Here is a 71213-nt window from a genome sequence, read left to right on the forward strand (position 1 = left end):
ACAAGCATTTAGAGAGGCAAGGACTGATTCGGGGCAGTCAGCATGGCTTTGTGCGTGGAAAATCATGTCTCACAAATTTGATTGAGTTTTTTGAGGGAGTGACCAAGAAGGTAGATGAGGGTAGTGCAGTAGACGTTGTCTACATGGACTTTAGCAAAGCCTTTGACAAGGTACCGCATGGTAGGTTGTTGCAGAAGGTTAAAGCTCACGGGATCCAGGGTGAGGTTGCCAATTGGATTCAAAATTGGCTGGACGACAGAAGGCAGAGGGTGGTTGTAGAGGGTTGTTTTTCAAACTGGAGGCCTGTGACCAGTGGTGTGCCTCAGGGATCGGTGCTGGGTCCACTGTTATTTGTGATTTATATTAATGATTTGGATGAGAATTTAGGAGGCATGGTTAGTAAGTTTGCAGATGACACCAAGATTGGTGGCATAGTGGATAGTGAAGAAGGTTATCTAGGATTGCAACGGGATCTTGATCAATTAGGCCAGTGGGCCGACAAATGGCAGATGGAGTTTAATTTAGATAAATGTGAGGTGATGCATTTTGGCAGATCGAATCAGGCCAGGACCTACTCAGTTAATGATATGGCGTTGGGGAGAGTTATAGAACAAAGAGATCTAGGAGTACAGGTTCATAGCTCCTTGAAGGTGGAGTCGCAGGTGGACAGGGTGGTGAAGAAGGCATTCGGCATGCTTGGTTTCATTGGTCAGAACATTGAATATAGGAGTTGGGACGTCTTGTTGAAGTTGTACAGGACATTGGTACGGCCACACTTGGAATACTGTGTGCAGTTCTGGTCACCCTATTATAGAAAGGATATTATTAAACTAGAAAGAGTGCAGAAAAGATTTACTAGGATGTTGCCGGGACTTGATGGTTTGAGTTATAAGGAGAGGCTGGATAGACTGGGACTTTTTTCCCTGGAGCGTAGGAGGCTTAGGGGTGATCTTATAGAGGTCTATAAAATAATGAGGGGCATAGATAAGGTAGATAGTCAACATCTTTTCCCAAAGGTAGGGGAGTCTAAAACTAGAGGGCATAGGTTTAAGGTGAGAGGGGAGAGATTCAGAAGGGCCCAGAGGGGCAATTTCTTCACTCAGAGGGTAGTGAGTGTCTGGAATGGGCTGCCAGAGGTAGTAGTAGAAGCGGGTACAATTGTGTCTTTCAAAAAGCATTTAGATGGTTACATGGGTAAGATGGGTATAGAGGGTTATGGGCCAAGTGCGGGCAACTGGGACTAGCTTAATGGTAAAAAACTGGGCGGCATGGACTGGTTGGGCCGAAGGGCCTGTTTCCATGCTGTAAACTTCTATGATTCTATGATTCTATATCTTCCCTTCCCCATCTCATCTCAAGGTAGCACCCTGTCCATAAATTTGGTCCTGTTAACCGAGGGAATGAAGACAGCTCCTTACGAAGTTTTGTACCTGCAGATACATAAACAAACTCCCCCCCACCATTGAAATGTTTCCATCATCTCAAGTCCCTGAACCTCTCGACCCCCTCCCTCCTCCAAATCTCAGATTGCATCCATCCAGGATGGCACAAACCTTTGGTTCTCACAGATTGGTGACATTCCTCCCAGTGTAAAATGCTGCCTAAATTGGCAGGCTTGTAGAGAACCTGGCTGGAGACGATGGAAGACAGGCTGGAACCATTTTTGCAGTATCGGATTAAGCTGTTACACTCTGGAACTCATCACAGTCTGTTTTCACCCTGTACACACAGGTCCAAAAAGTCAATCGTTTGGGCAAATTTTTTTATTTGTCCATCGAGTTCTCAAGGAAGTGCATTCAGATGTCCATTGTATGAAATAGTTCATGAAGCAAAAACTGTAGAAAGAGGGCAGCACGGTGGTGCAGTGAGTAGCACTGCAGTCTCACGGCACCGAGGTCTCAGGTTCGATCCCGGCTCTGGGTTACTGTCCATGAGGAGTTTGCACATTCTCCCCGTGTCTGTGTGGGTCTCACCCCCACAACCCAAAGATGTGCAGAGTCGGTGGATTGGCCACGCTAAATTGCCCCTCAGTTGGAAAAAATGAATTGGGTACTCTAAATTTATTTTTTAAAAATATTAAAAAATCTACATCATCGCAATAATCTGAAACCAGATGGTGATAGAATCACAGAATCCCTACAGTTCAGGAGGCCATTCAGTCCATCGGGTCTGCACCGACCCTCCGAAAGAGCACCTCACCTGGGCCCAAACCACTGCCCGATCCCCATCTCACCGTGGGACACTAAGGGGCAATTTAGCACGGCCAATCCACCTAACCTGCACATCTTTAGATTGTGGGAGGAAACCGGAGCACCCGGAGGAAACCCACGCACACACGGGGAGGCCACCTGAGGCCAGAATTGAACCCAGTCCTGGTAAGGCAGCAGTGCTAACCACTGTGCAACCTGAGATACTGAGGGACAGCTGCAGAAAGGAGCCATCCTCCAGGTGAAATGTTAGACCAGCGCCCTCTCTGCTCTCGGAGGTGGACAAAATGATTCAAACTCACTCTTACAAGAGTATGCAAGTTCTTCCCAGTGTGCTGCCCAATATCTATCCCTCAGCCAACATCACTAAAACAGATTAACTGGCCATTTCTGTTTGCACAACCTTGCGGTGAGCAAAGTGGTGGTCACGTTCCTCGATGTTCGACCGCAGTGACGTTGAGGAAGGAGCTACCTGAAGGCCCGCTCCATCCTCAAGCTGATCTCAAGCGGGGACCCTTGCTTGAATAGAATCTGCTGCACTAGTACAATGCTGGGATTGGTGCTGCACGGTTTTCTTTATTCATTCATGGGTTGTGGGTGTCGCTGCTGGATGGGCCAGCATTTATTGCCCATCCTTTTTTAAAAATAAATTTAATTTTTCCAATTAAGGGGCAATTTAGCGTGGCCAATCCACCTAGCCTGCACATCTTTTGTGTTGTGGGGGCGAAACCCACACAAACACGGGGAGAATGTGTAAAATCCACACGGACAGTGACCCAGAGCTGGGATCGAACCTGGGACCTCGGCGCAGTGAGGCAGCAGGGCTAACCCACCGTGCCGCCCCTACCCGCCCATCCTTAATTGCCCTTGAACCCAGTGGCATTTTCCAGTCAACCACATTGCTGTGGGTCTGTGGTGGAACACAAAAGTGAATGCATTTCTCACTCCGTGTCCTGAACAGGTACACAAACACAGAGACACGATGAGCAATGCAGGGAGAGGTCACATCACAACAAAAAAAAAAAGACCAGAGAGTTTTAAATTCATTTATTTTCATTCATCATAATCACAGCATCCTGTGCGTCTCCATCTCGAACACGAGCAGATCTCCCATTCAAGCTTCGGTTCAATTTTTTAAAAACACAAAATAAAAACTTTCAAACATTGTTTCAATTGAAAATGAGAGTGAACTTGAGGGGCTGTTTCTAAGCTGCGGACTGTGTGGGAATTTGTGCATCCCTGCCTAACCCAATGAGCCAAGTGCAGGGTTTTGATCAGCAGAAACTGTTTTGGATGGTCAGCCGACGACACAGATTCCAGGAAGTTTGTGAAAGAACCAGAGGTGAGATGGGAGGAATATTTGATAAAACAGTCAACTGTTACAATCTGCAATGCACAACAGGGAGAGGGAAAGGGTTCAGGGGGAATTTTCAAAAGGGAATGCGATCAATTTGAAAAGGATAAAAAAGCAAGGGTGGAGGGAGTGACTAGCTCTTTGGAGGAGTCAGCAGACAGAATGGAGCTGACAGCCCTCCTACACCGTGCAATGTGAATACACTACATATTTCTGTTTAGTGATTGTGAATGATATTGGGGGGAAAGGATTTGTCAAGGAGTTTGATGTGAGAGAGCAAATTTATCACAATTTGATTCAATAATACCAAGCTCTCTTGCAACATAAATGGGACGCTCACCCCATCACAACACACAAACTCCTACCAGAGGTGCTCACTCGCTTAGAGGGAAGAATGACCACATAAGACTCAAGCACTTTCACTTTTCCTGTCAAACAGATTCAGATCCAAAGAGTCACTACAGTGCAGAAAGAGGTCATTCGGCCCATCAAGCCTACACCTATCCTCTGAAAAAAACACCCCATTGAGGCCCACTTGCCCACCCTATTGCCGTAACCCCATCTAACCTGCACATCTTTACACTGAGAGGGGAAACCGGAGCACCCGGAGGAATCCCACGCAGACACGGGGAGAACATGCAAACTCTGCACAGTCACTCAAGGAGGGAGTGTGTAGGAAGGAGATAGGTAATAGACAATATTTTGCATCGCTTATTTGGAAAGTAAAGGGTGCACATGCAGGAATGTGGACATCGGAACTTACTTCAAGAAAAACACGAAGGGTTCGGTTGAAACTTCCATTTTAATTTTTAAAGCCATTCTGGCTGTCACTTCTCCGAGAAAGAAAAGGTGGAGGGCGATTCGGCAGAATGAGATGTTTCCACTTGTCTAAAGTTTGGGACCAATATTAGATAGTCACTAATAATTTAACACAGAATTGATCCAGAGAGTGGTGAGATTGTGGAACATACTCCCACATGGAGTAATTCAGTCTAATAGTTTAGATACATTTAAGTGGAGGCGAGATAGGTACAGGGGAGAAAAAGGAATAGGAGGATGTACTGTTAGGGCTGAGATGCAGACGGGTGTGAGGAGCTTTTTTTTTTTTTCTTTTTATAAATTTAGAGTGCCCAATTCATTTTTCCCAATTAAGGGGCAGTTTAGCGTGGCCAATCCACCTACCCTGCACATCTTTGGGTTGTGGGGTCGAAACCCACACAAACACGGGGAGAATGTGCAAACTCCACTCGGACAGTGACCCGGGTCCTCGGTGCGGTGAGACAGCAGTGCTAACCACCGTGCAGCCTGTGTGAGGAGCTTTTGGAGAGCATGTATAAATTGGGTTGAAAGGCATATTGTGAATGAAACGTAAATGATCGGAGTAGGACATCTGGAAGCGATGTCTGTAAATACCACACAAGAACATTTTATAACCCCTGGATGGTGCAGTGGTTAGCCCTGCTGCCTCACGGCACCAAGGACCCGGGTTCGATCCCGGCCCCGGGTCACTGTCCGTGTGGAGTTTGCACATTCTCCCTGTGTCTACGTGGGTCTCACCCCCACAACACAAAGATGTGAAGGGAAGGTGGATTGGGCACGTGAAATTGCCCCTTAATTGGGAAAAAAAGAATTGGGTACTCTAAATGAATTTAAAAAAAACAATGTTATAACTCAGTGAAGTCAAGACTGATGACCAGAGAAGCGAACAATTTAAGGAATGGAAAATAAGCTCCAGATTCTTGACGAGACACAAAGCGGAGTAGGCAGGAATGAACATTTCGTTACTCAGTGTTTGGACCCACTCTCTATTTGCGCGTTGAAATGGAGTTAAGCGACCCAGGGAGCTGGCTGGAGTTTCAAGGTGATGTTCTCGAAAGAAAGTGGAATCATTTCTGACATTTGAAATCCGTGCATGTTAGGAGAATGATAAACTGCAATTTAATCACGAACCACATATCTTAAAGAATGCATTTTTTGTTTTTAAAAAGACTACATAAATAATCCACAGAACAATACCTCAAAACAAGAAAATGTAGAAAAATAGGACAAATTGCTACCAAAGCAAGAGTGAAGTGATAACAGGGGAGCTCGTACCCCACCCTCCCCGAACAGGCGCCGGAATGTGGCGACTAGGGGCTTTTCACAGTAACTTCACTTGAAGCCTACTTGTGACAATAAGCGATTTTCATTTCATTTCAAAAGAAGAGCTTGTACCCCGAAGGGTAGGGGGGAGTACATGGGGGAGGGAGGGGAGAAGTTCGGACTGGTTGGGTTCGGAGCGGAGAAATTACATTCATGAGAAACGTGGGCATTGTCTGATTGTTTGAGGGGTGTAAGGTGGTGAGGAAAGCAGAGGTCAGATGTCGAGGGCCGTTTGGAGAGGTCCTGGCCTAAAACAATAACTTGGTTTTCTTTCTCACCCCCTTCCACCAAGACTCCACTTTCCCACATGCCAAAACACAACTGGCCCAAGTGTCATTGGTCACCCCGTGAGACCAGATGAGCAATTTGACTGTTTGAGGCATCACCCCAGACCCCCAACTGTTCTCTCCTAGCAATGGGCTGTGGATTGTGGTCTTTATCAGTAAACTCTTGATTGATCCCTGGCTGCTCCCCCTCCGTCAGGCACCCCCCCCCCCCCCCCCCCGCTTTTAGGGTCAACCTGCTTTTACCCTCAATTCCCCCACCCTCCCTCCTCCAAAGTCAACAATTCCAAGTCCAAAGTGGCATAAATACCCGGAGATTGGGCATCGCACTGATAACAGCAGCAACTCCCAGCTCCATGTCATCAAGGCAGTCTTGGTCAGGAACGTTGTGTAGTGTAGAACCCGGATGAGGATGGGGCAAGGGAAGCAAACACATAAAAGAAAGACCCCCGCCCAAAACAACTTCTCCACAACACGGACCTGCCGTCATGAGACACAGCTGAAATGGAACCTTTAAAAGCCCTGGGGTTTCACCAATGATTAAAGGAAAGGTTTCACAGAGAATACTTATTAAAATAAACTAAACACAAGGTACTGTACACAAACTGTGCAATAGTCACTGTCAATTGCACATTGGCTTTCAGCAACACAATATACCACCTTCCTCTTGGGACGAAGGTCATTACATAATTATACAACATCATAGGTGCTAATCAGAGCAGCACTGAGGCCCCTTCTGCACTGTTGCCTTATCTTTGATAGTTTCTCCCACCGTTAACGTGTGGGCTGCTCAACGTGGTGTGCAAGGACGTGTGGTGCTCCAGGTCACTGCTCACCGGACAACTCTGCAGACAACTGCCACTTTGACTGGGATAGGGTGCAGTTTCTCAGGGCTGCTAGTGACTCTGCTTCCCCATCCCGCCCAGCAGGCTTTTCAGCTCTGTAGCCGAGCCTGATCCTGCCATCTCTGATACCAGTTTAGGCATCATGTAGTGGTTGGAACCAGGCGCCAAGGCCAAATTCAGCAACAACAACCCCCTCCAAGCCAGCTCTGGACCAGGGTGGGCCTGTGCCTGCCGAAGAACACGGCAGGCACAGATCCCATGGATTTATTTTGGCAGCTGACGGCAAGATGGGCACGTCGAGGTGCTGAAAGAAGGGTGTTGTGCTTCATGGCCGGAATGCAAATTCATCAGCCCCCCGCCCCCGCCACATGGTCGGAACGTCACAGTGAGAACAAGCGATTAATAGAACAATCCCAACATTACACTCTCCACCGCAATGTTTTATTGGTTATTCAAGAACACACCGAGGAGTGACTCAAACTCTTGATGCCATGTCTCTACTTCTCTCCCCCTGCCCTCTGCAAGGTGCAGACTTTTACTGGAGCCTCACCATCGCATCCAAGCTGATATCCATCTCAGGCTGTCTCGCCATGGCATCACAGAAGAGCCTGATTTCGTCCTCCAGCTGGGGTGAAGGAGGGGTATTAGTAAAGAAAAGCGAGTCTGGCTCATTTCATTTTTCCCTCTCTCTCCAATCGTGCTGCAGGCCCTCCTTCCCGTCCCCACACAACCAGTTTGCTTCCAAGGCCCAGAGACACCTCGACCAACCCCAGCTAACACCTGCCACCTCCTACTCTCTGGGGCTCGCTATCATTAGTCAGGAAGCATCTTCAAACTCTGATGTTAAGGGGGAGAAAGAACAAAATAATCTGCAACAGTACAGATTTGGTCATTCCAGCATAACCCATCACCATTCCAGGGGCCCCCCCCTCGCTCTTCCCTTTCAGAAGTTTTTTCGTGTTTTGCTTTGTCTTCAAAAGTTCCTTCGAGAAATCAGTCCATACAAATTTACAAAATGAACAGGGTTTAGTTGCGTTGATATGGAGGTGGAGATCCAGTTGAAACTTCTTCCGTTGATGCAATGATATGTGGGGATTTGTTTTTCTGCTTTCTCAAATGCTTCATTCTTCACAGAGCAGGCACTCACTGCTCGCTATCCCACATCCTGAAATGTCCCCGTCAGAATGACCGCTTCCTTCTCTGAATGTGTGGCTCAGGGTCGTCGTTTTTTTTACAAGTGCCTAAAAGCTGCATTTTGGACATCCTGAAGAGAACAAGACAAAGAGAGGGAGAGAAGAGAGGAAAAACATCAACTCTTTACAGCAGGACAATGTGTTGGTCCTATCAAACGGCAAGTCTCAAAGTGGTTGCACGCCCTGTTAAATCTGCCTCCTCTTGCCGTCTCGCACTGTGGCTCTTCATTTCGTACCTAGCTGAGTGAAGGTTCCCAAAATGTGGGTTTAAAAAAAATATATATATTTATTAAAGTTTTTTAACAAAACAATTTTTTCCCCTTACAAACAATAAACCCACCGTAACAAAATAACACAAAATCGCCCTGAGCAAGATATATACATGGTAAAATTATATATTTACATAGCTTTATACACTGGCTCTCGCCCGTTCGTGCCAGTTTCCCCCACCCTCCAATGTTATCCCCCGCTCATCCGTCCCCTCAAACAATCTCTCGTTCCCCCCCGGGGTTGCTGCTGCTGCTGACTGACCTTCCTCTAACTCTCCGCGAGGTAGTCTAGGAACGGTTGCCTCCGCCTGTAGAACCCCTGCGCAGACCCCCTTAAGGCAAACTTAATCCTCTCCTACTTTATGAACCCAGCCATGTCGTTTGTCCAGGCCTCCACGCTAGGGGGCTTCGCCTCCTTCCACATTAGCAAGATCCTTCGCCGGGCTACCAGGGACGCAAAGGCCAGAATGCCGGCCTCTTTCGCCTCCTGCACTCGTCCACTACTCCAAATAGTGCTAGCCCCCAGCTTGGCTTGACCCGGACTTTCACCACCTGAGATATTGCTCCCGCCACTCCTCTCCAGAACCCCTCCAGTGCCGGGCATGACCAAAACATATGGACATGGTTCGCCGGGCTCCCTGAGCACCTTCCACATCTGTCCGCCACCCAACCACTACTCAACCTCGCCCCTGTCAAGTGCGCTCTGTGGACCACCTTAAATTGTATCAGGCTGAGCCTGGCACACGAGGAGGAATTAACCCTACCCAGGGCCTCAGCCCACAAACCTTCCTTGATCTCCTCCCCCAGCTCCTCCTCCCATTTACCCTTCAACTCTTCTACCAGCGCTTCCCCCTCTTCTTTCATCTCTTGGTGTATTGCCGAAACCTTGCCCTCCCCGACCCTTACACCCGAGATCACCCTATCTTGAATTTCTTGTGTCGGGAGCAGCGGGAATTCCCTAACCTGTCGCCTCACAAAAGCCCTCACCTGCATATATCTGAATGCGTTTCCCGGGGGTAGCTCAAACTTCGCCTCCAGTGCTCCTAGGCTCGCAAACGTCCCGTCGATGAGCAGGTCCCCCATTCTTCTTATCCCCGCCCGATGCCAGCCCTGGAACTCCCCGTCCATCTTACCCGGGACAAACCGGTGGTTACCCCTGATCGGGGACCACACCGAGGCTCCCACTGCACCCCTATGCCGTCTCCACTGGCCCCAGATCCTTAACATTGCCGCCACCACCGGGCTCGTGGTGTACTTTGATGGCGAGAGCGGCAGCGGTGCCGTCACCAGCGCCCCCAAGCTCGTTCCTTTGCAGGACGCCATCTCCATCCTCTTCCATGCCGCCCCCTCTCCCTCCATAACCCACTTACGGATCATCGCCACGTTTGCTGCCCAGTAGTAGCTCCCTAGGTTTGGCAGCGCCAGCCCTCCTCGGTCCCTACTGCGTTCCAGGAACCCTCTCCTTACCCTCGGGGTCTTATTTGCCCACACATACCCCATAATACTCCTACCTACTCTCTTGAAAAAGCCCTTGGTGATCACGATGCGGAGGCACTGGAACACAAACAAAAACCTCGGAAGGACCACCATTTTGACCGACTGCACCCTACCCGCCAACGAGAGCGGGAGCATATCCCATCTTTTAAAATCCTCCTCCATTTGCTCCACCACCCTCGTCAAATTCAGTTTATGTAGGGCCCCCCAACCTCTGGCTATCTGGATCCCCAGATACCGAAAACTCCCCTCCGCCCTAGTCAGCGGTAGGTCCCCTATCCCTCTTTCTTGGTCCCCTGCCTGTAATACAAAAAGCTCGCTCTTCCCTACATTGAGCTTATAGCCCGAGAACTCCCCAAACTCCCTCAAAGTCTGCATGAACTCCACCATCCCCTCCATTGGGTCCGCCACATACAGCAGCAGGTCGTCCGCGTATAGCGACACCCGATGCTCTTCTCCCCCACGGACCACCCCCCTCCATTTATTAGACTCCCTCAGTGATATGGCCAAGGGTTCGATCGCCAATGCAAACAGGGGGGACAGAGGGCCCAAAATGTGGGTTTGATAAGAAAGGGCCTTCAAATTTATTACAGAGAATCATAACGCCGGGGGTTGTGCAGGGAGAGATTTGCAGAGATTCAGCAAGTCACCGAAAGATCGGTATTCTTTTTCTAACTGCTTGTTAGAAGGTTTGCAACAATTGTGGATCTCTGCAACTCCCAACCTTGCCGCCCAGAATTTAAGCTTGGATTGGTTGGAATGTTGGAAAGCTGTTGGTTACTCTGGTTTGATGATGAGTTACTGGGGGATGGGAACCATTTCTCACCATGTACCAGACATCTGCACCTGCCGTCTGAGCAGAGGGACATTGCTGTGCGCAGGGCACTGGTTCGCCTTTCTCAGAAGAAGAAAAGTCACGGCTGGAATCAAAACCCGCATCACTGGGCTCGTTTGGGCAAGAAATCAGAGCCCCCCCCCCCCCCCCTTTTCACAAAGAATGGGGGAGATGGCAGTGGGGCAACAGTGTTGGCACATGCGTTCTGTACCCAACTTACCACGGCCGGTCTGACGCGAGAAGCCCACACCTATCTGGAGACGTAGGTGTACGTGCGGGGTGCTGACTGCGAGCCGTCCCCTTGCTCGGAGGGCACATTCAGGAAATCCCAGATCAGGATGGTGTCATCGTGAGAACTACTAACTATCTGGAACTCGTCAAACTGAAGCCTGAATACTCTCCCGGAATGCTCCTGCACAGGAAGAGAGAGAGAGAGAAAAACAGGAGGAAGGTGATGTAAACATTATTAGAAAAAAGCTCATGAACTGGCTTCACATTCCTGATACGGATGCTAATGTTGGGAAGTGCAGTGTTCCCCCGAAAAACAGCCGGTATTCCAGTCAGTTTCCTAACTACCTCCTTCAGCTGAACACAGGGGCCAGTTATACAGCCTCTCAAACCTGCTTCCACATCCAATATTCCTCATGAACTCCACTTTGAAACCCAATTCCCTATTCCCTAGTATCCAAAAGTCCTTCAAGCACAGTCTGAGCATGCTGAATCACTGACCATTCACAATGCTCCAAGAAACCCAGAGGTGCTCAACCCCCGAGTGAAGAAATTTCTCAACCTCGCTCTGAAGTGACTTGCATCTTATCCTATGTCTATACGGCCGAGTTCTCCATTCTCCCGCCAGATGAAACAGCCTCTCAGTATCCACCCTGTTTTAGCCTCCTAAGAATGGTGTCTGCTTCAATGAGGTGAACTCATCTTCCACACTCCCTTGGCCCATTCTGTGCAATCTCTACTGTGATTACCCACCTGACTGGGAGAAGCTTGTGCAATGTCCCCTTCAGACCAGAGTGGGCCGGGGATATCCTGAAAGGTTAACTTATTTCTTGATTATGACATGAGCTTCCGAGAAATGCCCAAGGTTGCTATGGGGTGATCAGCAAAGAAGCAAAGGGACGGAAAGCAAATTGTAGCGTTGTTCCTTTTTCAGCCTGTGCACAGAAGTCAGAACTGAGAATTCAGAGAACACAGAACGCGGAGAATTCTGAACGCAGAGAATTCTGAACACCGAGAATTCTGAACACCGAGAATTCTGAACACCGAGAATTCTGAACACCGAGAATTCTGAACACCGAGAATTCTGAACACCGAGAATTCTGAACACCGAGAATTCTGAACACCGAGAATTCTGAACACCGAGAATTCTGAACACCGAGAATTCTGAACACCGAGAATTCTGAACACCGAGAATTCTGAACTGAGAATTCTGAACTGAGAATTCTGAACTGAGAATTCTGAACTGAGAATTCTGAACTGAGAATTCTGAACTGAGAGCGCAGGACGCAGAGCGCTCCGGACGCAGAGCGCTCCGGACGCAGAGCGCTCCGGACGCAGAGAACTCAGGACGCAGAGAACTCAGGACGCAGAGAACTCAGGACGCAGAGAACTCAGGACGCAGAGAACTCAGGACGCAGAGAACTCAGGACGCAGAGAACTCAGGACGCAGAGAACTCAGGACGCAGAGAACTCAGGACGCAGAGAACTCAGGACGCAGAGAACTCAGGACGCAGAGAACTCAGGACGCAGAGAACTCAGGACGCAGAGAACTCAGGACGCAGAGAACTCAGGACGCAGAGAACTCAGGACGCAGAGAACTCAGGACGCAGAGAACTCAGGACGCAGAGAACTCAGGACGCAGAGAACTCAGGACGCAGAGAACTCAGGACGCAGAGAACTCAGGACGCAGAGAACTCAGGACGCAGAGAACTCAGGACGCAGAGAACTCAGGACGCAGAGAACTCAGGACGCAGAGAACTCAGGACGCAGAGAACTCAGGACGCAGAGAACTCAGGACGCAGAGAACTCAGGACGCAGAGAACTCAGGACGCAGAGAACTCAGGACGCTGAACTCAGAACGCTGAACTCAGAACTGAGAATTCAGAACGCGGAGAATTCAGAACGCGGAGAATTCAGAGCGCGGAGAATTCAGAACGCGGAGAATTCAGACCGCGGAGAATTCACAACGCGGAGAATTCACAACGCGGAGAATTCACAACGCGGAGAATTCACAACGCGGAGAATTCACAACGCGGAGAATTCACAACGCGGAGAATTCACAGCGCGGAGAATTCACAACGCGGAGAATTTACAACGCGGGGAATTCACAACGCGGGGAATTCACAACACTGAGAATTCACAACACTGAGAATACACAACACTGAGAATACACAACACTGAGAATTCACAACACTGAGAATTCACAACACTGAGAATTCACAACACTGAGAATTCACAACACTGAGAATTCACAACACTGAGAATTCACAACACTGAGAATTCACAACACTGAGAATTCACAACACTGAGAATTCACAACACTGAATTCAGAAGTGAGAATTCACTGAGAATTCCGAACACGGAGAATTCAGAACACTGAGAACTCAGAACTGAGAATTTAGAACGTGGAGAATTCAGAACGTGGAGAATTCAGAACTGAGAATTCAGAATGCGGTGAATTCAGAACGCGGAGAATTCAGAACGCGGAGAATTCAGAACGCGGAGAATTCAGAACGCGGAGAATTCAGAACACTGAGAATTCAGAACACTGAGAATTCAGAAGGCGGAGAATTCAGAAAGCGGAGAATTCAGAAGGCGGAGAATTAAGAAGGCGGAGAATTAAGAAGGCGGAGAATTCGGAACGCGGAGAATTCGGAACGCCGAGAATTCGGAACGCCGAGAATTCGGAACGCCGAGAATTCGGAACGCCGAGAATTCGGAACGCCGAGAATTCGGAACGCAGAGAATTCGGAACACCGAGAATTGAGAACACGGAGAATTGAGAACACGGAGAATTGAGAACACGGAGAATTGAGAACACGGAGAATTGAGAACACGGAGAATTGAGAACACGGAGAATTGAGAACACGGAGAATTGAGAACACGGAGAATTGAGAACACGGAGAATTGAGAACACGGAGAATTGAGAACACGGAGAATTGAGAACACGGAGAATTGAGAACACGGAGAATTGAGAACACGGAGAATTGAGAACACGGAGAATTGAGAACACGGAGAATTGAGAACACGGAGAATTGAGAACACGGAGAATTGAGAACACGGAGAATTGAGAACACGGAGAATTGAGAACACGGAGAATTGAGAACACGGAGAATTGAGAACACGGAGAATTCAGAACACGGAGAATTCAGAACACGGAGAATTCAGAACACGGAGAATTCAGAACACGGAACACGGAGAATTCAGAACACGGAGAATTCAGGCCACTGACAGTAAGCAAGGTTTGATCTGCAAGGATAACAGTTTTCTGTTCCAGAGTTTTTGAACAGATCACAGAATCATACAGTAGAGGCTCTCAGGCCCATTGAGTCTGCACCAACAACACTTCACCAATCCCACTTCACAGCACGCGGCCCATAGCTTTCAATGTTGTGGCATTTGAAGTGTTCATCCAAGTACTTTTTTAAAGGTTGTGTGGTTTCCTGCCTCGACTACCCTCCCAAGCAGTGGGTGCATCCCAGATTCCCACCACCCTCTGGGTGAAAATTCTTCTCCTCAAAACCTTGTTCTTGACCCTTGAAGTAAGGGGAAGAGCTGCTTTCTATCTACCCTTCCCGTGTCCCTCATCATCTTATCCACCTCAATCAGGTCCCCTCTTGGCCTTCTCTGCTCTAGCCTCTCTTCACAGCTGAAACGCTCCATCCTGGGCAACATCCTGGTGCAATCACCTCCTTCCTATAGTGCAGTGACCAGAACTGAACACAGTACTCCAGCTGTTGCTTAACAAAGTCCGGTACAGCCCCAACATGACCTTCACATCTTTCCTTGGGTCAGGAAACCAAAAACGGAGATCGCACTGGAGATGCAGTGTCACAGAAGGTCAAAAATACCTGCAGCAAGACTCCCTTACTGATGCCCACAAAGCCCTTGCAGTAAAGGTGAGGTTAACATTTGCCTTCCGAAAGGCTTGCTGAACCTTCGTGTTAACATTAGGTGCTCTCAGATTGAAGCCACAGCTTTCTGATTGCAGGGTAAGGGTGATCACAGAGCAAAGCATGCTCGTGATAAATAAAGGATGTCAGTTGAAGGGACATCTGGAATTCAGTCAGAAGCTGGATTCTTACCACCAATGTTCGCAGACAGAGAGTCCCAGCCGGAGATCGGGGGTCCAATGCAGCCACCAGGTCCCACACTTTAATTTTGCTTTAAAACAAAACAGAAAGAGAAGCCAAATGAATAAACGGAAAATTCAGAACACGGTCAGCTTTGGATGATCTCATTCCTCTGCCAGCAATGTGAACAGTCACAGCTCTTCCCCAAGTGCCAGATTGCAGGAGACTCCTTTGTGGAAGGTGCTACATCAATACATGTTGATGTTGTGCAATTAGAGACCCTGCTTGAGCAGCGACATTACACTTTCAATCCTGCTCACTCGGCTGAGGGTCAGTACTGAGGGAGTGCGGCACTGTCAGACGGTCAGTACTGAGGGTGTGCCGCACTGTCAGAGGGTCAGTACTGAGGGTGTGCCGCACTGTCAGAGGGTCAGTACTGAGGGAGTGCTGCACTGTCAGAGGGTCAGTACTGAGGGAGTGCTGCACTGTCAGAGGGTCAGTACTGAGGGAGTGCTGCACTGTCAGAGGGTCAGTACTGAGGGAGCGCCGCACTGTCAGAGGGTCAGTACTGAGGGAGTGCCGCACTGTCAGAGGGTCAGTACTGAGGGAGTGCCGCACTGTCAGGGGGTCAGTACTGAGGGAGTGCCGCACTGTCAGAGGGTCAGTACTGAGGGAGTGCCGCACTGTCAGAGGGTCAGTACTGAGGGAGTGCTGCACTGTCAGAGGGTCAGTACTGAGGGAGTGCTGCACTGTCAGAGGGTCAGTACTGAGAGAGTGCCGCACTGTCAGAGAGTCAGTACTGAGGGAGTGCCGCACTGTCAGAGGGTCAGTACTGAGGGAGTGCCGCACTGTCAGGGGGTCAGTACTGAGGGAGTGTCGCACTGTCAGAGGGTCAGTACTGAGGGAGTGCTGCACTGTCAGAGGGTCAGTACTAAGGGAGTGCCGCACTGTCAGGGGGTCAGTTCTGAGGGAGTGCCGCACTGTCAAAGGGTCAGGACTGAGGGAGCGCCGCACTGTCAGAGGGTCAGTACTGAGGGAGTGCTGCACTGTCAGAGGGTCAGTACTGACGGAGCGCCGCACTGTCAGAGGGTCAGTACTGAGGGAGTGCTGCACTGTCAGAGGGTCAGTACTGAGGGAATGCCGCACTGTCAGAGGGTCAGTACTGAGGGAGTGCCGCACTGTCAGAGGGTCGTACTGAGGGAGTGCCGCACTGTCAGAGGGTCACACTGAGGGAGTGCTGCACTGTCAGAGGGTCAGTACTGAGGGAGTGCCGCACTGTCAGAGGGTCAGTACTGAGGGAGTGCCGCACTGTCAGGGGGTCAGTACTGAGGGAGTGCCGCACTGTCAGAGGGTCAGTACTGAGGGAGTGCCGCACTGTCAGAGGGTCAGTACTGAGGGAGTGCTGCACTGTCAGAGGGTCAGTACTGAGGGAGTGCTGCACTGTCAGAGGGTCAGTACTGAGAGAGTGCCGCACTGTCAGAGAGTCAGTACTGAGGGAGTGCCGCACTGTCAGAGGGTCAGTACTGAGGGAGTGCCGCACTGTCAGGGGGTCAGTACTGAGGGAGTGTCGCACTGTCAGAGGGTCAGTACTGAGGGAGTGCTGCACTGTCAGAGGGTCAGTACTAAGGGAGTGCCGCACTGTCAGGGGGTCAGTTCTGAGGGAGTGCCGCACTGTCAAAGGGTCAGGACTGAGGGAGCGCCGCACTGTCAGAGGGTCAGTACTGAGGGAGTGCTGCACTGTCAGAGGGTCAGTACTGACGGAGTGCCGCACTGTCAGAGGGTCAGTACTGAGGGAGTGCTGCACTGTCAGAGGGTTAGTACTGAGGGAATGCCGCACTGTCAGAGGGTCAGTACTGAGGGAGTGCCGCACTGTCAGAGGGTCAGTACTGAGGGAGCACCGCACTGTCAGAGGGTCAGCACTGAGTGAGTGCTGCACTGTCAGAGGGTCGTACTGAGGGTGTGCCGCACTGTCAGAGGGTCGTACTGAGGGAGTGCCGCACTGTCAGAGGGTCACACTGAGGGAGTGTTGCACTGTCAGAGGGTCAGTACTGAGGGAGTGCCGCACTGTCAGAGGGTTAGTACTGAGGGAGCGCCCCACTGTCAGAGGGTCAGTACTGAAGGAGTGCTGCACTGTCAGAGGGTCAGTACTGAGGGAGTGCCGCACTGTCAGAGGGTCAGTACTGAGGGAGTGCCGCACTGTCAGAGGGTCAGTACTGAGGGAGTGCCGCACTGTCAGAGGGTCAGTACTGTGGGAGTGCCGCACTGTCAGAGGGTCAGTACTGAGGGAGTGCCGCACTGTCAGAGGGTCAGTACTGAGGGAGTGCTGCACTGTCAGAGGGTCAGTACTGAGGGAGCGCCGCACTGTCAGAGGGTCAGTACTGAGGGAGCGCCGCACTGTCAGAGGGTCAGTACTGAGGGAGCGCCGCACTGTCAGAGGGTCAGTACTGAGGGAGTGCCACACTGTCAGAGGGTCAGTACTGCGGGAGTGCCGCACTGTCAGAGGGTCAGTACTGAGGCAGTGCCGCACTGTCAGAGGGTCAGTACTGAGGGAGCGCCGCACTGTCAGAGGGTCAGTACTGAGGGAGTGCTGCACTGTCAGAGGGTCAGTACTGAGGGAGTGCTGCACTGTCAGAGGGTCAGTACTGAGGGAATGCCGCACTGTCAAAGTGGCCACCTCCCAGATGAAACGTTATATGATGAGTGACGATATTTCAAAAATGATTTTATTGCCTTCAAAGCTCTTTCTGAAAGTGGGGGATGAGAAAATCGATATCTCAATGACATTTCTCTCTTTCTTACCCGTCATAAGCACCGCTAACTATTCGCTTGTTGTCAAAACGAATGCATCGAACTAGTTCTTCATGGCCCTCCAGGACTCGCAGACATGCTCCACATTCGATATCCCACAGCCTGCAGCAGGGGCAGATCAATCAAAGGTGCAAAATGTCAGCAGTGGGAATCTGAAGCAAAAATAACTCAGCTGAAAGCACGGAAAGGAAAACTCTCTTTCAATCTTTAAGATGCTCCTTAAAACCCAAGTCAATGTTTCTGGCCGATCTGCCCGAATATCTCCTCAGGTTGTTGGGTCAGATTTTGTCTGATGACATTGCTGTGAAGCTTCTGGAGGTGTTTTACAATGCTCAAGGCGCTATATAAATGCAAGTTCTCATTGTTGAGATGAGCAGTTGGACAATGAGTTACGCGGGAGGGCGACGAGATGTTTGTGAGCGTTTACAGAGGGTTTGTGGCAAGTGCCATTTTCCACACAGGAGAGGTCTTGTTGTTGAATGGTGGGCGATGTCTGTCCGGTCCTGTGCCCAGGTTAACAAGCAAATGCTCAGCCCATTCAAAGTTCAGCAGGCAACGCTTGCACCTCAGTGCCCAGCGGGTTTAAACCCCGGTGCAGAGACTCGCACGCATGATTCGGGCCACAGTGTCAGTGCAGTCCGGAGGGAACTCTGCAATGACGGTGGCCACGCATTTCGCACGATGTTAAATTGAGCTTCCGACTGCAAGAAGAGTAGAGGAGGGAGGCCTCCCTGGTGACCTGGTCAAGACTTATTCCTCAACCAACATCATTATCTGGAAACCAACACAATGCTGTCTGTGGGATCTTACTGCCCCAACATTGGTCACCGCCCTTTCAGCAACCAGTGCGCGAAAAAGAAAAAAGGCACCCAATTGCCGGTGAATGCTGTGGGACAAAGCAACATGAAAAACAGCACCGCGAGGCAGAGGTTCCCGCTGTGGCTGCTGCACTGGCCATAGAGCCACTGGCGATGGCTCTCAGGGGATCGGCAGAGTGGCAGGGGATAATGAGGGGACAGATGGAGTATCAGGTGTAGCTCTATGCCGATGACCTCTTGGCTGTATGTTTCGGATCCGTGGGAGAGTATGGAAGGATTATGGGCCTGTTGGGGAGGTTTGGGGGGTTCTCGGGATACAAGCTGAATGTGAGCTGGCACAACGGGCTCATTTAGGGGGGATGCCATTTACGGTAGCGAGGGACGGGTTTAGGTACTTGGGGATTCAGGTAGCGAGGGAATGGACGGGGCTCCAAAAGTGGAACTTAACAAAGCTGGTGGAGGAGGCCAGGGAGGATCTTAAGAGGTGGGATACACCACTTTTTTTTTTAAATTTGGAGTACCCAATTCATTTTTCCCAATTAAGGGGCAATTTTTTTAGTGTTGCCAATCCACCTACCCTGCACATCTTTGGGCTGTGGGGGCGAAACCCACGTAAGCACGGGGAGAATGTGCAAACTCCACAGAGACAGTGACCCAGAACCGGGATCGAACCTGGGACCTCGGCGCCGTGAGGCAGCAGGGCTAACCCACCATGCTGCCCGGGATACCCTGCACTTAACGTTGGCGGGGAGGGTCCAAGTGGTGAAAGTGAATATTATGCCGAGGTTCTTGTTTATCTTTCAGGCTCTCCCGATCTTTATACCAAAGGCCTTTCTTCGGAAAGTGCACACAATCATCTCTGACTTTGTAAGGACGGGGAAGGTGCTGAGGGTGGGGAGGACCCTGCTACAGAGGCGGAGGCAGCAAGGGGAGGGTTGGAGTTGCCAATCTTGCTTCATTATTGGGCGGCGAATGTGGACAAGGTGCGGCGGTGGTGGGAAGGAGAAGTGGTAGAGTGGGTTAGGATGGAGGAGGAATCTTGTCAGGGGTCTAGTTTGAGGGCTATGGTGACGGCAGCATTGCCAATGGCTCCGAGTAGGTTTTCGGGGTGCCCGTTGGTGCAGTCCACGGTGAAGATATGGAATCAGCAGAGGAGGCATTTTAGGGTGGAAGGGATGTCGGTGCTAACGCTGCTGTGCGAGAATCATGGGTTTGAGCCGGGGGGCGGGGGGGGGGGATGGATAGTGTATACAGGAGGTGGAGGGAAGTGGGGCTGGTCAAGGTGTGGGATTTGTATTTGGAGGAAGAGTTTGCTAGTCTGGAGGAGCTAAGGGAGAGGGTAGAGCTGCCGAGGGGGAGTGAGTTCAGATATCTACAGGTTAGGGACTTTGCACGAAAGGTCTGGAAGGGGTTCCCTAGATTGCCGGGATACACCCTGCTGGAGCGACTGCTGCTTCCGATGTGGAAGGGGAGGGAAGAATTGGGGATATATATAAGTGGCTGGGGGAGCAGGGAGGCGAGCGGGTGGTGAAGATCAAGGAGAAATGGGAAGCGGAGTTGGGAATGGAGATCAATTGGGGAGTATGGAGTGATGCACTGCGCAGGGTAAACGGGACCTCCTCTTGTGCAAGGATGAGCCTGATGCAGTTTAAGGTGGTGCACAGGGTGCATATGACTCGGGAGAGAATGAATGGGTTCTTTCAGGGGGTAGCAGATGAGTGTAAGAGGTGTGGGTGGGGGCCAGCGAATCATGCGCACATGTTTTGGGGTTGTGAAAAATTGGGAAGATTCTGGGCGGGAGTGTTCGCGGTCTTAGCCAGGATAGTGGAGGAGGACCCGGACCTTTTGGTGGCGATATTTGGGGTTTCAGAGAAGCCGGAGATCAGGAGAGGAGGAAGGCCGATGTCCTGGCCGTCGCCTCTCTGATTGCACGGCGGTGAATTTTGCTGGAGTGGCGGCCGGCATCGCCACCGGGGGTAGCAGCTTGGTTGGGTGACCTGTACAACTTCCTGCGGTTAGAGCAGATAAAGTATGAGTTCAGGGGCTCAGTGGGGGAGTTTGAGAAAAGGTGGGGGATGTTTGTGACCGTGTTTGAGGAGCTGTTCGTCGGGGGGGTGGGGGGGGGGAAATGGAGGAAAATCTGTGCAAACTGTGTAGTTGATTGTTGGGAAGAATGTTTCCCGGGGTGTTTATTTGCTGTAACCTACTTTGATAAAGTTTAAAATGTGTTTAAAATGAAAAACGCCACGGAAATTCAGGTTGTGAGATGGGAGAGACATACCGGATTGTGTTCCCGGATTGCAGCGGGGAGTGTAGTTTGGGAGAGGTGTGAGATGGGAGAGACGTACCGGAATGTGTTCCCGGATTGCAGCGGGGAGTGTAGTTTGGGAGAGGTGTGAGATGGGAGAGACGTACTGGATTGTGTTCCCGGACTGCAGCGGGGAGTATAGTTTGGGAGAGGTGTGAGATGGGAGAGACGTACCGGATTGTGTTACCGGACTGCAGCGGGGAGTGTAGTTTGGGAGAGGTGTGAGATGGGAGAGACGTACCGGATTGTGTTACCGGACTGCAGCGGGGAGTGTAGTTTGGGAGAGGTGTGAGATGGGAGAGACGTACCGGATTGTGTTACCGGACTGCAGCGGGGAGTATAGTTTGGGAGAGGTGTGAGATGGGAGAGACGTACTGGATTGTGTTCCCGGACTGCAGCGGGGAGTGTAGTTTGGGAGAGGTGTGAGATGGGAGAGACGTACCGGATTGTGTTCCCGGATTGCAGCGGGGAGTATAGTTTGGGAGAGGTGTGAGATGGGAGAGACGTACTGGATTGTGTTACCGGACTGCAGCGGGGAGTGTAGTTTGGGAGAGGTGTGAGATGGGAGAGACGTACCGGATTGTGTTACCGGACTGCAGCGGGGAGTGTAGTTTGGGAGAGGTGTGAGATGGGAGAGACATACCGGATTGTGTTCCCGGACTGCAGCGGGGAGTATAGTTTGGGAGAGGTGTGAGATGGGAGAGACGTACTGGATTGTGTTACCGGACTGCAGCGGGGAGTGTAGTTTGAGAGAGGTGTGAGATGGGAGAGACGTACCGGATTGTGTTACCGGACTGCAGCGGGGAGTGTAGTTTGAGAGAGGTGTGAGATGGGAGAGACATACCGGATTGTGTTCCCGGATTGCAGCGGGGAGTGTAGTTTGGGAGAGGTGTGAGATGGGAGAGACATACCGGATTGTGTTCCCGGACTGCAGCGGGGAGTATAGTTTGGGAGAGGTGTGAGATGGGAGAGACGTACCGGATTGTGTTACCGGACTGCAGCGGGGAGTATAGTTTGGGAGAGGTGTGAGATGGGAGAGACGTACCGGATTGTGTTACCGGACTGCAGCGGGGAGTATAGTTTGGGAGAGGTGTGAGATGGGAGAGACGTACTGGATTGTGTTCCCGGACTGCAGCGGGGAGTGTAGTTTGGGAGAGGTGTGAGATGGGAGAGACGTACCGGATTGTGTTCCCGGATTGCAGCGGGGAGTGTAGTTTGGGAGAGGTGTGAGATGGGAGAGACGTACTGGATTGTGTTACCGGACTGCAGCGGGGAGTGTAGTTTGGGAGAGGTGTGAGATGGGAGAGACGTACCGGATTGTGTTACTGGACTGCAGCGGGGAGTGTAGTTTGGGAGAGGTGTGAGATGGGAGAGACGTACCGGATTGTGTTCCCGGATTGCAGCGGGGAGTGTAGTTTGGGAGAGGTGTGAGATGGGAGAGACGTACTGGATTGTGTTACCGGACTGCAGCGGGGAGTGTAGTTTGGGAGAGGTGTGAGATGGGAGAGACGTACCGGATTGTGTTACTGGACTGCAGCGGGGAGTGTAGTTTGGGAGAGGTGTGAGATGGGAGAGACGTACCGGATTGTGTTACCGGACTGCAGCGGGGAGTGTAGTTTGGGAGAGGTGTGAGATGGGAGAGACGTACCGGATTGTGTTATCGGAGGAACCACTGACCACGAGTCGGTCCCTGTACTGCAGACAGGCGATGCCTCGCTTGTGACCATTCAACGTGCGCACAAACTCGCAGGAGCCAGTGTTCCACACCTAGAGAGGGAGAGAGGGAGGCAGACGGAAGCACGATTAGCAACACATCTAGACAAATATTCACTAACACATCATCAAGGAACTCTGAAGAACAGAGGGACAAGGGCGAGTAACTGGGATCAGCTTCTGAACTCAGGAGGGATATTAAGACTCACCCGAGCTTGGGATAATCCTGATAGAACAATAAGGGAATGAGTTCTATAGAAGGGTCATTTAGACCCAAAACCTGAACTCTGATTCTCTCTTCACAGATGCTGCCAGGCCTGCTGAGTTTATCAGTGGGATTTTTAAATTATTAATGGAATGTTAAATTGGTGAATGCCAAGTTTGGGCTTTTATATGGTCAGGCGTTTCGAGGAGCTGGAGAGTGGTGTGGAGAGAGGGTGATGGTTCCCTTCACTTGAGATGTCAATGGGCTGTGAGTGCTAATCCCATTCCACAGACTGGAACACACAATGCAGCCTGACAATGCCGATGCAGTAACTGAGGGAGGGCTGAGCTGTCAGAGGGGCAGGACTGAGGGTGCCCGACACGGACCAGAGTGTTTCACTCTGCCAGTGGAGGAGACAGTAAACCCAAACTCAGTTGAAGTGAAATCTAAAATGTCGAGCAGGAATTACAGTTCTCAAACCGCCGTGGGCCGATAATTATCCCTGAATCAACATGCGTGAAAGAAACTTTTTGCGCTTGGATCTCAGTCCTGTTTATGGGGAATTTCTGTTTACCATTTGGCAGGTGCATTATCCAGTAAAACAACAGTGACTGTGTTACATAGAGCATTAGCTGACTGCAACTGATTTGGGGAGTCCCAACTATGGGAGTGTTCATCGTATATTATTGTATTCAGGAGCGCTAACTGGGCAGTCTCTTCTAAATAGATACAGACTAAATCTTTGATCCGGAGCTGAGGGGACACAAGCTTGTAGAATCATAGAATCTGTAGTGAAGAAGGAGTCTATTCGGCTCATCGAGTCTGCACCAACCCTCCGTAAGAGCGCCACACCCACGTCCACAGCCTATCCCCGCAAACCCACTATAAGAGGAAATTTTGCATGGCCAGTCCACCTAAACAGCACATCTCTGGACTTATGGCAGTGGTCAGGATGTAGCACTTTACAAATGTGAATTCCACAAGATGCTCAGATGTCTCGGGAACATTTCTGAAACTCGACCCGATGGGAAAATGTTTGGAAGAGTGGATCAATGATCAGCTGATCCAAGCCAGTGAGCCGGAGACATGGGAATTCCAATTCAATTTCACCCAGCATCCATTCCGTTGCTGGGAAGAGTTGATACAATACATTTATCTGACAAGGACCAAACTCTGTGTTGGTCACAACACCCCCACTGGATCAGGCAGCCTGTCGACTCCAGTCTGCTGAGCTGGCAAGGTTTTTATTGGCGAAGGGAATCAAAGGGCATGGAGCAAAGATGGGGATACGGAGTTTGTGTACAGATCAGTTCGGGACTGACACATCAGGCTCGAGAGGCAGAATGGTCTCTTACTTCAACATCAGGGCGAGGGAGAAAACGAACAGACAAACATTGAAGAAAAGAAAAGGAAGGAGTGATGAAAGAGGTCTTACTTTAATGGTCCTATCCCCAGAAGCTGAAACGATGTACTTATCATCAAAATCCACAACGTTGACAGCTGCCCTGTGTCCGACGAGCACTCTGCGCAAGGTGATGTCCGTGGATGTGCTCATGTCCCACACAGCTATCGAACGATCTTTGGAGCAGGTGACCATCATTCCATTGGTGAAGCGAAGATGCAGGACAGCTTCACAGTGATGGATCAGTGTGTTTAACATCTCCCCTGTACCAACGTCCCACACTCTGCAACGGTCAAATCAAACATACAGCACCCAAGTTAAATAGAAGCACTGAGTAGTGGGTTCAGAGAGAGGATGGGGGGGGGGGGGGGGGGCAAGCACACGTAGGCAGAGCAGTGGGTTAAATACTCATCCTTGCACCTTTGGGTGCCAGGTAACAGGTGACTGAGCCAGTGCTCTCCAGTCATTGGATCAGGCACCAGAATCGGCCATTCAGCCCCGCGCGTCTGCTCCGCCATTCAATGTCATGACTCATCTAATTAACCGGAACTCAACTTTCTTGCCTGTCTCCTGTAAGCCTTAACTCACTCAGCGATGAAAAATGTGTCTAACGAAGGGGTTAACGAGGCTCACCAGAGAGTGAGTGTTTCACCTCGACACCCCAGTGTGGTTTACGCAGAGCATCAGTTCCTATTGCCAAGTCGAGCATACACCTGGAAGTAAGCAGCCACATACCTTACTGTGGAGTCCGAGGATCCAGTAATGATCACTTTGTCATCATACTGCAGACACAGCACCGAGCCAGTGTGTCCTGTCAGAACGTTCTTACACTCCAATGTGTTCTTGTCCCAAATCTGGAGAGGGCAGAACAAATATCACAGATCTCCATACCCTCTCCCTTCCACCAATCACAGACTCCTCACCCTCTCCCTTCCACCAATCAGGCTCCCCACCCTCTCCCTTCCACCAATCACAGACTCCTCACCCTCTCCCTTCCACCAATCACAGACTCCTCACCCTCTCCCTTCCACCAATCATGCTCCTCACCCTCTCCCTTCCACCAATCACAGACTCCTCACCCTCTCCCTTCCACGAATCACAGACTCCTCACCCTCTCCCTTCCACCAATCACAGACTCCTCACCCTCTCCCTTCCACCAATCACAGACTCCTCACCCTCTCCCTTCCACCAATCACAAGACTCCTCACCGGCTCCCTTCCACAATTCACAGACTCCGCCCCCTCTCCCTTCCACCAATCACAGACTCCTCACCCTCTCCCTTCCACCAATCACAGACTCCTCACCCTCTCCCTTCCACCAATCAGGCTCCTCACCCTCTCCCTTCCACCAATCAGGCTCCTCAGCCTCTCCCTTCCACCAATCACAGACTCCTCACCCTCTCCCTTCCACCAATCAGGCTCCTCACCCTCTCTCTTCCACCAATCACAGACTCCTCACCCTCTTCCTTCCACCAATCACAGACTCCTCACCCTCTCCCTTCCACCAATCACAGACTCCTCACCGGCTCCCTTCCACAAATCACAGACTCCGGCCCCTCTCCCTTCCACCAATCACAGACTCCTCACCCTCTCCCTTCCACCGATCACAGAGTCCTCCGCCCCCTCTCCCTTCCACCAATCAGGCTCCTCACCCTCCCCTCTGCTCCAGGTTTCAATATTCTTGCTGTGGAATGGAGACCAGGCCTGAGCAGTGCACAAGTCAATTAATGCTGACCAACCAACAGATTCCTTTGTGTGACTAAAAGCAGCTCCTGTGGGGATGAGCAGATATTAAACTGGACCCCAGGCTGCTCTGATACTGTGCATATCCCCATTACAACACAACCTGAACCATAAGACTATGATTAATAAACCCATGACAGACTTCCGGGTGCGGCGATGACCAGCTGAGTCGCACGTTTCGGCAGCTCCCTGTGAAACGGACCTTTGGGCTCTTGATAGGAGCCCCAACGGCAATTTTGACGGCTAAAAACACTGTGCGGTAAACCAGAAGGGAATCCCCCCTGGATACGGATGGAAAAAGGAGGAGAGAGTGGCCAGATTGCAGTGGATCCTTTAGAACAGCGGCAAGGAAGGCAAGCAAAAACCAAGATGGCGTCGGAAGGTGGCAGTTTAACATGGGGCCCTGAACAACAAGAGTTCTTGAAATGTTGTGTGGAAGAGCTCAAAAAGGAAATGAAGAAAGAGTTGTTGGCCCCGATACTACAGGCGATCGAAGGGCTAAAGGAGGAACAAAAGACCCAGGAGCGGGAGCTTCGGGTCGTGAAGGCAAAGGCAGCCGAGAATGAGGACGACATACAGGGCCTGGTGGTGAAGTCGGAGATACAGGAGGCACATCAGAAACGATGTGTGGAAAGGTTGGAGGCACTGGAAAACAACGCAAGGAGGAACAACCTGAGGATTCTTGGTCTTCCTGAAGGTGTGGAGGGAGCGGACGTCGGGGCATATGTGAGCACGATGCTGCACTCGTTAATGGGAGCGGAGGCCCCGGCGGGTCCGTTGGAGGTGGAGGGAGCATACCGAGTGATGGCGCGAGGACCGAGAGCAGGAGAAATTCCCAGAGCCATAGTGGTGAGATTCCTCCGTTTTAAGGATAGAGAAATGGTCCTTAGATGGGCGAAGAAAACTCGGAGCAGTAAATGGGAGAACGCGGTGATCCGCGTTTATCAAGACTGGAGTGCGGAGGTGGCGAGAAGGAGGGCGAGCTTTAATTGGGCCAAGGCGGTGCTTCATAAAAAGAAGATAAAATTTGGAATGCTGCAACCGGCAAGACTGTGGGTCACATATCGAGGGAGGCACCACTACTTTGAGACGGCGGATGAAGCGTGGACTTTTATTGTGGAAGAAAAACTGGAATGAGCGGGTTATTAAAAAGAACGTTCGAACAAAGTGGTGGGGCGAATGTGGGGGGCAAAGAGGGGTTTTATGTACTAACCCTGCGATGTGGTAACTTTTCTCTCTCCCACAGGTGGTGATGGGGGGAGGAGGTGAAGGAGATGGGGCGTTGGCCATTGGGGGCGGGGCCAAGGGAGAAGCGCGGGCTTGGTTCCCGCGCTATGATAATCATGGCGGGAATAGAGAAGCAGGAAAGAGGGGGCGTCGCACGGTGCGAGCCGAGGTCACGGGGGAAGCCGAGGTCAGCCAGAGTTTGCTGACTTCTGGGAGCAACATGGGGGGAGTAATTACGCTAGCGGGGGATCTAGCGGGGGGGTGGGAGGGGGGAATTACTGGGTTGCTGCTGCTGGGGAGAGGGGGGAGCTGGTATGGGAGAGGATGGGCGGGGGGGCACCGCCTGGGGGAGATACAGCTGCGTGGGAACCGGGTGAGGAGCTGGAAAAAGGTGATGGCTAATCGACAAGGAGGGGGGGGGGGTAGGAAGCCCCCCAACTCGGCTGATCACGTGGAACGTGAGAGGGCTGAACGGGCCGATAAAGAGGGCACGGGTACTCGCACACCTTAAGAAACTTAAGGCAGATGTGGCTATGTTACAGGAAACGCACCTGAAACTGATAGACCAGGTTAGGCTACGCAAAGGATGGGTGGGGCAGGTGTTCCATTCGGGGCTAGATGCGAAAAACAGGGGGGTGGCTATATTAGTGGGGAAGCAGGTAATGTTCGAGGCAAAGACTATAGTGGCGGATAACGGGGGCAGATACGTGATGGTGAGTGGCAAACTACAGGGGGAGACGGTGGTTTTGGTAAACGTATATGCCCCGAACTGGGATGATGCCAATTTTATGAGGCGGATGCTAGGACGCATTCCGGACCTAGAGATGGGAAAGCTGATAATGGGGGGAGATTTTAATACGGTGTTGGAACCAGGGCTGGATAGGTCGAAGTCCAGGACTGGAAGGAGGCCGGCAGCAGCCAAGGTACTTAAAGATTTTATGGAGCAGATGGGAGGTGTAGACCCGTGGAGATTTAGCAGACCTAGGAGTAAGGAGTTCTCGTTTTTCTCCTATGTCCATAAAGTCTACTCGCGAATACTTTTTTGTGCTGGGTAGGGCATTGATCCCGAAGGTGAGGGGAACGGAGTATACGGCTATAGCCATTTCGGATCACGCTCCACACTGGGTGGACTTGGAGATAGGGGAGGAAACAGGAGGGCGCCCACCCTGGAGAATGGACATGGGACTAATGGCAGATGAGGGTGTGTGTCTAAGGGTGAGGGGGTGCATTGAAAAGTACTTGGAACTCAATGATAATGGGGAGGTCCAGGTGGGAGTGGTCTGGGAGGCGTTGAAGGCGGTGGTTAGAGGGGAGCTGATATCAATAAGGGCACATAAAGGGAAGCAGGAGAGTAAGGAACGGGAGCGGTTGCTACAAGAACTTTTGAGGGTGGACAGACAATATGCGGAAGCACCGGAGGAGGGACTGTACAGGGAAAGGCAAAGGCTACATGTAGAATTTGACTTGCTGACTACAGGCACTGCAGAGGCACAATGGAGGAAGGCACAGGGTGTACAGTACGAATATGGGGAGAAGGCGAGCAGGTTGCTGGCACACCAATTGAGGAAAAGGGGAGCAGCGAGGGAAATAGGGGGAGTGAGGGATGAGAAAGGAGAGATGGAGCGGGGAGCGGAGAGAGTGAATGGAGTGTTCAAGACATTTTATAAAAAATTATATGAAGCTCAACCCCCGGATGGGAGGGAGAGAATGATGGGCTTCTTGGATCGGCTGGAATTTCCCAAGGTGGAAGAGCAGGAAAGGGTGGGACTGGGAGCACAGATCGAGGTAGAAGAAGTGGTGAAAGGAATTAGGAGCATGCAGGCGGGAAAGGCCCCGGGACCGGATGGATTCCCAGTCGAATTCTATAGAAAATATGTGGACTTGCTCTGCCCGGTACTGACGAGGACCTTTAATGAGGCAAAGGAAAGGGGACAACTGCCCCCGACTATGTCTGAAGCAACGATATCGCTTCTCTTAAAGAAGGAAAAGGACCCGCTACAATGCGGGTCCTATAGACCTATTTCCCTCCTAAATGTAGATGCCAAGGTCCTGGCCAAGGTAATGGCAATGAGAATAGAGGAATGTGTCCCGGGGGTGGTCCACGAGGACCAAACTGGGTTTGTGAAGGGGAGACAGCTGAACACGAATATACGGAGGTTGTTAGGGGTAATGATGATGGCCCCACCAGAGGGTGAAACGGAGATAGTAGTGGCGATGGATGCCGAGAAAGCATTTGATAGAGTGGAGTGGGATTATTTGTGGGAGGTGTTGAGGAGATTTGGTTTTGGAGAGGGGTATGTTAGATGGGTGCAGCTGTTGTATAGGGCCCCAGTGGCGAGCGTGGTCACGAATGGACGGGGATCTGCATATTTTCGGCTCCATAGAGGGACAAGGCAGGGATGCCCTCTGTCCCCATTATTGTTTGCACTGGCGATTGAGCCCCTGGCGATAGCGTTGAGGGGTTCCAAGAAGTGGAGGGGAGTACTTAGGGGAGGAGAAGAGCACCGGGTATCTTTGTATTCGGACGATTTGCTACTATACGTGGCGGACCCGGCAGAGGGGATGCCAGAAATAATGTGGATACTTGGGGATTTTTCAGGGTATAAATTGAACATGGGGAAAAGTGAGTTGTTTGTGGTGCATCCAGGGGAGCAGAGTAGAGAAAGGTAACAAGGGACTTTCGTTACCTGGGGATCCAGATAGCTAAGAATTGGGGCACATTGCATAGGTTAAATTTAACGCGGTTGGTGGAACAGATGGAGGAGGATTTCAAGAGATGGGATATGGTATCCCTGTCAATGGCAGGGAGGGTGCAGGCGGTTAAGATGGTGGTCCTCCCGAGATTCCTCTTTGTGTTTCAGTGCCTCCCGGTGGTGATCACAAAGGCTTTTTTAAAAAGGATTGAAAAGAGCATCATGGGTTTTGTGTGGGCCGGGAAGACCCCGAGAGTGAGGAAGGGATTCTTACAGCGTAGCAGGGATAGGGGGGGGCTGGCACTACCGAGCCTAAGTGAGTATTATTGGGCCGCTAATATTTCAATGGTGAGTAAGTGGATGGGATAGGAGGAGGGAGCGGCGTGGAAGAGATTAGAGAGGGCGTCCTGTAGGGGGACTAGCCTACAGGCTATGGTGACAGCCCCATTGCCGTTCTCACCGAGGAACTACACCACAAGCCCGGTGGTGGTAGCTACACTGAAGATTTGGGGACAGTGGAGACGGCATAGGGGAAAGACTGGAGCCTTGGGGGCGTCCCCGATAAGAAACAACCATAGGTTTGCCCCGGGGGGAATGGATGGGGGATATGGAATGTGGCAAAGAGCAGGAATAACGCAACGGAAAGATCTGTTTGTGGATGGGAAGTTCGCGAGTCTGGGAGCGCTGACCGAGAAATATGGGTTGCCCCAAGGGAATGCATTCAGGTATATGCAACTGAGGGCTTTTGCGAGGCAACAGGTGAGGGAATTCCCGCAGCTCCCGACACAAGAGGTGCAGGACAGAGTGATCTCAAAGACATGGGTGGGGGATGGTAAGGTGTCAGATATATATCGGGAAATGAGGGACGAAGGGGAGACTATGGTAGATGAACTAAAAGCGAAATGGGAAGAAGAGCTGGGGGAGGAGATCGAGGAGGGGCTGTGGGCAGATGCCCTAAGCAGGGTAAACTCGTCGTCCTCGTGTGCCAGGCTAAGCCTGATTCAGTTTAAGGTATTACACAGGGCACATATGACTGGAGCACGGCTCAGTAAATTTTTTGGGGTGGAGGATAGGTGTGCGAGGTGCTCGAGAAGCCCAGCGAATCATACCCATATGTTTTGGTCATGCCCGGCACTACAGGGGTTTTGGATGGGGGTGACAAAGGTGCTTTCAAAAGTGGTAGGAGTCCGGGTCGAACCAAGCTGGGGGTTGGCTATATTTGGGGTTGCACAAGAGCCGGGAGTGCAGGAGGCGAGAGAGGCCGATGTTTTGGCCTTTGCGTCCCTAGTAGCCCGGCGCAGGATATTGCTAATGTGGAAAGAAGCCAAGCCCCCGGGGGTGGAGACCTGGATAAATGACATGGCGGGGTTTATAAAGCTAGAGCGGATTAAGTTCGTCCTAAGGGGGTCGGCTCAAGGGTTCACCAGGCGGTGGCAACCGTTCGTCGAATACCTCGCAGAAAGATAGACGGAATGGGAAAAAGAAGGCAGCAGCAGCCCAGGATCGGGGGGGGTGGGGGCAGGGGGGGGGAGGAACCAGAAGGACTCTCAGGGTTGTTAATATATACTGTATAGTATGTATAGGTCGTTGCTACAGATAATTATATATTGGACTGTTAAATTATATTTTTGGAGAGTGTTACTTGTGACAAGGCAGTTGCCAATTAGGGCTAGTTTTCATTTTTGTTATTTATTATTTATTCATTTTTTGTTTATAAAATAGGTCATTGTTATTTGTGCTGTTATAATATTGTGTAAAGGATGCACAATGTACTGTGTTGGTTGACCAAAATTTTCAATAAAATATTTAATCAAAAAAAATAAACCCATGACAAACTGACTGGATTCAGCTCAGTAACAAACCTTCCTCAATTCATTTGCTGCTCTATTTACCTTGATTGTGTTGTCGCGTAAACCGCTGATAATTTTCTGATCATCGTACTGTAAGCAGTAGACGCCTTTACTGGTCTCGCTGTGACAGTGTATCCGCTGTAGACCGTGATGCCCACACCTCCAGTTGGATTCAATGGTCTGAAAAGGAGACACAATTCACCTTTCCATTCATGTTGAAGCAAAGGACTGCGGATGCTGCAATCTGACACAAACGCTGAAAATACTGGGAAATCTCAGCAGGTCTGCCAGCATCCGTGAAGAGAGGGGGCAGAGAGCGAACGTTACGAGTCTGGATGATGCTTCATCAGAGATTTCAATGAAACGTCAGCTCCATTCTCTCTCCTGATGCTGTCAGACCTCCTGGGATTAGCCAGCACCTTCCTCTCATGTCGCTTCATCGTTCTCCCCCTCTGCCTTACCACAAACCCATCCCTGGGTTATTTCCTCCTACCCCACCTCTACCATCGCTCTGTTTGTGATCAGACACTGTTAAATCTCAAATACCTTCACTTTTGGCAAAACACCATCAACTCAAGACCTCTCTCTCTGCTGACTGGACACTTTGCAGGTTTTCCCATCTTCATGTCAGATTCCCAGCTTCTGCTGTATTTTGCTTTAGTGACAACCTCCTCCGCCTGTTGCTGTCCCATCTCCCAAGGCTACAGGTCAGAATTACCCAACCAGGCCAACTTGGAGAGAAAACCAAGGTCCTTTCTCTTGTGTAACGATCCCAATGGTCTTTCGGCCGAATTGCCTGGGGACAGGGAGCTCGGTCAGTAAAGAGAGTCAACAGCAGCAGACTGAGATTGTGGCCTGGACCAGGGAGAGATGATGCAGTGCGTGAAAAGGTGCTGTAAAACCACAATGTACAGAATCATACGGCCCTCGAGCCCATTCCAACCCAGCCCTTGGTTCAGTGGGCAGCAAGCTCACTTCCCTGTCACAACACTGCGGGTTGACACTACTAGCGCAGTCCTGAGGGAATGCTGCACTGCCGGGGGAGGCGTTAAACCACAATCCCGGTCTGGTGCATCAAAAAGACTCCAAGGCAAGACTTTGAAGATAGACAAGGGGATTCCGCACCCCTCCCCAAAATCACACACAAGTCCTGAGTCAATATTCCTGCCCGAACCTACATCAGTAAAACAGATTTCCAGTCCTAATCTCACTGCTGTGAGTGGGAGCTTGCTGTGCACAAAGTGGTGACATTTCCCTGCCACACTTTGTTAACTGTAATGACCAGGGCTGTGTTTTGGGATTTCCTGGAGTCTGTAAAGGTGCAAGATAAATGCAGGCACCTTCTTCTTCCCAGTGCGACTATTTATCAGATTGTGATTGGCCCGAACCCGTCCCCAGAATGCAAGCTGTAGCCTCTTACCTCTATGTCCTGGATAATTTGGGGATACAGGGACCTGTAGAAGGAATCTGGAGGTAGAATCCCATCGGAGGGCTTGTTCTTCAACAGATACTGGATCCTACAACATAAACAAAATCCAGGACGTGGACATCAAAATCTCTGCACTGAGATCGGGAACAATGGACACACCCCAATGCGGTGAGGAAGTGGTTAGCCCAGAGCTTTCACTTCCCGTGTGTCCCAGCTATCTCTAACTGGGTTCACCGTCACTACATGTCATTCTGTGAAGCATGATAAATCATCAATCTCGTCACAGATTATATACAGACAGGTGCACCTAAACATCATCGCTCAGGAGGAATAGGTAAAACAGATAAGACGGGTTGGACGTGGAGGAGGCGAACAAGTCTCCGTTAAGAGATCCCTCTCAAACCCGTGGGAGATTTTGGTTCAGATAAATAAATAATACTTTCTTCACCCACTCTTAGCAGATAATTAAAGTTACATAAAATAAATCTCTGCTTGCGAACTGGGAGGATTAGCTTCGTGCATTGTCATTTAGGGAGTGTTCTACTGGAGCAAAAGATGGGCAAATATATACAAAACTTTAATCTGCTGTTCTTTACATTTGATTTCGTTACCAAATGTTTGTGCAACAGTGCTCAGTGTACGCAAACAGAACTTGGGATGAAGCAATCAACGAGCTGCTAACATCGGCTCCTGAGCGCTCTCTGTGTCTCTCGCTCCAGACAGCAAGTACAGCTTAGCTACCTGCACCAAGCAGAGAATCAGGTCTCGCACACAATCATCTGCTTCTCACAGAAAATATTGTCAGCAGACATTGTTTTCTTGTAAATTAGTATAGTTCATGAAGTTACAAACCCCAATCCAGTAGTAAGGGCTGATTGAGGCTTGAAACAAGAGATGCAGACAGAAGGATCTAACTCTTATCAGACATTGTCCATTCCAGGATATCTTGTGGCAACATTTCAAATGAACATTGCCAAAGAGTAACCGGCCGTTTGTTGTGTTGCTGCTTGTGGGATGTTGTTGTGCCCAGAATAACTGCCACATCATTTCAAAGCAGAGTGACTGATTGTGGGCAGCACGTTGGGACATGGGCAAGGTGAGGAATGAAAGAAATGTGCATGTCTTTTTTTTTCCCAGCACACCCCTGCTCGTATAACTGTGGACACACCGTCTTCGCCACGTGTTTGGTTCTTCAGTTAAGCGGGCATCACAAGACACGGGATGAGAAAGTTTCACTTGGCATTTTGTGCAACAAATTCTCTCGGGAGGCATGGGTCTCCGAACCACGCCTGACACTCCAGACACTTTGCTGCAAATTCGCCTCTCTCCATCCTAATGATTGATAATCTCACACAAGAAAATCCTGGGGTCCAAAAGATGGAGGGAGAGATTTAATTAACTTCCCTACCTGTATGTTCCTACCCCCACTTTGCTGTGCTCAATCCTGTTGAGGGACAGTGTAACTGTGTGTCTACGATGAACAGCAGCATCAGCAGGATATTGCACTGCAGGAACCATCACAGCACAGTGCATCGACTGAAAAGGAATGTGCATTTCCAGTTGGCTGACTGCTGTCCAGTGACCCTTGGCTACCCAGTGACCCGTGACCCTTGGCTACCCAGTGACCCGTGACCCTTGGCTACCCAGTGACCCGTGACCCTTGGCTACCCAGTGACCCGTGGCTACCCAGTGACCCGTGACCCTTGGCTACCCAGTGACCCGTGACCCTTGGCTACCCAGTGACCCGTGACCCTTGGCTACCCAGTGACCCGTGACCCTTGGCTACCCAGTGACCCGTGACCCTTGGCTACCCAGTGACCCGTGACCCTTGGCTACCCAGTGACCCGTGGCTACCCAGTGACCCTTGGCTACCCAGTGACCCTTGGCTACCCAGTGACCCTTGGCTACCCAGTGACCCTTGGCTACCCAGTGACCCTTGGCTACCCAGTGACCCTTGGCTACCCAGTGACCCTTGGCCACCCAGTGACCCTTGGCTACCCAGTGACCCTTGGCTACCCAGTGACCCTTGGCTACCCAGTGACCCTTGGCTACCCAGTGGCTGGGTTGTCGTTGAGATGAGGTCATTGGGCCTCGTTGAGGGAGACTAAACCCAGACTCCTGGACCTGGACTCGGGATGTCATCACTCCCAGAACCTGGAATTCACACCCCTGGGAGGCATCAATGCTCCACCATCCTTACCATCCCCTCCTTTCGGAGAGCCCCTTCCACAGGGAATCTGTCCGCACCATGCGTTCCATCAGTTTCTTCCAGAGCATTCCATCGGAGATCACCCGATACCATTCCTTACACACAAGCTCAGCAGCACACAGTGACCGGGCATCCAGGAACGAGAGGATGTTCTCTGCAATGTGATCCAGACCACGGGCTACACAAGCAAAGACATAAACAGTGAAAAACAGGTCGGCTAAACTGGCGTCCATCAAGGGCTTGGCCCAAACCTGGACTCAAAGCAGCCAATGACACAGCAGTGCTGAATTGATGCGGGGCCAGCTGGCCCGCAGAGAGGTGGGAAATGAGAATGGGCTTGTACTCACTCGCCTTTGGGCAGCGGGTACCTTGTGTCTTTTGGAAGAGGAGGGCATTTAGCCCCTCCAATTTCCTGCACCCTTCAATGGGATGAGGGCTGATCTGGGACCACACTCCACATACCCAACACTCCCTCCTGTCACCGAATAACCTGGGTTAACAAAGGTTAATCTACCTCAACTATAATGTTCACTTTAAAGTTAAAGAAACAAAACAGAAGCAGGCAATTCGGTCCACCCAAGTTGTGCCAGCTCTCCATAAAAGTGTTGTCGATGAGTTGGGCTCGCCTGCGCTCTCCACACCAACACCCACCCAACCTGCACAACTGTGGGAGGAAACCCACGCAGACACGGGGAGAACCTGCAGACTCCACACATACAGTGACCCGAAGCCGGGAATCGAACCTGGGACACTGTGAAGCAACAGTGCTAACCACTGTGCCACCGTGCGGCCAACTACTCATTGCCATTTCCCCCTTAAACCCATTAACCATGTCTGCCTCTCTCTCTTTGTCATTCCCCACTTCTGGGTTTCAAAGACTTTATCCTTCAGCACAGGGAATGATGCAGACCATTCGCCTGAAAACATTCCTCCTAGCATGTGTTATGAACACACTGCGCGAGAACATATTTCAGCAATTCATAGCTCTGTCTCCATCAACAAGCGAGCGCTTGAAAAAAACATTCTCGCGCCGTAGCGATTAGGTTTATCCACAAATCCCAGGAAAGAATCACAAGGGAACATGGGCGAGAGAAGGGGGCAGGAGGGAGAGAAGGGGGTAGGAGGGAGAGAAGGGGATAGTGTTTGTGGCGGGCACAGATGCTGGGGACTGTCTCGTCATGTTGATAAGATTGTGAAAAGGGGATTAGATACATTGCTTGTATAACAGGAGGCAGGAAGTAAAGAAGCTGACCTTCGCTGGAGCAGTGTGCCCAATTTATTGCAGCACTGGCACAGTGGAACTGTCACAGGAGCAGCAATCCAGAGATCCAGGGGAATGCATGGGGCCCCGCTTCGAATGCCACCACTGCTGGTGGCAAAATCGGAATGAAATAAGAATCTGGAATGCTGATCATAAATCCATTGTCGTTATCATCTGGTTCACTCACGTTCTTCAGCAAAAGGAAATCTGCCGTCCTTACCTGGTCTGGCCTACATGTGACTCCAGACCCACAGCAAAGTGGCTGACTCTGAAATACCCCCTCAAGGGAAATTAGGGATGGGCAATAAATACTATCCCAGAAAGTGACGTCCAAATCACATGAAAGAAAGAAATATACACCCTGGTCCCACATTTTAGACGGGAACTGAGTGCAGAGGAGATTTACTGAACTCCAGTCCGATGGTGGAGGCTGGAGAGGGTAAAGTTGTGTTTCGAGAGACACAGGAGGAGAAGGAGCGATTTTATCACAGTATCTAAAATTACAAAGAGTTTCCAAAATTAAATAAGGGGAAGCAGTTTCCCCAGGGCAGGAGTGTGGGGACTCAGAGCAGTTTCCCCAGGGCAGGAGTGTGGGGAATCAGAGCAGTTTCCCCAGGGCAGGAGTGTGGGGAATCAGAGCAGTTTCCCCAGGGCAGGAGTGTGGGGAATCAGAGCAGTTTCCCCAGGGCAGGAGTGTGGGGAATCAGAGCAGTTTCCCCAGGGCAGGAGTGTGGGGAATCAGAGCAGTTTCCCCCGGGCAGGAGTGTGGGGAATCAGAGCAGTTTCCCCAGGGCAGGAAGGTGGGGAATCAGAGCAGTTTCCCCAGGGCTGGAGTGTGGGGAATCAGAGCAGTTTCCCCAGGGCAGGAGTGTGGGGAATCTGAGCAGTTTCCCCAGGGCAGGAGTGTGGGGAATCAGAGCAGTTTCCCCAGGGCAGGAGTGTGGGGAATCAGAGCAGTTTCCCCAGGGCAGGAGTGTGGGGAATCAGAGCAGTTTCCCCAGGGCAGGAGTGTGGGGAATCAGAGCAGTTTCCCCAGGGCAGGAGTGTGGGGAATCAGAGCAGTTTCCCCAGGGCAGGAGTGTGGGGAATCAGAGCAGTTTCCCCCGGGCAGGAGTGTGGGGAATCAGAGCAGTTTCCCCAGGGCAGGAGTGTGGGGAATCAGAGCAGTTTCCCCAGGGCAGGAGTGTGGGGAATCAGAGCAGTTTCCCCAGGGCTGGAGTGTGGGGAATCAGAGCAGTTTCCCCAGGGCAGGAGTGTGGGGAATCTGAGCAGTTTCCCCAGGGCAGGAGTGTGGGGAATCAGAGCAGTTTCCCCAGGGCAGGAGTGTGGGGAATCAGAGCAGTTTCCCCAGGGCAGGAGTGTGGGGAATCAGAGCAGTTTCCCCAGGACAGGAGTGTGGGGAATCAGAGCAGTTTCCCCGGGGCAGGAGTGTGGGGAATCAGAGCAGTTTCCCCAGGGCAGGAGTGTGGGGAATCAGAGCAGTTTCCCCAGGGCAGGAGTGTGGGGAATCAGAGCAGTTTCCCCAAGGCAGGAGTGTGGGGAATCAGAGCAGTTTCCCCAGGGCAGGAGTGTGGGGAATCAGAGCAGTTTCCCCAGGGCAGGAGTGTGGGGAATCAGAGCAGTTTCCCCAGGGCAGGAGTGTGGGGAATCAGAGCAGTTTCCCCAGGGCAGGAGTGTGGGGAATCAGAGCAGTTTCCCCAGGGCTGGAGTGTGGGGAATCAGAGCAGTTTCCCCGGGGCAGGAGTGTGGGGAATCAGAGCAGTTTCCCCCGGGCAGGAGTGTGGGGAATCAGAGCAGTTTCCCCAGGGCAGGAGTGTGGGGAATCAGAGCAGTTTCCCCGGGGCAGGAGTGTGGGGAATCAGAGCAGTTTCCCCAGGGCAGGAGTGTGGGGAATCAGAGCAGTTTCCCCAGGGCAGGAGTGTGGGGAATCAGAGCAGTTTCCCCAGGGCTGGAGTGTGGGGAATCAGAGCAGTTTCCCCAGGGCTGGAGTGTGGGGAATCAGAGCAGTTTCCCCAGGGCAGGAGTGTGGGGAATCAGAGCAGTTTCCCCAGGGCAGGAGTGTGGGGAATCAGAGCAGTTTCCCCAGGGCTGGAGTGTGGGGAATCAGAGCAGTTTCCCCGGGGCAGGAGTGTGGGGAATCAGAGCAGTTTCCCCAGGGCAGGAGTGTGGGGAATCAGAGCAGTTTCCCCGGGGCAGGAGTGTGGGGAATCAGAGCAGTTTCCCCGGGGCAGGAGTGTGGGGAATCAGAGCAGTTTCCCCGGGACAGGAGTGTGGGGAATCGGAGCAGTTACCCCAGAGCAGGAGTGTGGGGAATCAGAGCAGTTACCCCAGAGCAGGAGTGTGGGGAATCAGAGCAGTTTCCCCGGGGCAGGAGTGTGGGGAATCAGAGCAGTTTCCCCGGGGCAGGAGTGTGGGGAATCAGAGCAGTTTCCCCCGGGCAGGAGTGTGGGGAATCTGAGCAGTTTCCCCAGGGCAGGAGTGTGGGGAATCAGAGCAGTTTCCCCGGGGCAGGAGTGTGTGGAATCAGAGCAGTTTCCCCAGGGCAGGAGTGTGGGGAATCAGAGCAGTTTCCCCCGGGCAGGAGTGTGGGGAATCAGAGCAGTTTCCCCAGGGCAGGAGTGTGGGGAATCAGAGCAGTTTCCCCAGGGCAGGAGTGTGGGGAATCAGAGCAGTTTCCCCCGGGCAGGAGTGTGGGGAATCAGAGCAGTTTCCCCAGGGCAGGAGTGTGGGGAATCAGAGCAGTTTCCCCCGGGCAGGAGTGTGGGGAATCAGAGCAGTTTCCCCAGGGCAGGAGTGTGGGGAATCAGAGCAGTTTCCCCAGGGCAGGAGTGTGGGGAATCAGAGCAGTTTCCCCCGGGCAGGAGTGTGGGGAATCAGAGCAGTTTCCCCAGGGCAGGAGTGTGGGGAATCAGAGCAGTTTCCCCCGGGCAGGAGTGTGGGGAATCAGAGCAGTTTCCCCAGGACAGGAGTGTGGGGAATTGGAGCAGTTTCCCCAGGGCAGGAGTGTGGGGAATCAGAGCAGTTTCCCCGGGGCAGGAGTGTGGGGAATCAGAGCAGTTTCCCCAGGGCAGGAGTGTGGGGAATCGGAGCAGTTTCCCCAGGGCAGGAGTGTGGGGAATCAGAGCAGTTTCCCCAGGGCAGGAGTGTGGGGAATCAGAGCAGTTTCCCCAGGGCAGGAGTGTGGGGAATCAGAGCAGTTTCCCCAGGGCAGGAGTGTGGGGAATCAGAGCAGTTTCCCCAGGGCAGGAGTGTGGGGAATCAGAGCAGTTTCCCCAGGACAGGAGTGTGGGGAATTGGAGCAGTTTCCCCAGGGCTGGAGTGTGGGGAATCAGAGCAGTTTCTCCAGGGCAGGAGTGTGGGGAATCAGAGCAGTTTCCCCAGGGCAGGAGTGTGGGGAATCAGAGCAGTTTCCCCAGGGCAGGAGTGTGGGGAATCGGAGCAGTTTCCCCAGGGCAGGAGTGTGGAGAATCAGAGCAGTTTCCCCGGGGCAGGAGTGTGGGGAATCTGAGCAGTTTCCCCAGGGCAGGAGTGTGGGGAATCAGAGCAGTTTCCCCAGGGCAGGAGTGTGGGGAATCAGAGCAGTTTCCCCGGGGCAGGAGTGTGGGGAATCAGAGCAGTTTCTCCAGGGCAGGAGTGTGGGGAATCAGAGCAATTTCCCCAGGGCAGGAGTGTGGGGAATCAGAGCAATTTCCCCAGGGCAGGAGTGTGGGGAATCAGAGCAGTTTCCCCGGGGCAGGAGTGTGGGGAATCAGAGCAGTTTCCCCAGGGCAGGAGTGTGGGGAATCAGAGCAGTTTCCCCAGGGCAGGAGTGTGGGGAATCAGAGCAATTTCCCCAGGGCAGGAGTGTGGGGAATCAGAGCAGTTTCCCCCGGGCAGGAGTGTGGGGAATCAGAGCAGTTTCCCCAGGGCAGGAGTGTGGGGAATCAGAGCAGTTTCCCCCGGGCAGGAGTGTGGGGAATCAGAGCAGTTTCCCCAGGACAGGAGTGTGGGGAATTGGAGCAGTTTCCCCAGGGCAGGAGTGTGGGGAATCAGAGCAGTTTCCCCGGGGCAGGAGTGTGGGGAATCAGAGCAGTTTCCCCAGGGCAGGAGTGTGGGGAATCGGAGCAGTTTCCCCAGGGCAGGAGTGTGGGGAATCAGAGCAGTTTCCCCAGGGCAGGAGTGTGGGGAATCAGAGCAGTTTCCCCAGGGCAGGAGTGTGGGGAATCAGAGCAGTTTCCCCAGGGCAGGAGTGTGGGGAATCAGAGCAGTTTCCCCAGGGCAGGAGTGTGGGGAATCAGAGCAGTTTCCCCAGGACAGGAGTGTGGGGAATTGGAGCAGTTTCCCCAGGGCAGGAGTGTGGGGAATCAGAGCAGTTTCTCCAGGGCAGGAGTGTGGGGAATCAGAGCAGTTTCCCCAGGGCAGGAGTGTGGGGAATCAGAGCAGTTTCCCCAGGGCAGGAGTGTGGGGAATCGGAGCAGTTTCCCCAGGGCAGGAGTGTGGAGAATCAGAGCAGTTTCCCCGGGGCAGGAGTGTGGGGAATCTGAGCAGTTTCCCCAGGGCAGGAGTGTGGGGAATCAGAGCAGTTTCCCCAGGGCAGGAGTGTGGGGAATCAGAGCAGTTTCCCCGGGGCAGGAGTGTGGGGAATCAGAGCAGTTTCTCCAGGGCAGGAGTGTGGGGAATCAGAGCAGTTTCCCCGGGGCAGGAGTGTGGGGAATCAGAGCAATTTCCCCAGGGCAGGAGTGTGGGGAATCAGAGCAATTTCCCCAGGGCAGGAGTGTGGGGAATCAGAGCAGTTTCCCCGGGGCAGGAGTGTGGGGAATCAGAGCAGTTTCCCCAGGGCAGGAGTGTGGGGAATCAGAGCAGTTTCCCCAGGGCAGGAGTGTGGGGAATCAGAGCAATTTCCCCAGGGCAGGAGTGTGGGGAATCAGAGCAATTTCCCCAGGGCAGGAGTGTGGGGAATCAGAGCAGTTTCCCCGGGGCAGGAGTGTGGGGAATCAGAGCAGTTTCCCCAGGGCAGGAGTGTGGGGAATCAGAGCAGTTTCCCCAGGGCAGGAGTGTGGGGAATCAGAGCAATTTCCCCAGGGCAGGAGTGTGGGGAATCAGAGCAATTTCCCCAGGGCAGGAGTGTGGGGAATCAGAGCAGTTTCCCCGGGGCAGGAGTGTGGGGAATCAGAGCAGTTTCCCCAGAGCAGGAGTGTGGGGAATCAGAGCAGTTTCCCCAGGGCAGGAGTGTGGGGAATCAGAGGAGTTTCTCCCGGGCAGGAGTGTGGGGAATCAGAGCAGTTTCCCCAGGACAGGAGTGTGGGGAATCAGAGCAGTTTCCCCAGGACAGGAGTGTGGGGAATCAGAGCAGTTTCTCCAGGGCAGGAGTGTGGGGAATCAGAGCAGTTTCCCCAGGGCAGGAGTGTGGGGAATCAGAGCAGTTTCCCCAGGGCAGGAGTGTGGGGAATCAGAGCAGTTTCCCCAGGGCAGGAGTGTGGGGAATCAGAGCAGTTTCCCCAGGGCAGGGGTGTGGGGAATCAGAGCAGTTTCCCCAGGGCAGGAGTGTGGGGAATCAGAGCAGTTTCCCCAGGGCAGGAGTGTGGGGAATCAGAGCAGTTTCCCCAGGGCAGGAGTGTGGGGAATCAGAGCAGTTTCCCCAGGGCAGGAGTGTGGGGAATCAGAGCAGTTTCCCCGGGGCAGGAGTGTGGGGAATCAGAGCAGTTTCCCCGGGGCAGGAGTGTGGGGAATCAGAGCAGTTTCCCCAGGGCAGGAGTGTGGGGAATCAGAGCAGTTTCCCCAGGGCAGGAGTGTGGGGAATCAGAGCAGTTTCCCCGGGGCAGGAGTGTGGGGAATCAGAGCAGTTTCCCCAGGGCAGGAGTGTGGGGAATCAGAGCAGTTTCCCCGGGGCAGGAGTGTGGGGAATCAGAGCAGTTTCCCCGGGGCAGGAGTGTGGGGAATCAGAGCAGTTTCCCCAGGGCAGGAGTGTGGGGAATCAGAGCAGTTTCCCCAGGGCAGGAGTGTGGGGAATCGGAGCAGTTTCCCCAGGGCAGGAGTGTGGGGAATCTGAGCAGCTTCCCCAGGGCTGGAGTGTGGGGAATCAGAGCAGTTTCCCCGGGGCAGGAGTGTGGGGAATCAGAGCAGTTCCCCAGGGCAGGAGTGTGGGGAATCTGAGCAGTTTCCCCCGGGCAGGGGTGTGGGGAATCAGAGCAGTTTCCCCAGAGCAGGAGTGTGGGGAATCAGAGCAGTTTCCCCGGGGCAGGAGTGTGGGGAATCAGAGCAGTTTCCCCAGGGCAGGAGTGTGGGGAATCAGAGCAGTTTCCCCAGGGCAGGAGTGTGGGGAATCAGAGCAGTTTCCCCAGGGCAGGAGTGTGGGGAATCAGAGCAGTTTCCCCAGGGCAGGAGTGTGGGGAATCAGAGCAGTTTCCCCAGGGCAGGAGTGTGGGGAATCAGAGCAGTTTCCCCAGGGCAGGAGTGTGGGGAATCAGAGCAGTTTCCCCGGGGCAGGAGTGTGGGGAATCAGAGCAGTTTCCCCAGGGCAGGAGTGTGGGGAATCAAAGCAGTTTCCCCAGGGCAGGAGTGTGGGGAATCAGAGCAGTTTCCCCAGGGCAGGAGTGTGGGGAATCAGAGCAGTTTCCCCAGGGCAGGAGTGTGGGGAATCAGAGCAGTTTCCCCAGGGCAGGAGTGTGTGGAATCAGAGCAGTTTCCCCAGGGCTGGAGTGTGTGGAATCAGAGCAGTTTCCCCAGGGCAGGAGTGTGGGGAATCAGAGCAGTTTCCCCAGGGCAGGAGTGTGGGGAATCAGAGCAGTTTCCCCAGGGCAGGAGTGTGGGGAATCAGAGCAGTTTCCCCGGGGCAGGAGTGTGGGGAATCAGAGCAGTTTCCCCAGGGCAGGAGTGTGGGGAATCAGAGCAGTTTCCCCGGGGCAGGAGTGTGGGGAATCAGAGCAGTTTCCCCGGGGCAGGAGTGTGGGGAATCGGAGCAGTTTCCCCAGGGCAGGAGTGTGGAGAATCAGAGCAGTTTCCCCGGGGCAGGAGTGTGGGGAATCTGAGCAGTTTCCCCAGGGCAGGAGTGTGGGGAATCAGAGCAGTTTCCCCAGGGCAGGAGTGTGGGGAATCAGAGCAGTTTCCCCGGGGCAGGAGTGTGGGGAATCAGAGCAGTTTCTCCAGGGCAGGAGTGTGGGGAATCAGAGCAGTTTCCCCGGGGCAGGAGTGTGGGGAATCAGAGCAATTTCCCCAGGGCAGGAGTGTGGGGAATCAGAGCAATTTCCCCAGGGCAGGAGTGTGGGGAATCAGAGCAGTTTCCCCGGGGCAGGAGTGTGGGGAATCAGAGCAGTTTCCCCAGGGCAGGAGTGTGGGGAATCAGAGCAGTTTCCCCAGGGCAGGAGTGTGGGGAATCAGAGCAATTTCCCCAGGGCAGGAGTGTGGGGAATCAGAGCAATTTCCCCAGGGCAGGAGTGTGGGGAATCAGAGCAGTTTCCCCGGGGCAGGAGTGTGGGGAATCAGAGCAGTTTCCCCAGGGCAGGAGTGTGGGGAATCAGAGCAGTTTCCCCAGGGCAGGAGTGTGGGGAATCAGAGCAATTTCCCCAGGGCAGGAGTGTGGGGAATCAGAGCAATTTCCCCAGGGCAGGAGTGTGGGGAATCAGAGCAGTTTCCCCGGGGCAGGAGTGTGGGGAATCAGAGCAGTTTCCCCAGAGCAGGAGTGTGGGGAATCAGAGCAGTTTCCCCAGGGCAGGAGTGTGGGGAATCAGAGGAGTTTCTCCCGGGCAGGAGTGTGGGGAATCAGAGCAGTTTCCCCAGGACAGGAGTGTGGGGAATCAGAGCAGTTTCCCCAGGACAGGAGTGTGGGGAATCAGAGCAGTTTCTCCAGGGCAGGAGTGTGGGGAATCAGAGCAGTTTCCCCAGGGCAGGAGTGTGGGGAATCAGAGCAGTTTCCCCAGGGCAGGAGTGTGGGGAATCAGAGCAGTTTCCCCAGGGCAGGAGTGTGGGGAATCAGAGCAGTTTCCCCAGGGCAGGGGTGTGGGGAATCAGAGCAGTTTCCCCAGGGCAGGAGTGTGGGGAATCAGAGCAGTTTCCCCAGGGCAGGAGTGTGGGGAATCAGAGCAGTTTCCCCAGGGCAGGAGTGTGGGGAATCAGAGCAGTTTCCCCAGGGCAGGAGTGTGGGGAATCAGAGCAGTTTCCCCGGGGCAGGAGTGTGGGGAATCAGAGCAGTTTCCCCGGGGCAGGAGTGTGGGGAATCAGAGCAGTTTCCCCAGGGCAGGAGTGTGGGGAATCAGAGCAGTTTCCCCAGGGCAGGAGTGTGGGGAATCAGAGCAGTTTCCCCGGGGCAGGAGTGTGGGGAATCAGAGCAGTTTCCCCAGGGCAGGAGTGTGGGGAATCAGAGCAGTTTCCCCGGGGCAGGAGTGTGGGGAATCAGAGCAGTTTCCCCGGGGCAGGAGTGTGGGGAATCAGAGCAGTTTCCCCAGGGCAGGAGTGTGGGGAATCAGAGCAGTTTCCCCAGGGCAGGAGTGTGGGGAATCGGAGCAGTTTCCCCAGGGCAGGAGTGTGGGGAATCTGAGCAGCTTCCCCAGGGCTGGAGTGTGGGGAATCAGAGCAGTTTCCCCGGGGCAGGAGTGTGGGGAATCAGAGCAGTTCCCCAGGGCAGGAGTGTGGGGAATCTGAGCAGTTTCCCCCGGGCAGGGGTGTGGGGAATCAGAGCAGTTTCCCCAGAGCAGGAGTGTGGGGAATCAGAGCAGTTTCCCCGGGGCAGGAGTGTGGGGAATCAGAGCAGTTTCCCCAGGGCAGGAGTGTGGGGAATCAGAGCAGTTTCCCCAGGGCAGGAGTGTGGGGAATCAGAGCAGTTTCCCCAGGGCAGGAGTGTGGGGAATCAGAGCAGTTTCCCCAGGGCAGGAGTGTGGGGAATCAGAGCAGTTTCCCCAGGGCAGGAGTGTGGGGAATCAGAGCAGTTTCCCCAGGGCAGGAGTGTGGGGAATCAGAGCAGTTTCCCCGGGGCAGGAGTGTGGGGAATCAGAGCAGTTTCCCCAGGGCAGGAGTGTGGGGAATCAAAGCAGTTTCCCCAGGGCAGGAGTGTGGGGAATCAGAGCAGTTTCCCCAGGGCAGGAGTGTGGGGAATCAGAGCAGTTTCCCCAGGGCAGGAGTGTGGGGAATCAGAGCAGTTTCCCCAGGGCAGGAGTGTGTGGAATCAGAGCAGTTTCCCCAGGGCTGGAGTGTGTGGAATCAGAGCAGTTTCCCCAGGGCAGGAGTGTGGGGAATCAGAGCAGTTTCCCCAGGGCAGGAGTGTGGGGAATCAGAGCAGTTTCCCCAGGGCAGGAGTGTGGGGAATCAGAGCAGTTTCCCCGGGGCAGGAGTGTGGGGAATCAGAGCAGTTTCCCCAGGGCAGGAGTGTGGGGAATCAGAGCAGTTTCCCCGGGGCAGGAGTGTGGGGAATCAGAGCAGTTTCCCCGGGGCAGGAGTGTGGGGAATCGGAGCAGTTTCCCCAGGGCAGGAGTGTGGGGAATCAGAGCAGTTTCCCCAGGGCAGGAGTGTGGGGAATCAGAGCAGTTTCCCCGGGGCAGGAGTGTGGGGAATCAGAGCAGTTTCCCCAGGGCAGGAGTGTGGGGAATCAGAGCAGTTTCCCCAGGGCAGGAGTGTGGGGAATCAGAGCAGTTTCCCCAGGGCAGGAGTGTGGGGAATCAGAGCAGTTTCCCCAGGGCAGGAGTGTGGGGAATCAGAGCAGTTTCCCCAGGGCAGGAGTGTGGGGAATCAGAGCAGTTTCCCCAGGGCAGGAGTGTGTGGAATCAGAGCAGTTTCCCCAGGGCAGGAGTGTGGGGAATCAGAGCAGTTTCCCCAGGGCAGGAGTGTGGGGAATCAGAGCAGTTTCCCCAGGACAGGAGTGTGGGGAATCTGAGCAGTTTCCCCAGGGCAGGAGTGTGGGGAATCAGAGCAGTTTCCCCGGGGCAGGAGTGTGGGGAATCAGAGCAGTTTCCCCGGGGCAGGAGTGTGGGGAATCAGAGCAGTTTCCCCAGGGCAGGAGTGTGGGGAATCAGAGCAGTTTCCCCAGGGCAGGAGTGTGGGGAATCAGAGCAGTTTCCCCAGGGCAGGAGTGTGGGGAATCAGAGCAGTTTCCCCAGGGCTGGAGTGTGGGGAATCAGAGCAGTTTCCCCAGGGCAGGAGTGTGGGGAATCAGAGCAGTTTCCCCGGGGCAGGAGTGTGGGGAATCAGAGCAGTTTCCCCAGGGCAGGAGTGTGGGGAATCAGAGCAGTTTCCCCAGGGCAGGAGTGTGGGGAATCAGAGCAGTTTCCCCAGGGCAGGAGTGTGGGGAATCAGAGCAGTTTCCCCAGGGCTGGAGTGTGTGGAATCAGAGCAGTTTCCCCGGGGCAGGAGTGTGTGGAATCAGAGCAGTTTCCCCGGGGCAGGAGTGTGGGGAATCAGAGCAGTTTCCCCAGGGCAGGAGTGTGGGGAATCTGAGCAGTTTCCCCGGGGCAGGAGTGTGGGGAATCAGAGCAGTTTCCCCAGGGCAGGAGTGTGGGGAATCAGAGCAGTTTCCCCAGGACAGGGGTGTGGGGAATCAGAGCAGTTTCCCCGGGGCTGGAGTGTGGGGAATCAGAGCATGCAGGTTGAAGGGAATTTGAGCAAGAATTGCACATGGTGTTTGGGAAAAGAGCAGGGAAGCAGGACTTGCAAACGAGGCGGCTCAGACGTCCATGACTGGGTGACGTACTGAGCTGCAAGTGAGTGCGCTGAACCCTTCTGGTCCCCGTACCTCCTCTCCTCTCGCCATGTACCTGGTAGGACTGTGATAAAGTCCCTCTGCAGCATTGGTTTCAGGTAAGAGTTGATGTGACCGTGCTGATAGTGACACATTCGGGATATCAAGTTCTCGACGAACTCCACCTGGTCGGTTTCTGTCCACTGGTCAAAGTATTTCACACACTGCTCTTTCTGTGTCTCATAACTATTAGAAGCTGCACGTTGCTTGGCTGTTATCATACTCGGCGTGCCATTGCTGAGTTTAGTCTGCAAAGGAATAACAATTGTTGTTTTTTAAACAGGAGAGAAAAAGAGAGTGGAGATTAGGCACAGCACTTTTTGTTTGCATTCACCGACGGACTCCAGTGTAGAAACTAACCCAAGGAAAGAGAGAGTTGGAAGGGTGGGGAGTAACTCAGGTACTTGTAGGGTGAGAGGGGTTCAAGGACTGAAGAACAGATGAGGTTCAGAGGGCTGATAGCACTGGTGGAGCCGGAGAACAAGCGGGGAATACACAAGATGCGAGAGTTCGAGCGGCAGAGAGCTGGGGCAGAATATGGCTGGAGGAGGTTGCAAAGTGAGGCTGGGGTTCTGAGGAAATTAGCTCAATTTGAAAATGGCCACAATGGGGAGGTATCTGATCATCCTGGTTATTGCGATGGGAGTGAGGCAGTGAAAGGTTAACATCAACAACACATCCAGTTCCCTGGCCATGGGTTAACTGGTGTTTGCAGATTTCACCCACAGGGTGCCGATAAAACTGATGGAAGTTCGACAAATCCAACTCCGCATTCTCGAATGTGGTCGTGTTTTCAGAGCGGTTCAATGAGATTGGTGTCAGAATATACCCCAGTATATCACGGTGCACACACACACTGATGGACACACAGTGGGACCAATCAACACACACAACACCGCAGCCAATCACCAGTTAGAGCACACTATGCTGCTTTATGCAGAACAGCTCAGCCTGCCAACTCTCGTCGCTCCAGCCAGCCTCGCAGGAATGTCCGGGCCATTCAATCCACGGTCACCGAGTCCGATTCGGACCTGCTACCCGACATTGACACCGAGGACCCGAAGGTGCCTTTTCGAGTCGGTATCGTTACAAAAAACAGGGTGTCCCCGAAGCAGAGAATCCAGCCTCTATCGGTATACAGCATCGATCCAGACGATGAGTGGTGTGCCACCCTGACGGCCAACCGGTCCCAAATACGATTCCGCCTGGACACTGGTGCCTCCGCCAATCTCATTGCGCGGTCTGTCCTCCAAAGCCTGTGTGTCAAACCAGCCATCGTGCCATCAGCCTGCCAGCTATTAGATTATAATGGCAAAGGGCAGCACGGTGGTGCAGTGGTTAGCACTGCTGCCTCACGGCACCGAGGTCCCAGGTTCGATCCCGGCTCTGGGTCACCGTGTGGAGTTTGCACATTCTCCCCGTGTTTGCGTGGGTTTCGCCCCCACAACCCAAAGATGTGCAGGGTTGGTGGAGTGAACACACTAAATTGCCCCTTAATTGGAAAAAATGAATTGGGTACACTAAATTTATTTAAAAAAAAGATTATAATGGCAATGCCATTGCTGCCAGCGGCTCATGCCAACTTGAAGTGATGCACAGGTCACGCAAAGCCATCCTTCCCTTTGAAATTGTGGGCTCCTCGAAAGCCTCCCTGCTTGGCGCGCAGGCATGCAAGCTGTTGAACCTAGTTCAGAGAGTTCACTCTCTCTCTCCTGCTGACGCATCTGCCTTTCAGGACACTGACTTCAGGGGGCAGCTCGACGCCATTATCAATCAGCACCGCAACGTCTTCGAGGGCATGGGCACGCTCCCGTACACCTACAAGATTTTTTTTTTAATTAAATATTTTATTGAAAATTTTTGGTCAACCAAAATCATTTGGTCATCCTTTACACAATATTATAACAGCACAAATAAGAATGGCCTATTTTATAAACAAAAAATGAATAAATGATAAATAACAAAAATGAAAACTAGCCCTAATTGGCAACTGCCTTGTCACAAGTAACACTCTCCAAAAATATAATTTAACAGTCCAATATATAATTATCTGTGGCAACGACCTATACATATTATACAGTATATATTAACAACCCTGAGAGTCCTTCCCATTCCGTCTATCTATCTGCGAGGTATTCGACGAACGGTTGCTACCGCCTGGTGAACCCTTGAGCCGACCCCCTTAGGACGAACTTAATCCGCTCTAGCTTTATAAACCCCGCCATGTCATTTATCCAGGTCTCCACCCCCGGGGGCTTGGCTTCTTTCCACATTAGCAATATCCTGCGCCGGGCTACTAGGGACGCAAAGGCCAAAACATCGGCCTCTCTCGCCTCCTGCACTCCCGGCTCTTGTGCAACCCCAAATATAGCCAACCCCCAGCTTGGTTCGACCCGGACCCCCACTACTTTTGAAAGCACCTTTGTCACCCCCATCCAAAACCCCCGTAGTGCCGGGCATGACCAAAACATATGGGTATGATTCGCTGGGCTTCTCGAGCACCTCGCACACCTATCCTCCACCCCAAAAAATTTACTGAGCCGTGCTCCAGTCATATGTGCCCTGTGTAATACCTTAAACTGAATCAGGCTTAGCCTGGCACACGAGGACGACGAGTTTACCCTGCTTAGGGCATCTGCCCACAGCCCCTCCTCGATCTCCTCCCCCAGCTCTTCTTCCCATTTCCCTTTTAGTTCATCTACCATAGTCTCCCCTTCGTCCCTCATTTCCCTATATATATCTGACACCTTACCATCCCCCACCCATGTCTTTGAGATCACTCTGTCCTGCACCTCTTGTGTCGGGAGCTGCGGGAATTCCCTCACCTGTTGCCTCGCAAAAGCCCTCAGTTGCATATACCTGAATGCATTCCCTTGGGGCAACCCATATTTCTCGGTCAGCGCTCCCAGACTCGCGAACTTCCCATCCACAAATAGATCTTTCAGTTGCGTTATTCCTGCTCTTTGCCACATTCCATATCCCCCATCCATTCCCCCCGGGGCAAACCTATGGTTGTTTCTTATCGGGGACCCCCCCCCCCCCCAAGGCTCCAGTCTTTCCCCTATGCCGTCTCCACTGTCCCCAAATCTTGAGTGTAGCCACCACCACCGGGCTTGTGGTGTAGTTCCTCGGTGAGAACGGCAATGGGGCTGTCACCATAGCCTGTAGGCTAGTCCCCCTACAGGACGCCCTCTCTAATCTCTTCCACGCCGCTCCCTCCTCCTCTCCCATCCACTTACTCACCATTGAAATATTAGCGGCCCAATAATACTCACTTAGGCTCGGTAGTGCCAGCCCCCCCCTATCCCTGCTACGCTGTAAGAATCCCTTCCTCACTCTCGGGGTCTTCCCGGCCCAGACAAAACCCATGATGCTCTTTTCAATCCTTTTAAAAAAAGCCTTCGTGATCACCACCGGGAGGCACTGAAACACAAAGAGGAATCTCGGGAGGACCACCATCTTAACCGCCTGCACCCTCCCTGCCATTGACAGGGATACCATATCCCATCTCTTGAAATCTTCCTCCATCTGTTCCACCAACCGCGTTAAATTTAACCTGTGCAATGTGCCCCAATTCTTAGCTATCTGGATCCCCAGGTAACGAAAGTCCCTTGTTACCTTCCTCAGCGGTAGGTCCTCTATTTCTCTACTCTGCTCCCCTGGATGCACCACAAACAACTCACTTTTCCCCATGTTCAATTTATACCCTGAAAAATCCCCAAACTCCCCAAGTATCCGCATTATTTCTGGCATCCCCTCCGCTGGGTCCGCCTCGTATAGTAGCAAATTGTCCGCATACAAAGATACCCGGTGCTCTTCTCCTCCCCTAAGTACTCCCCTCCACTTCTTGGAACCCCTCAACGCTATCGCCAGGGGCTCAATCGCCAGTGCAAACAATAATGGGGACAGAGGGCATCCCTGCCTTGTCCCTCTATGGAGCCGAAAATATGCAGATCCCCGTCCATTCGTGACCACGTTCGCCACTGGGGCCCTATACAACAGCTGCACCCATCTAACATACCCCTCTCCAAAACCAAATCTCCTCAACACCTCCCACAAATAATCCCACTCCACTCTATCAAATGCTTTCTCGGCATCCATCGCCACTACTATCTCCGTTTCTCCCTCTGGTGGGGCCATCATCATTACCCCTAACAACCTCCGTATATTTGTGTTCAGCTGTCTCCCCTTCACAAACCCAGTTTGGTCCTCGTGGACCACCCCCGGGTCACATTCCTCTATTCTCATTACCATTACCTTGGCCAGGACCTTGGCATCTACATTTAGGAGGGAAATAGGTCTATAGGACCCGCATTGTAGCGGGTCCTTTTCCTTCTTTAAGAGAAGCGATATCGTTGCTTCAGACATAGTCGGGGGCAGTTGTCCCCTTTCCTTTGCCTCATTAAAGGTCCTCGTCAGTACCGGGGCGAGCAAGTCCACATATTTTCTATAGAATTCGACTGGGAATCCATCCGGTCCCGGGGCCTTTCCCGTCTGCATGCTCCTAATTCCTTTCACCACTTCTTCTACCTCGATCTGTGCTCCCAGTCCCACCCTTTCCTGCTCTTCCACCTTGGGAAATTCCAGCCGATCCAAGAAGCCCATCATTCTCTCCCTCCCATCCGGGGGTTGAGCTTCATATAATTTTTTATAAAATGTCTTGAACACTCCATTCACTCTCTCCGCTCCATCTCTCCTTCCTCATCCCTCACTCCCCCTATTTCCCTCGCTGCTCCCCTTTTCCTCAATTGGTGTGCCAGCAACCTGCTCGCCTTCTCCCCATATTCGTACTGTACACCCTGTGCCTTCCTCCATTGTGCCTCTGCAGTGCCTGTAGTCAGCAAGTCAAATTCTACATGTAGCCTTTGCCTTTCCCTGTACAGTCCCTCCTCCGGTGCTTCCGCATATTGTCTGTCCACCCTCAAAAGTTCTTGCAGCAACCGCTCCCGTTCCTTACTCTCCTGCTTCCCTTTATGTGCCCTTATTGATATCAGCTCCCCTCTAACCACCGCCTTCAACGCCTCCCAGACCACTCCCACCTGGACCTCCCCATTATCATTGAGTTCCAAGTACTTTTCAATGCACCCCCTCACCCTTAGACACACCCCCTCATCTGCCATTAGTCCCATGTCCATTCTCCAGGGTGGGCGCCCTCCTGTTTCCTCCCCTATCTCCAAGTCCACCCAGTGTGGAGCGTGATCCGAAATGGCTATAGCCGTATACTCCGTTCCCCTCACCTTCGGGATCAATGCCCTACCCAGCACAAAAAAGTCTATGCGCGAGTAGACTTTATGGACATAGGAGAAAAACGAGAACTCCTTACTCCTAGGTCTGCTAAATCTCCACGGGTCTACACCTCCCATCTGCTCCATAAAATCTTTAAGTACCTTGGCTGCTGCCGGCCTCCTTCCAGTCCTGGACTTCGACCTATCCAGCCCTGGTTCCAACACCGTATTAAAATCTCCCCCCATTATCAGCTTTCCCATCTCTAGGTCCGGAATGCGTCCTAGCATCCGCCTCATAAAATTGGCATCATCCCAGTTCGGGGCATATACGTTTACCAAAACCACCGTCTCCCCCTGTAGTTTGCCACTCACCATCACGTATCTGCCCCCGTTATCCGCCACTATAGTCTTTGCCTCGAACATTACCCGCTTCCCCACTAATATAGCCACCCCCCTGTTTTTCGCATCTAGCCCCGAATGGAACACCTGCCCCACCCATCCTTTGCGCAGCCTTAGCTGGTCTATCAGTTTCAGGTGCGTTTCCTGTAACATAACCACATCTGCCTTAAGTTTCTTACGGTGTGCGAGTACCCGTGCCCTCTTTATCGGCCCGTTCAGCCCTCTCACGTTCCACGTGATCAGCCGAGTTGGGGGGCTTCCTACCCCCCCCCCCCCCCTTGTCGATTAGCCATCACCTTTTTCCAGCTCCTCACCCAGTTCCCACGCAGCTGTATCTCCCCCAGGCGGTGCCCCCCCGCCCATCCTCTCCCATACCAGCTCCCCCCTCTCCCCAGCAGCAGCAACCCAGTAATTCCCCCCTCCCACCCCCCCCGCTAGATCCCCCGCTAGCGTAATTACTCCCCCCATGTTGCTCCCAGAGGTCAGCAAACTCTGGCTGACCTCGGCTTCCCCCCGTGACCTCGGCTCGCACCGTGCGACGCCCCCTCCTTCCTGCTTCTCTATTCCCGCCATAATTATCATAGCGCGGGAACCAAGCCCGCGCTTCTCCCTTGGCCCCGCCCCCAATGGCCAACGCCCCATCTCCTCCACCTCCCCCCATCACCACCTGTGGGAGAGAGAAAAGTTACCACATCGCAGGATTAGTACATAAAACCCCTCTTTGCCCCCCACATTCGCCCCACCACTTTGTTCGAACGTTCTTTTTAATAACCCGCTCATTCCAGTTTTTCTTCCACAATAAAAGTCCACGCTTCATCCGCCGTCTCAAAGTAGTGGTGCCTCCCTCGATATGTGACCCACAGTCTTGCCGGTTGCAGCATTCCAAATTTTATCTTCTTTTTATGAAGCACCGCCTTGGCCCGATTAAAGCTCGCCCTCCTTCTCGCCACCTCCGCACTCCAGTCTTGATAAACGCGGATCACCGCGTTCTCCCATTTACTGCTCCGAGTTTTCTTCGCCCATCTAAGGACCATTTCTCTATCCTTAAAACGGAGGAATCTCACCACTATGGCTCTGGGAATTTCTCCTGCTCTCGGTCCTCGCGCCATCACTCGGTATGCTCCCTCCACCTCCAACGGTCCTGCCGGGGCCTCCGCTCCCATTAACGAGTGCAGCATCGTGCTCACATATGCCCCGACGTCCGCTCCCTCCACACCTTCAGGAAGACCAAGAATCCTCAGGTTGTTCCTCCTTGCGTTGTTTTCCAGTGCCTCCAACCTTTCCACACATCGTTTCTGATGTGCCTCCTGCGTCTCCGTCTTCACCACCAGGCCCTGTATATCGTCCTCATTCTCGGCTGCCTTTGCCTTCACGACCCGAAGCTCCCGCTCCTGGGTCTTTTGTTCCTCCTTTAGCCCTTCGATCGCCTGTAGTATCGGGGCCAACAGCTCTTTCTTCATTTCCTTTTTTATCTCTTCCACACAACATTTCAAGAACTCTTGTTGTTCAGGGCCCCATGTTAAACTGCCACCTTCCGACGCCATCTTGGTTTTTGCTTGCCTTCCTTGCCGCTGTTCTAAAGGATCCACTGCAATCCGGCCACTTTCTCCTCCTTTTTCCATCCGTATCCAGGGGGGATTCCCTTCTGGTTTACCGCACAGTGTTTTTAGCCGTCAAAATTGCCGTTGGGGCTCCTATCAAGAGCCCAAAAGTCCGTTTCACAGGGAGCTGCCGAAACGTGCGACTCAGCTGGTCATTGCCGCACCCGGAAGTACCTACAAGATTTTATTAAACCCGAATGCCACGCCTGTGGTGCACGCACCTCGCAGGGTCCCAGCACCCCTTAAAGACCACCTCAAAAAATGCCTTCCGGCGAATTGAGAATTTGCATTGATCCCAAGTATCTAAATCGCAATATTATGAGAGAGCATTATCCAATTCTCAAGTGCGAAGAGCTCACATGTGAGATGGCTTGCGCCAAGCTCTTTACTAAACTCAACGCCTCAAAACTCCGCACATTTAACACCCCCTTTGGCAGATATTGTTACAACAGGATGCCGTTTGGGATCATCTCTGCATCAGAAGTGTTCCATAGAATTCTGGAACAATTGATGGAAGGTATTGAAGGTGTTCGCGTCGATGTCCACCACCCTGCAGGAGCATGTTCGTCACCTCCAGCGCATATTCATGAGCATGGCTTACGCCTCAACAGGGCCAAATGCTCTTTTGGTCAGACGGAACACAAGTACCTCGGGGACCACATCTCCCAGTTGGGTGTGCGGCCGGATGCGGACAAGGTAGCTGCCATCACAGCTGTGAAAACACCAGAGGACAAGAAGGCGGTCCTCCGATTTCTGGGCATGGTCAATTTTTTAGGGAAATTCATCCCTAACCTCGCCTCTCATACCATGGCTCTCAGGAACCTGGTCAGGAAGACGACAGACTTCCAATGGCCCCCTGCCCACGAGCGTGAATGGAGAGAACTCAAGACAAAACTGACCAAGGCCCCAGTCTTAGCTTTCTTTGATCCAGCAAAGGAGACCAAAATTTCGACCGATGCCAGTCAATCCGGCATTGGGGCAGTGCTCCTTCAACGTGATGAGGCCTCATTATGGGCCCCCGTTGCATATGTGTCACGTGCGATGACCCCCACGGAGCAGCGCTACGCGCAGATAGAAAAGGAGTGCCTGGGCCTTCTGACCGGTGTGGTTAAGTTTCAGGATTATGTCTACGGACTGCCTCAATTCACCGTCGAGACTGACCATCGTCCGCTGGTCAATATAATACAGAAAGACTTGAACGAAATGACGCTTCGCCTCCAGCGTATTCTTCTCAAGCTCCAGCGATACGACTTCCAGCTGGTATACACCCCAGGCAAAGACCTCATCAGTACTGACACTCTCTCCACGGCAGTCAACACTCCATGTGACCCAGTGGGATTTGTCTGCCAGGTTGACGCCCATGTGGCATTCGTAGCCTCCAATCTACCTGCCTCGGATGACCGCCTCGTCCAAATTCGCCACGAGACGGCGGCTGACCCCTTGCTACAGCGTGTCATGCGCCACCTAACGGACGGGTGGCTCAAGGGCCAATGCCCTCAATTCTATAATGTCAGAGATGAACTGGCGGTAGTAGACGGGGTTCTTCTAAAACTGGACCGCATTGTCATCCCGCATAGCATGCGCCAGCTTGTCCTGGAACAACTACACGAGGGCCACCTTGGCGTGGAAAAGTGCCGCCGACGGGCCCGAGAGGCAGCGTACTGGCCCGGCATTAATGAGGACATAGCCAACACAGTGCTCAACTGCCCCACTTGTCAGCGCTTCTAGCCGGCCCAACCACGTGAGACCCTGCAGCCCCATGAGTTGGTCACGTCACCATGGACCAAGGTGGGCATCAACCTTTTCCACGTTCTGGATAGAAACTATGTCCTGATCGTGGACTACTTTTTGAATTACCCGGCGGTGATACAGTTGCACGACCTCACCTCGTCTGCAGTCATTTGTGCATGTAAGGAAACCTTTGCTCGACACGGCATCCCGCTCACGGTGATGTCGGACAATGGCCCCTGCTTCACCAGCCAAGAATGGTCCAACTTTGCCAGGCGGTCCAATTTTGCCCATGTGACGTCCAGTCCACTGTACCCCCAATCCAACGGCAAAGCGGAGGAGGGAGTACATATCGTCAAACGACTCCTATGAAAGGCTGCCGATGTTGGGTCCGATTTCTACCTTGCCTTGCTGGCCTATCGCTCCGCCCCACTGTCCACTGGCCTGTCGCCAGCCCAGTTACTCATGGGTCGCACCCTGAGGATGATGGTGCCGTCCATCCATGTCCCAGACCTCGACCACGTTCCGGTCCTTCGCCGGATGCAGCCGTCTCGTGCACAGCACAAGGCGGCTCATGACTCCCGTGCAGCTGATCTCCCTGCTCCGGCTCCAGATGACAACGTCCGCGTCCATCTTCCGGATGGTGGCTGGTCTGCAACCGCTGTTGTCCTTCGGCAGGTGGCCCCCCGCTCATTCCTGGTTCGTCTACCGGATAGCTCTATTCTGCGCCACAATCGACGCGCCCTTCGTCTCGTTCCACACTCGCCACGTGATCCTCCACTGCCGCCTCGCCCTCCTGCTGACCCTGCCACGGACTATGCAGAGATCCTGGTCACTCTGACTCCCCCTGACTTTGACGCAGTCCAGCCAGCTCCTGAACCGGCGGCTCTCGACCCACCCTTGAGGCGGTCAACCAGAATTCGTCGCCCACCTCAGAGACTCGATTTATGAACTTTTCGAACTTATGGACTCTCTGAATTGTTTCATTGCTTTGTTTGATCGTTTCCCTGGTTTGTATATAGTGTTGATCTCGTTACTCTTGTTGCATACTGCTTCTCTGCACCAGGCACCTTCCCATGTAAACAGCTTAGTTCTCATGTACATAGTCCTGTAAATATGTCTTCGCACCCCACACGTAGTTAGGAACATTCTCACCATACATTATTTATTGCCACACACATACATTTCTTTATAAAAGGGAGATGTCATAATATACACCAGTATATCATGGTGCAGACACACACACTGATGGACACACAGTGGGACCAATCAACACAGAACACCGTAGCCAATCACCAGTGAGAGCACACTCACTATATAGATAGAGGGCATCAGAGTTCCTGCTCATTCGGGATGCTGCCTCCTACAAGGACAGAGCTTACAGCTTACAGCACAGATCCTCACCATGTGCTGAATGCATGGATTGGTTAGGACAAGGCATAGGTCTTTAGTTCAATCTAACATCGTGTTAACCCACAGTGAAAGTATGTTCAACAGTTTCTAACTTAATAAAATAGTGTTGTACTATTTTAAGTGTTGGTGGCCTGTATGTGTTCCACGGATCCAGAGCACCCAACACAACAGTTGGTGGAGGCGGGCAACTCCAAAATAAATCGCCCCTTGACAGTCGCAATGCAGAGTTGAATCGTCACCTGATTAAATGTGTTCTTTTCCAATACAAGTTTCTTAGGGGGTTCAGCTTCATTAAGGTCATCGCGTCCAGATGCATTCTGGGGAGGACAAGACAAATTAAAAACACAGAGAAAAGAGAGCGGAGCAGAACTGGGAGTTTCACAAGGTTAATCTTTAAAAAGGAACAGCCAGAGGAGGGATAAAAGGCGGTGAATGAAGCATTGAGGCAGAGTTGGGCGCTGGAGAAATACACCGACTGCAACATGGTTTCGTCAGTATGGACTCCCAATGTTCATTCAAAGCCAGGGCATTCCAATCATTTTTATTTCTCTCCCACACACAGAAAAAATGACTTTGTTGAAGCTCTGGGCTCAGATTTCCTCCCTGCCCTCTCTCCAACAGCACCCAACTGTCGACACACCTTGTTCTGACAGTGAGCTGTGTTCATACCTGTTTTAAGAGCCGCATTTCAATAAAGGTGCACAGAATGAACAAAGTGTTGGCATACAAAGAAATCCCTTTGGTCCAGCCAGTTTGTGGTCGGTGTCTATCCCCAATAAACAACACCCAGCTCTTTCCAGATCCCTTTATTCCTTCAGCATCTGTCAAATGTGCTCTCAAATGATGCCCAGCTCCAGGAATCAAGCTCAGTGACTCACAACCCTCTGTGTAAAACAAAATCTGTTCTGATCCACCCTCTTGCCTTTTTTCGTGATTTTAGACGCAGCTCTGTAACCATCCCTGTTCTTGTGTGTGTGAATAAAAGTGAAGAGATATTTTAAACAAAAACAGGAAATGCTGGACAATCTCAGCCGGTCTGACAGCGTCTGTAGAGAGAGAGAAGGGAGCTTACCTTTCTTCCAGCCTGGCTGACAAAGCTGGAGTGAACTGGAAACAGGGTCAAATTGATACTGTTGTGGGGTGGGGGGGGCTGGATTCAGGGCCAGTGATAGCTGGAGATTGACAAAGACGCCGTGGAGAGAAAGACAGAGGGAAGGTAAATGGTGGTGAGGGGCTGATAGCGGCACATTGAGAGATCAGAACGTGTTAACGTCAGAACAAAGGTAAGGAGTGTGTGAAAGGACGAGTTGGAACAGGGAACAGATAGAGGAGAGAGTTGACAGTCTGAAGTTGTTGAACTCGATGTTCAGTCCGGAAGGCTGTAACGTTCCCATTCGGAAGATGAGGTGCTGTTCCTCCAGTTTGCGCTGGGCTTCACTGGAACATGGCCAAGGACGGACATGTGGACATGAGAGCTGGATGGGACAGGAAGGTGTGGGTCCTGCTTGCGGACAGACCGGAGATGTTCTGCAAAGCGGTCACCCAGTCTGTGTTTAGTCTCTCCAATGCAGAGTAGATCGCACTGGGAGTAGCGAATGTAACAGACCAGTCGATGTAACAGTCGATTTCGGCGGCGTGAGAGCAGCTGGTTAGTCAGTTTCAGCGGGAGCATTGCGGAAGGAGGTTGCTGGGAGGTAAGTCAACCTTTAAAAGCACTTCTCTTTGCAGGGGCAGGCCAGTCGATTTCGGCGGCGTGAGAGCAGCTGGTTAGTCAGTTTCAGCGGGAGCATTGCGGAAGGAGGTTGCTGGGAGGTAAGTCAACCTTTAAAAGCACTTCTCTTTGCAGGGGCAGGCCAGTCGATTTCGGCGGGAGTGGAGCTGGCTGGTTGGTCAATTTCAGCAGGAGCTGAGAATTTTTCTTTTTTTTTAAATTAGTTTTTTAGGCGGGATCAGGAAGTCGACCCGCGGACCTCTGGGAAGACCCTCCCAATAAATTCTGGTGGAGAGGAAACCCGAGACACTACACGTGTAGTGTCTCCCACCCGCCCTCCTCCTCTAACCTAATAATAAAACCCATTGGTCTGAGGTAAGTACCATATTTTTTATTATATTATTATTATTTTTTATAAAAATTTAATTTAGTTGTTAGCCAGATCTTGGTAGAAAGTTAGAGGAATGGCAGGGAAGGGAGTGCAATGTTCCTCCTGCAGGATGTTTGAGGTGAGGGATGCAGTTAGTGTCCCTGCTGATTTTACCTGCAGGAAGTGCTGCCATCTCCAGCTCCTCCAAGACCGAGTTAGGGAACTGGAGCTGGAGTTGGAAGAACTTCGGATCATTCGGGAGGCAGAAGGGGTCATAGATAGCAGCTTCAGGGAATTAGTTACACCAAAGATTGGAGATAGGTGGGTAACTGTAAGAGGGACTGGGAAAAAACAGTTAGTGCAGGGATCCCCTGCGGTCGTTCCCCTGAGAAACAAGTATACCGCTTTGGATACTTGTGGGGGGGGGGACTTACCAGGGGTAAGCCATGGGGTACGGGCCTCTGGCACGGAGTCTGTCCCTGTTGCTCAGAAGGGAAGGGGGGAGAGGAGCAGAGCATTAGTAATTGGGGACTCTATAGTCAGGGGCACAGATAGGAGATTTTGTGGGAGCGTGAGAGACTCACGTTTGGTATGTTGCCTCCCAGGTGCAAGGGTACGTGATGTCTCGGATCGTGTTTTCCGGGTCCTTAGGGGGAGGGGGAGCAGCCCCAAGTCGTGGTCCACATTGGCACCAACGACATAGGTAGGAAAGGGGACAAGGATGTCAGGCAGGCTTTCAGGGAGCTAGGATGGAAGCTCAGAACTAGAACAAACAGAGTTGTTATCTCTGGGTTGTTGCCCGTGCCACGTGATAGTGAGATGAGGAATAGGGAGAGAGAGCATTTAAACACGTGGCTACAGGGATGGTGCAGGCGGGAGGGTTTCAGATTTTTGGATAACTGGGGCTCTTTCTGGGGAAGGTGGGACCTCTACAGACAGGATGGTCTACATCTGAACCTGAGGGGCACAAATATCCTGGGGGGGAGATTTGTTAGTGCTCTTTGGGGGGGTTTAAACTAATGCAGCAGGGGCATGGGAACCTGGATTGTAGTTTTAGGGTAAGGGGGAATGAGAGTATAGAGGTCAGGAGCACAGATTTGACGTCGCAGGAGGGGGCCAGCGTTCAGGTAGGTGGTTTGAAGTGTGTCTACTTCAATGCCAGGAGTATACGAAACAAGGTAGGGGAACTGGCAGCGTGGGTTGGTACCTGGGACTTCGATGTTGTGGCCATTTCGGAGACATGGATAGAGCAGGGACAGGAATGGATGTTGCAGGTTCCGGGGTTTAGGTGTTTTAGTAAGCTCAGAGGAGGCAAAAGAGGGGAGGTGTGGCGCTGCTAGTCAAGAGCAGTATTACGGTGGCGGAGAGGATGCTAGATGGGGACTCTTCTTCCGAGGTAGTATTGGCTGAAGTTAGAAACAGGAAAGGAGAGGTCACCCTGTTGGGAGTTTTTTATAGGCCTCCTAATAGTTCTAGGGATGTAGAGGAAAGGATGGCGAAGATGATTCTGGATATGAGCGAAAGTAACAGGGTAGTTATTATGGGAGACTTTAACTTTCCAAATATTGACTGGAAAAGATATAGTTCGAGTACAATAGATGGGTCGTTTTTTGTACAGTGTGTGCAGGAGGGTTTCCTGAAACAATATGTTGACAGGCCAACAAGAGGCGAGGCCACGTTGGATTTGGTTTTGGGTAATGAAGCAGGCCAGGTGTTGGATTTGGAGGTAGGAGAGCACTTTGGGGACAGTGACCACAATTCGGTGACGTTTACGTTAATGATGGAAAGGGATAAGTATACACCGCAGGGCAAGAGTTATAGCTGGGGGAAGGGCAATTATGATGCCATTAGACGTGACTTGGGGGGGATAAGGTGGAGAAGTAGGCTGCAAGTGTTGGGCACACTGGATAAGTGGGGCTTGTTCAAGGATCAGCTACTGCGTGTTCTTGATAAGTATGTACCGGTCAGACAGGGAGGAAGGCGTCGAGCGAGGGAACCGTGGTTTACCAAGGAAGTGGAATCTCTTGTTAAGAGGAAGAAAAAGGCCTATGTGAAGATGAAGTGTGAAGTTTCGGTTGGGGCGATGGATTGTTACAAGGTAGCGAGGAAGGATCTAAAGAGAGAGCTAAGACGAGCAAGGAGGGGACATGAGAAGTATTTGGCAGGAAGGATCAAGGAAAACCCAAAAGCTTTCTATAGGTATGTCAGGAATAAGCGAATGACTAGGGAAAGAGTAGGACCAGTCAAGGACAGGGATGGGAAATTGTGTGTGGAGTCTGAAGAGATAGGCGAGATACTAAATGAATATTTTTCGTCAGTGTTCACTCAGGAAAAAGATAATGTTGTGGAGGAGAATGCTGAGCCCCAGGCTAATAGAATAGATGGCATTGAGGTACGTAGGGAAGAGGTGTTGGCAATTCTGGACAGGCTGAAAATAGATAAGTCCCCGGGACCTGATGGGATTTATCCTAGGATTCTATGGGAGGCCAGGGAAGAGATTGCTGGACCTTTGGCTTTGATTTTTATGTCATCATTGGCTACAGGAATAGTGCCAGAGGACTGGAGGACAGCAAATGTGGTCCCTTTGTTCAAAAAGGGGAGCAGAGACAACCCCGGCAACTATAGACCGGTGAGCCTCACGTCTGTAGTGGGTAAAGTCTTGGAGGGGATTATAAGGGACAAGATTTATAATCATCTAGATAGGAATAATATGATCAGGGATAGTCAGCATGGCTTTGTGAAGGGTAGGTCATGCCTCACAAACCTTATTGAGTTCTTTGAGAAGGTGACTGAACAGGTAGACGAGGGTAGAGCAGTTGATGTGGTGTATATGGATTTCAGCAAAGCGTTTGATAAGGTTCCCCACGGTAGGCTATTGCAAAAAATACGGAGGCTGGGGATTGAGGGTGATTTAGAGATGTGGATCAGAAATTGGCTAGCTGAAAGAAGACAGAGGGTGGTGGTTGATGGGAAATGTTCAGAATGGAGTACAGTCACAAGTGGAGTACCACAAGGATCTGTTCTGGGGCCGTTGCTGTTTGTCATTTTTATCAATGACCTAGAGGAAGGCGCAGAAGGGTGGGTGAGTAAATTTGCAGACGATACTAAAGTCGGTGGTGTTGTCGATAGTGTGGAAGGATGTAGCAGGTTACAGAGGGATATAGATAAGCTGCAGAGCTGGGCTGAGAGGTGGCAAATGGAGTTTAATGTAGAGAAGTGTGAGGTGATTCACTTTGGAAGGAATAACAGGAATGTGGAATATTTGGCTAATGGTAAAGTTCTTGAAAGTGTGGATGAGCAGAGGGATCTAGGTGTCCATGTACATAGATCCCTGAAAGTTGCCACCCAGGTTGATAGGGTTGTGAAGAAGGCCTATGGAGTGTTGGCCTTTATTGGTAGAGGGATTGAGTTCCGGAGTCGGGAGGTCATGTTGCAGCTGTACAGAACTCTGGTCCGGCCGCATTTGGAGTATTGCGTACAGTTCTGGTCACCGCATTATAGGAAGGACGTGGAGGCTTTGGAGCGGGTGCAGAGGAGATTTACCAGGATGTTGCCTGGTATGGAGGGAAAATCTTATGAGGAAAGGCTGACGGACTTGAGGTTGTTTTCGTTGGCGAGAAGAAGGTTAAGAGGAGACTTAATAGAGGCATACAAAATGATCAGGGGGTTGGATAGGGTGGACAGTGAGAGCCTTCTCCCGCGGATGGATATGGCTGGCACGAGGGGACATAACTTTAAACTGAGGGGTAATAGATATAGGACAGAGGTCAGAGGTAGGTTCTTTACGCAAAGAGTAGTGAGGCCGTGGAATGCCCTACCTGCTACAGTAGTGAACTCGCCAACATTGAGGGCATTTAAAAGTTTATTGGATAAACATATGGATGATAATGGCATAGTGTAGGTTAGATGGCTTTTGTTTCGGTGCAACATCGTGGGCCGAAGGGCCTGTACTGCGCTGTATTGTTCTATATGTTCTATGAAGGAGGTGCACGTGAAGCACTGCCTCACTTGGAAAGAGTGTCTTGGTCCTTGGATGGAGAGCAGGGAGGAGGTAAATTTGGTTGTGGCATTATGCTGGAGTTGGTGGAACTGGCGGAGGATGATTCTGTGAATGCGGAAGCTGGTGGATGAAAAGTGAGGACAAGAGGACCCTATCCTGGTTCTGGGAGGGAGGGGAAAGGGAGGGAGCAGAGGTGGGGAGTTGGGTCGGACACGGCTGAGAGCCCTGTGGGTGGGAAACCACGACTAAGGAAGAAAGAAGATATGTAAGCAACACCGCTTTAGAAAGTTGCATCATCGGAGCAGATGCAATGGAGGCGAAGGAACTGGCAGAATGGGTTGGAGTCCTTACAGGATGTGGGGTGTGAAAAGCTGTAGTTGAGGTAGCTGTGGGAGTCAGTGCGTTTGTAATGGGTACTAGTGGACAGAAATGGAGATAGAGAGGTCAAGGAAGGGAAGGGAAATGTTGGGGACGGACCATGCGAAGGTGATAGAGAGGTGGAAATTGGAAGCGAAATGAATAAATATTTCCAGGTCCAGACGGGAAGGTGAAGTGGCCCCGAACCAGTCCTCGACACAGGCCGGGCAGAATTCCACTGATGATGTACTGTTCCTTACCTGTAACTGCAATAGGGAGGGAACGTAGGAGGACACCCTTCAGCCCCACAAGCTCTGCTCTTCTATTCCATTAGATTATGGTTGATTTATGTTTCAACTCAATACTATAACGTGCCAAGTGTTCCTAGGAATGTCAGTACAGGAGACGGCTATCGCGCCCATCATGTCAGCACAGCTCTTTGGAAGGGCTATCCAATAAACCTCACTTCTCTTCGACCATCAGATGTCTCCTTGTCGTCAAGTTAATATTCTGATGGAGTTAAATTTCAATTACGCTGCTCCCCATGTCTCACTCAGTCCAATCTGTTTACGTCATTACTCCAGGACGTTCCATCTCCATCGCTTTAAGCTCCTGTGGATACCCGTGTCTGGAGCGTCCATCAAGACCACCTCTATCCACATGATCAACCAATCACCAACTTCAAACCAATTTGAACAGGACTCCAATGTACCTCACATTCCTTCCCCAATGTTGTTGGGCGACCATCAGTATTTCAGTCAGCTCACACCCCCGGCCCCTCCTCAACCTGCAGCCCAGGGTGGAAGGGCCCACTCTATGAGGTTCATTGACACAGCACCACCCGAAGGCACTGTGCAGGTATTTTACAAGCCCATTATGATTGACAGATACATTCTTGACGACCTCATGAGCACTTGCACATGAAAGAAGAACTGTGATTCTCGACAGCAGCTTCCCTAACCACCAGACATCTGAAAACTCTTGACGGCCAATGAAGTACTCTTGAAATGGCGTCACTGCTGCAGGAAAGGCGGCAGCCAAGTTGTGCACAGCCAGATCCCAAACGCAGCTCTTCTATAATGACTAGACCGTCTGGTTTCAGTACAAATATTAACAGGGCACTGGGGTGAACTCTCCTTCTCTTCTTCCAATAGTGTTGTGGGATCTTTACCATCAGAGTTTCTCCGCATTACCAACGAGCCCTCATGAATTGCGGCGAGTTCACGCATTTGGTCAAACCAAACGTTTCGACACAACTCCTGCTCTGGTCAGGGTAGGCAAAAAGGACTAACTGGAACGGGGGGAACTTTTTAAAAAATCAAATCACTTGAACCCCGGCACAACTGTGACTATCAGAGGGCGCTCCAAGGGGATGGTCACCGACAGATTTCACACAGCGAGGGATAATAACCTTTGCAACAGGGACTGACTGCAATGAGGAAATGAAAATTCAACTGAGGCAGAGAAAGCAAAACTATTCTGTTGACCAAGTGACAGAAGAACATTTCTGTGCTGCACACAGTCTCTGAGAGCGCCCGCATAGAAGCCAGGGTGCAGCACAGCACAGGACCATCACAAGCACTTTCCAGCTTGTCTTTTCACTTAGTAGGAGCATAGCAAGCTCCCACACACTTCGAGGCGACATTGAAGTATATCAGTGAGCCTCAGTGAGATGTATTGACCAGGACACCAGGGAGAATGCCCTGCTCTTCCGTGGCAAACGTCCTGTGGTCTTCATATCCAACCTACAGAGTGGGCAAGGCCTTGGTTTCGCAGGCAATGGCAGCTCTACACAGCCCTGAGTAGACAACATCTAGAGTAATGTGAGCAGTTCTGAAGGATATATTATTGGCCTGGGAGGTGGCGGAGTGCAGATTCACCAGAATAATACGGAGACTCCAAGGGTAATCTTTGGGGGAGAGAGCCAGCAGACTGGGGTTGTATTCCCTGGGGTTAAGATGGTCAGGAGATGATATGATGATGGAAGATCTCAAGACAGCAGGAGGGATAAATTATTTCCACTGGCTGGGGAGTCAAGGATTAAATTATTAAATCAAGTGTTAAATTTGAAAAATAGGCTGGTAGAAGTTTCAAACTCTTTTCCGCAAAGTTTAAATCTGAGGTTATTGAACTTTTACTTTACAAGGATATGAAGAGATAACCGCACTATTTAAAAAAGGGAGGTGGAGAGAAAAGAGGGAATTATGGACCAGTAAGCCTGACATCGATAGTGGGGAAAATGCAAGAGTCCATTGTAAAAGATCTTATAGCAGAGCACTGAGAAAATAGTGGCAGGTTCGGAAAGCTTCAACGGGGATTAACCAATATGGCACCGAGGTCCCGAGTTCGATCCCGGCCCCGGGTCACTGTCCGTGTGGAGTTTGCACATTCTCCCCGTGTCTGCGTGGGTCTCTGCCCCCACAGGCCAAAGATGTGCAGGGTAGGTGGATTGGCCACGCTAAATTACCCCTTAATTGGAAAAAAAGAATTGGGTACTCTAAATTTATTTTTGAAAAAGTATGGATTTGCGAAAGGGAAATCGTGCTTGCCAAATCTATTGGAATTCTTCGAGGATGGAACCAGTAGAGTTGATGAGGGGGAGCCAGCGGATGTGGTTCATCTGGACTTTCAGAATGTTTTTGACAAAGGTCTTTAAAAGAGTTTATCATGTTAAATTAAAGCGCATGGGATTAGGGATAATGAATTGAGATAAATAGAAAACTGGTTGGCTGACAGGGAAAATAAAGAGTAGGAATTAACAACTCTTTTCAAATTTGCAGGCAGTGACTAGTGGGGTACCGCAGGGATCAGTGCTGGGATCCCAGCTATTCACGATATACATTAATGATTTAGATGAGAGAACAAAATGTTATATCTCCAAATTTGCAGTGACACAAAGCTGGGTGGGAGGGTGAGCTGTGAGGAGGATGCAGAGATCCTTCAGTGTGATTTGGACAAGTTGAGTGAGTGGGCAAATGAATGGCAGGTGCAGTATAATGTAGATAAATGTGAGGTTATCCGAGCAAAGGTCATAAATTGAGAGAGGGTAATGTGCAACTTGACCTGGGTGCCCTTGTTCACCATTCGCTGAAAACATGCATGCAGGTGTAAGGCTCCTTCCTGTTTCTTTTATTTTGTCTGCATCATTTTTGGTTTGTGCATCATTTATAGAGACATACCTTTAAGTCGAGCAGAGGAAATAAGAAACTCAAAAGTGTCACAATAGTACACCGTGTTATAAAGTTGTGTATTTTGGACAGAAGAACCCAGAGTTCATGGCACCCAAGAGATTGGAGGGGTCGTTTGTTGGTGGCCAATGGATTGGCCAGGGTTAGTATTCTGCCCGGCAACTGTCAGCGATTGGTTCCTGTCAGATGGAGTTCTTTTTGGAGAGAACCCAGGAGAAGCCACAGGACCCTCAAGGTGGAAGCAGCTCTCTCTCTCTCTCTCTCTGCTGCCTGTTGTCTGAATGCAGAGGCTTCTAGACCCTGCTGTCTCTCTCTCTCTCTGCTGCCTACTGTCTGAAGGAAGAAGCTCCCAGACCCTGAAAGAAGAAGCTCTCTCTCTCTCTCGCTGTCTGCCTGATATTTCTGTGGGTCTACAGTGAAAAACATCACAAGCTAAAAGAAAAGATGACATCTGGAAGCCTCGACTGAAGAAACTAACTGGGAGACATTCAATTTACACCCCACTTTCCTCTCTGTGTCTATATATAACATTTGAAATGTGTTGGCCTTGGTGAGGCCACACCTGGGGTATTGTGGGCAGTTTTGGTCTCCTTATCTGAGGAAGGATGTTCTTGCTATGGAGGGAATGCAGCGAAGGACCAGGCTGATTCCTGGGGTGGCGGGACTGTCATATGAGGAGAGATTGAATTGGTTAGGATTGTTCTCGCTGGAGTTCCGAAGAATGGGGGGGATCTCTCATAGAAACCGATAAAATTCTCACAGGACTGGACAGGGTAGATGCAGGAAGGACGTTCCCCATGGTGGGGGGTGTCCAGAACCAGGGGTCACAGTCTGAGGATACGGGGGAGACCATTTAGGACAGAGATGAGGAGAAATTTCTTCACCTAGGGAGTGGTCGGCCTGTGGAATTCATCACCACAGGAAGTAGATAAGCCAAAACATTGTGTAATTTCAAGAAGGAATTCGACGTCGCACTCGGGGATAATGGGGTCAAAGGCTATGAGGAAGAAGTTGATGTTCGGCAGTGATCATAATGAATGGTGGAGTAGATTCGAAGGGCTGGATGGCCTCCTCCTGTGTGCTCTATGGATTTGGGCCGGAAAAGATAACCTTCTGGACTCAGACTTAAGAGTGCTGCCTGATTTGGAGGCAATTCCGGCAGCACTTTAGGTTGAGGGCAGGGGCGAGGCTGAAGTCCATCCGGGGTATTCATGGATTTGAGCTGGGGAGGATGGATACGAGGATTTGGGGATGGGAAGTGAGAGGGTTGAAGGGGATGAGGGATTTGTTTTTGGAGGGGCGGTTTGTAAACTTGGAGGAGGTGAGGGGGAAGTTTGGGTTTCTGCGCGAGGTTTTTTTTCGGTATATGCAGGTGCGGGACTTGGCAAGAAAGATCTTCCTTTCCGATAGCGCCTGCCTCCTCGTTGTTGGAGGAGGTGCTGTCAGTAATGGTGCTGGAGAATAGGGCATCGCGCTGTTATACGGGAGTATTTTTGAGGAGTAGAAAGTGTCTATGGAGGGGGTTAAGGCCAAGTGGGAGGAGTTGGGGCTGGCGCTGGAGGAGGTGCTGTGGTGTGAGGTTCTGCGGAGGGTGAATGCCTCAACCTTGTGTGCGAGGCTGGGGTTAGTACAGCTGAAGGTGGTGCTCATTTGACAAAGTCAAGGATGAGCCGGCTGATTGAGGGGTCGAGGATACTTGCGAATAGTGTGGGAGGGGCTAATCATGTGTACATGTTCAGGTCCTGCCCAAAGCTGGAGAAATGAAAATGAAAATCGCCTATTGTCACAAGTAGGCTTCAAATGAAGTTACTGTGAAAAGCCCCTAGTCGCCACATTCCGGCGCCTGTTCGGGGAGGATTTACGGGAAATGTCGGGGATCATTTTTCAGCACCATGTTGATACAGGTTTTATTGTAGCTGGGGGTGAAATGTTCTTGGTTTTCTTTTGTAAAAGGTTAAAATACTAAAAATTTGAATAAAAATGCTTTAAAAAAGAGTGATGCCCACCGAGCCGTCGCTGACAGCTGATGGACTGACCACCATCACAAAGAGGACAAACCAGTTCAATGTCTGAACGAGGAGGAAGAGGCCTCTTGTTAAACCATCATTTTCTGAATGTTTTACACAGATCACCAAGAGGACTAACCACAGGTTGGCACTGGGTTTGGACCACATACACAAGAGGGACACGACAAAAAGGAGACCGATTTGTGGAGATGTGGGCCCTCCAACCAGTTGCAGATTTCTCAAAGCTGAAGCCTGGTTTGGAGAGGAGGGAGTCCGCACTCATTGAAGGGACAGTTTGCCCTTTGAGGGGGCTGCCGGAGGGTTACATGGAAAAAGGAGTTAAATGGGTAAATTGACCCCTCCCACGGCACGGATCTTGATGAAGGCACAATAACGAGGTGAGTTTATCATTAGCACAAAAGACTGAAATTGAGTTAAGAATATTCAATGTAAATCTGTGTCAGATTTTAAGAACAGGAGGTTATTAAATGGTCAGAAAGCTCTCTCCTCCCTCAGTACATGACATGAACATATCTGGAATATGTTTAAAAAAGTCCAACACACCAAACATCACACGCGAGGCGTATCCAAAAATCCCTCCCTAACCTGCCCCTCAAAACAAGTAGAATAAACCAATCTGCAAACTTCCCCAGTCACCAAAGTAATTGTCCTCTATGCAGCAAAATGAAGTTTGGTCTTCAACTGACCGATGTCTGCATCAATTATGGCCCATGTCGACTGGATGTGTTTAATACTCCAGTTGTGGATCAGTGAAGCTGCAATGTCAGTGTACAATTTGCTGCAAATGTCACAGAGACAGAAGAGAGTTAGGGGGCAGTCATGGCTCAAAGCATCACCTTGCATCGCAGACACACAGCCAAAAGGGCCCAGCGTGATAGTGCGGAGTTAACTGATCGCTCAGTGGGGAAAGTGGAGGAGAGGGAAAAGATGTTGCAATCAGCTCAAGTGTCCAGGATTAATAAGGGGATGAGAGCTAGCCAGGTCTCCTTCCTGCTCCAATTCTCTTCAGCTGGATCCCCACCTCTGTGAAACCCGGAAAAATGTCACTGCTTTCAGGAGGGGATTCAGCAGGAAGCATCTACAATATAGTATCCAAAAGATGAAGAAAGCGGGAACTTCAGGCCGGCAGATTGGTCGCAGAAACCAGTCACCAGGTCGGTGCACCCACTGCAAAGGCCCAGCTGAATATCTCAGCTGAACTTTCTGTTACAAGACCTGAGGGAGCGTAGAATCGTCGAGGGGCAGTACTTGGAGCGAGGAGATGCCAATCTGCTGCTTATTTAGGCAGATATCAAAGATCCCACTGCCATATTCGGAGAGGAGTGGATTTATCCCCGTGTCCTGGTCCAAGATGTGACTGCAATACCAATCAACGGCTCAGAGTGGGAGCTTGCTTTCTGCATATGTGCTCCTTCATTTCCCTCAACTAGAACTGTGAACACATTTCCAAAAGTTACTGTTTGTGGATGAATATTTTTGGGGAGAAAAGTACAGAAACAGAACAAGTGAATTTGAAGCAAATCCATTGGAAACAATCAGTTTCAGATCCGCTCTCGGTGAATTTATGGCAGAGAATCTAAAAGATTCCGACAGGTATGGTACAGATGGTGGGGAATGACATTATCTCGAATTCTCCATCCAATCGCTGCCTTCTCACGTGAATAACCACACCCTCTCCCCAAGTGATGAACTCCAATACTCCAGTTAAAAACCGCCTGGCGGGACAATAAACACCAGGGGCGCGATTCTCCACTCCCGCGCCGGTTGGGAGAATCGCCTGGGCCGGCAAAATTTCCCGGGGCGCCGGTCCGACGCCCTCCCGCGATTCTCCCAAGCGGCGGGAACGGCCCCGTCGAGTTCCGCGGGCCGCAGGCCGGAGAATCGCCGGAGACACCCAAAATGG

At 51.8% G+C, this 71213-nt stretch overlaps 1 protein-coding gene across 1 annotated transcript; it reads right to left on the reverse strand.

The window, feature by feature from the left end:
- Positions 1-3239: 3239 nt before the first annotated feature.
- Positions 3240-58040, reverse strand: LOC140397064 (F-box/WD repeat-containing protein 1A-like; the record flags this gene model as incomplete). The annotated part of the gene is made up of 12 exons (XM_072486096.1): positions 3240-8096; positions 10844-11035; positions 14937-15015; positions 17724-17834; positions 22507-22625; positions 24212-24461; positions 24914-25032; positions 31733-31870; positions 33111-33207; positions 35320-35506; positions 47308-47539; positions 57897-58040. Coding segments are annotated over 11 exons (1638 nt in total), but the record flags the coding sequence as incomplete, so codon positions are not given.
- Positions 58041-71213: the final 13173 nt, after the last annotated feature.

Source organism: Scyliorhinus torazame, chromosome 20 (assembly GCF_047496885.1).
Source record: "Scyliorhinus torazame isolate Kashiwa2021f chromosome 20, sScyTor2.1, whole genome shotgun sequence".
NCBI lineage: Eukaryota > Metazoa > Chordata > Chondrichthyes > Carcharhiniformes > Scyliorhinidae > Scyliorhinus > Scyliorhinus torazame.